The sequence below is a fragment of the Acomys minous genome (assembly GCF_964271855.1).
Source record: "Acomys minous genome assembly, chromosome: 8".
Lineage (NCBI taxonomy): Eukaryota > Metazoa > Chordata > Mammalia > Rodentia > Muridae > Acomys > Acomys minous.
Window position 1 is genome coordinate 26652424 of NC_140489.1, and position 67327 is coordinate 26719750.

General features: G+C 41.6%; 1 protein-coding gene across 3 annotated transcripts; it reads left to right on the forward strand.

The window, feature by feature from the left end:
- Positions 1–8096: 8096 nt before the first annotated feature.
- SEL1L (SEL1L adaptor subunit of SYVN1 ubiquitin ligase) lies at positions 8097–47787 on the forward strand. Of its 3 annotated transcripts, XM_084793702.1 has the most exons (22): positions 8097–8318; positions 14050–14087; positions 15066–15089; positions 15177–15297; positions 22218–22385; positions 23806–23911; positions 24647–24809; positions 26202–26255; positions 26346–26405; positions 28167–28248; positions 28581–28735; positions 30243–30299; positions 34616–34684; positions 36468–36545; positions 37537–37599; positions 38257–38344; positions 38658–38806; positions 39424–39589; positions 39885–39959; positions 40603–40775; positions 42344–42472; positions 43618–47787. In XM_084793702.1, the coding sequence occupies exons 1-22, from the start codon at positions 8249–8251 to the stop codon at positions 43825–43827; spliced, it is 2298 nt and encodes a 765-aa protein (XP_084649828.1). In that variant the 5' UTR covers positions 8097–8248; the 3' UTR covers positions 43828–47787. The 3 variants fall into 3 exon arrangements, with proteins under 3 accessions (XP_084649828.1, XP_084649827.1, XP_084649829.1); XM_084793701.1 differs by having other exon boundaries at positions 15066–15297; XM_084793703.1 differs by lacking the exon at positions 15066–15089.
- Positions 47788–67327: the final 19540 nt, after the last annotated feature.

A 67327-nucleotide genomic window follows, 5' to 3' on the forward strand; every position in this document is an offset into this window, starting at 1 on the left:
GCTATGTTAGCACTGTCAGATATGGGTTCGATCTCATGAAGTGGCCTTACATCCAATTAAAAAAAATAGTGTAACATAACATTTGTGCCACTATTGTACCAGTATATCTTACAAGCAGGTGGCTTGTGTAGATTGCAGGTTTTATAGGTGAGTGATAGTGATTTACTTTTCTCTTCATTAGGGTACCTTCCAGAACCATGAACACTAGTCAATAGGGATGAACCTTCTGGTTGGGCATCAGCTGTATTTCTCCATGTTTGATGATATAAGTAAGTGGTGTCTTCATCCATAAGACCTTACCATGTAAAAGTCTTAGTAATAACCTGTAATATTTGGGAAGGACCTATGGGAACCTTTTAGCCAACAACTCAACAAGAAGTAACCTATTCCTGCACTGAAGACTTTATTTGGTGGCATAAGATATCTAGTTGGAGCACTGTTAAATAGTTTCCTTTAGAAGTTAGCTTGGTCATGTGTAGGCTTAGAACTTTGTCAAACCTACTTTATTTGGGGTTCTTTAATGCTTATACCTCCCTTCCAACCCACCAACCCTAGATAGGAGAGAAGAGATGTTAATGGGAGCAGAAGTAGACCTTTTTAGAATCAGTTCCTTGGAGCAATGCCACTTTTCATCATCATCAGGATTTCATCAGACCTGTTAAACAGCAAACCAGCAATTCAGGAAAGCTGTCTGCAACCACAGCAGTTAGAATCCAGAGCAGCAGCTGGAACCCGGAACCTTGAAGTATTCTCTGGAGCATTTCTCTCTAGGAGCATCTCAAAATGGAGTGAACAGCCAAACAATAGGAAAGGATGCCAAAACCAAAAGGCCAAGCCTTTTGGGTATATATATTCTCAGAGTCTGTACTAGGATGTTTATCAGTTGGCAAAGACCATGCCCCCACAAGAGGCAGCTCCTCTTCCAGTGAACAAATATCACATGTTCTCTCACAAGTCCGTTTCCAGCAGACAAACACCTCACACCCTCACACCAGTCTGTTTCACATCTCACACTTGGGATCAAAACAAAAACACATTTATATCCACTGCAGTAATGCATTTTATCATACCAGCCAGACCCTATCTCCTGAAGCTTGTGCCACCAACTGGGGACCAACCATCCAACACATGAGCCTGTGGAGGACATTTCCTATTAAAAACATAGCACAGTAGAAATACTTCCGTTAACCAGTTGATCAAAGTCACCTTCGCCGGGACTAAAACTCACTAGTGGCATTTTCCTGCCATTTTTGTGCACTAAAAAGAATTCAGCATCACTTTCATGCTGTTCTTACCCAGCATATAGAGCCTAAGTCTAGTGACATAAGGAAATCAGAGCATATTTTACAAAGCAACTGGTTGTGCACTTCAGTAGAGGGCACTACAGCAGGAAGCATGGGGACATCCTGTGTTGAGGTGGAAATCCTGTTTCCAACCTAAAGAAAGCCAGTCCAAAGCTGGAAGGTGAAATATACCATGCCTAAGGACAACATTTCTTAAAAAGGGAGAAATAGCTGTCCCCTGAATGAGATACTGGCGTGCCTATATACCCTGGAAGCACCCACAGACTGTCTGGGGATGCACAGACTGTCACTGCAGAGCCTGCCAACTCTCTGAATTCTAGCTCAAAAAGCTTCTCCCATTTTCCATTTCCCTTCTCCTGGCCCCTTCTGCAATCTGAAGTTTGCTGGCCCCTAAACCCAAGGTGCTCTTGTCCTACTCTTTCTGAAGTGCTCTCTCACTTACACACACACACACACACACACACACACACACACACACACACACACACACGGCAGCTGCACACACACACCTCCACTGCTAAGCCTGTCTGTTCTCTGATTTCTAAGTCAGAACACATCCACTTCCTTCTCACTCTACTTTTCATCTCCCTTGGCCAGGCAGTTGCAGGCATTCCCAGCTTACCTGCCCGGTTGCTATCTCTCTATAACTCCAATAAATCACCCTTGCATTCCCATATGCATTTATAGATCATTACATCTATAAGATCAAAAGCCTGAAAAAAAAAATGGACCCTGTGTATGACAGTGATGGAAGAGAAGTGGGAAGAAGAAGGAAAGAGTTTTCACATGCATATAATGTTCTAAATGCAAATTTGACTAAATAAATATATTGCCATTTCCTCCAAGGTTATCTACACTGAACTTAATGGGGACTCCAAGCTCTCTGTCTCCTCATAATATCAGCAAATCCATTCTCAGGACCTGTTAGTTTTGAACCAGTCTCTCTCTCTTAGAACTGAGGGTTAACAAACGTACACGAAGACTAAACCAAAAGATGCCTATCCAGTTATTCCAGATACAAAAAAAAAAAACACCGTGACTTTTCCTTTATCTGATATGATATCTAATAATGCCCAGTGAGAAAACATCCCACAAAGTAAACATTACTTCAAGATGGAGCTTGGTAAACAGCCTGAGGACCCTCCACCCTCTCGCCTTCTGTCAGCTTCAAAGTTTGGAACTGGTAAGACCACGCCTCCACAGTCTATGATCTGCACTTAGAACCTGACGGCCTTGAAATGGAATCGCAGAGTATGGCATGAGCATCTGAGGGTTATTTGTTTGGATTACTTGTGATGTACCTTCCAGATGCCGTCTCCAAGTTAGGAGAAATATGATGAAGTGGGAAGCCATTGTTCATTTAAGTTAATAGCTCAGAATGCAAACGAAGGCCACAGCATGCCCTTGAGTCTGGCTACTACTTATAGGATTTACATTTTATCTATGCATGAAAAACAAGCACGAGAGAGATGACTTTAATTTGCCTCCGCTACATCAAAGAAAGTCCATTGTTTTCTAAGCTCTGAGAAAATATCCTGTTTCTCTCTCCTTAATCCTTCCTTGGCAGACACCAAAATACAAATGCTAGCAACCTGTGCGCATTCCCCGTTCAAACAGATCCCTCAGCACAGGAAAGGATATAACCCTCTAAGAGGTGATGACAGCCAGTCCACTCTCAGGATAAATCTAGGAGTTGCCCCCACCGTACTTAAGTGAAAAGTAGGCTGGGTTGAGGAACTGAAGCCCTTTCTGGAGGTTATCCACTCGTTTATGTAGGTGCTTCCTATTGCCCAGGCTCAGGTTCTACATGGTATGGCAGTAAAGAGCAAATGGGTTCTCTGCAACTTGGCAGCCTACCCCCAGTGACTTAGAAAACTAGCAGGGACAGAGAGAATAGAGGCAGCTGCACAAATACTGCGGACTGGCAAATAATAGCATTAACACCGTGTGCAAGGAGAGTAAGTACATAACCTTAGCTGGGGATGCTGGCAGGTAACCTTAAGGAGCGTCTGCTCAGACTGGATAGAGCCACTGAAAATTCACAGCCTCCCCCCCTCCCAACCCCCACCCTAACTTAAACAGCATGCAAGGCAACAGGCTGACCAAACAAATGTGATTTTCCCACAGACCAGACCCTACTTTGAAAATGTCAGGCTTCCCCAGAAAGTATTTTTAAAACAGGTTAGTTATTCATCACTGGCTAATGATAAAAGTTCTACCAACTGTAGACCTTTCCAAATCAAGGGGCTAAAGGAATTTCTACCCCTTACAAACAATCTGCAGGAAATAGTAACATTTGTGAAATACACCACAATGTAGAAAGTGCTTTCTCCCTGAACTTGGGAACTGTACACCAGACAAGAAGAGTACATCTATCAGTCAGCAATTATCTAGTGTTAGCTGAAAGCAATGCCAATACCAGGAGTCATACACTTAGCAAGTTCAAAACCATTTAAAAGGCCAGACTGAAAACATGTGAGAGATATTTAGAGAAATAAAGCAATGAAGACAGGGCTAGCTGGAAAAGCCTTAGCCAAGAAGAAATGCAAGTGAAACCGGGAAGATGCCAAGCCTGAGACAAAGAACAAGTAAAGGTCATTAGGAAGAAAGTAAAGGGACCCAAAAGAACAGAAGACTGTATTAATATAGGAATTTGCATGGGGGATAAAAAAGAAAGATAACCCCATCTGTGCAGCAGCTAGCCAGGGCTCGAAGCACTCAGTAGAAATAGTAAGTGAAACAAAACGAAACAAAACAGAAAGATTTGCTCTTCACTCAACAGTGAAGCCTCTCCTGCCTTAGTCATCAGGTAATCACTGTTTCCTGTTTGGAGGGCAGAGATTTCTTCCCCCAAAGAGAACTCTGAACACAGATTCCTATATTATGAGTAAAGGGAGTTCTAAATATTTTTGATTCTATTAAAATAGAGGATGATGAAAATTTCAAACAGGTTCATGAAAGGGGTGTTTAAGGACACAGCCACTGTGTGTATGTGACTTAGGTGAGAATGAAGGGAAACTGGCACTGGTGAAAATAGCTACTAAGATTCAGGTGTATCCAGGGGAGAGAAAATGAAGGCCAATAGGGGAGTTTCTAGTGAGAAAGAAAAGGAAAATGAGTATGACTAACACAATAACATAAAGTAATATCAAATAGCAACACGACACAAAATAAAAATAATTAAGTGCATCAGGAAGCCTGCTGCTTGATAAGTTGATTTAAAGTGAGAGTAAAATGTAAAGGTAATTACAAGGTTCAAAAGGACTAGAATTGATAATAAGCAAGATAAAAGGTGGGAAAATAAATCGTATTTTATTCTCTGTTTCAAAACAGTAGATGTTACGATTTCCATTCTTGCAATGAAACACCATGACCAAAAGAAAGTTGGGGGGAATGGGGGGGGGCGTTAATTTGGCTCACACTTCCATATCACTGTTTACCACTGAAGGAAGGAAGACTGGGCAGGAATTCAAGCAGGGCAGGAAGCTGGAGGCAAGAACTAATGCTGAGACCATAAAGGAGTACTGTTTACTCACCTGCTCCTCATTGCTTGCTCAGCCTGCTTTCTTATAGAAGTCAGGACCACCAGGCCAGAGATAGCACCACCCACCATGGGCCAGGCTCCCCCCCTACCAATCCCTAGTTAAGAAAATGCCTGCCGGGCCTGCCTACAAACTGATCTCATGGAGCCACGTTCTTAATTGAGGTTCCCTCCTCTCAGAGCACTTTAGCTCGGGTCAAATTAACATACAACTAACCAGGGCGGTGGAGAGTCTGAGGAAGTATTGTTAATGACAGAAATGAAGGGAAGAGCCAAGGAAGCAATAGAACTCAGAACTTGGAGCTGAACATGGTAAGCAATGCCTTTAATCCCCAGCACGGCAAGAGGACTGACATAAGTTCAAGGCTAGCCTAGGCTACATAGTGACCTCCGGGCCAGCTTGGGCTATATGGTATGAAATCCTGTTGTGGGGTGAGTACAAAATTAGGGAGATGTCTTAGTTTGCTTTGTGTTACAGTGATAAAATTTCGTTACCACTGTTAGGACTCCAGTCTGCCGATCTGTGATCTGTGATGTCATCGCCTACCTGCCACGGGGGCGTGGCCCTGCCCTGTAAAAGGACAAACCTTCTTCATGGGTCTCTACTCTCTCTACCTCTTCCTCTTCCTCTCTCTATCCTCTCTTCTTCTCACTCTTCCTCTCTCTGTCTCTCTCTCTCCCCCTCTGAGGTACCCCTCCCTCACTTCCCTCTACCCCCTCCCCATGCTCACTTAATAAACCTCATATAAGCTAATATCTGGCATTTGGTACCTTATTATCTTATTGCCTCATATCTTATTTTTTTTTATATGAAACATAAAAAGCAAAAGCAACTGGGGGTTATCTGGCCTACTGGTTGCAGTCTATCATGAAGAAGGTCAAGACAGAAACTTAAGCAGAGACCATATGCTGCTTAGTGGCTTGCACTCCCTGGCTTTCTTAGCCTGATCTTTTTTATACAACCCAGGACCACCTGCTCAAGGGTGGCACTTCTCTCAGTGGACTGGGCCCTCTCACATCAGTCATTGGTCAAGAAAATGCCCCCACAGACGTTCCCATGGGCCGATCTACTAGGCATTTTCTCAACTGAAGTTCCCTCATCCCAGATTATCTTGCTTGGGTCACGTTGGAAAAAGAAAAAAGAAAAAAAAAAAAAAAGATCTAAACTGCCGGCATGACCACTCCATGATAGGATTAAGGGTTTTACTGTATATATAGGAGGGCAAACAGCTAGAGGCATCTGGTAGAGTCCGGAGCAGAGAAAGGGAAAAGCAGGCTGGACGCGGCCAGGGTTAGGAAAGCAGGAGAGAGGGAGCGAGTAGTGGAGCTAGCAAGAGATACAGCATAGTGAGAGGACAGTAGGGGGGGGGGCGGGAATAGTAGAGAAGAGGGTCTGTAAAGAGGGTAAGTTCTGGCAGGGAGGGGCGGGCTAGGAGACTGGCATGGGGCCTTTGGAAATGTATCACAAGTGCTCGTGAACGGGGACTGAGGGCGCACGGAGGCTGGCAAAGGCTTTGATATGCAGCCACAGATCCATGTCAACTGAGAGCCATAGGTTGCTTCTGCTAGAGGTAAGAGAACTGACTCCTTGGGCAGATGGAAAGCAGTTTCCCGAGTTCCTGAAGAAGGCTGGCTTTCATCTAACCGCCAGGAGTCCTCCAATAGTCCAGCTTGAGCTCCTTCCTGAGTATTTGGACACCTTAGCTCCATTCTTCAGAAGCCGGGTTTTTAAAAAGCAGGCACAGCAGCACGAACCTGCAATCAATCCCATTGCTGCGAAAGAGGGGACGGGAGAATCCTTAGGAATTCCTAGCCGAACAATCTACAAGGCGCTTATTGAATGAGAGACGCTATCTCAAAAAGTTAGGTGGAGAGCAATTGAGAAAAAGCCCTGACATTAACTTCGTTCTCTACACCTTTATGCTCCTGCACACCCATGCACGCGACCAAAACAGAGACGGACCAAGAAAGTAATTTGTAAGATTTTCTAGACTCAGGGCCAACTATATGACCATTCTGGTAAAGAAATCTTAGCAGAACAACACAATTTGATTAAGAAGATTGCGAGATGCTGGCCTGCTATTCAAAGGGATCACGACTGCATCGATACTTACTACATAAACAGCACCGTGTCTGAAATGCCTTGGCGCTCACCTCTGTCGCCACACAGTCGTCTAATCCAGTTTCTGGCGAAGGAAGAAGAGAGCATTGCATTATTTCACTAGACAAGAACTCGACCAGGAGTTTTGCAGGGGGTTGGGAAGCTATTGGCACATTTACCGGGTGGCTAGTAGATGTGGAAGACTCAGCAAAAATGAACACAGGAGCTGAACTAATCTTCACAGGAGGAAGTTTCTTTTATTTTCTTTTGTTTGTGAAACGACAATCGGCATTGTGTGTGTGTGTGTGTGTGTGTGTGTGTGTGTGTGTGTGCTGCAGCCTCTGTAAACTACAGGTATTGCTTTATCTAAGCTTTTTAAAAAAAAGAGCTAAGTGTTTTAAAACTAAATTTTAAATATGCATAAAATTTTCAGTGCAGCTATTGCTGATTTCTCAGTGTTCATGGCATGTTCAATTCAAATTCACAAAATAATTACAAAGAAATGCTTGGCATTTCTTTCTTTCTTTCTTTCTTTTCTTTTTTTTTTTTTTGTTTTGTTTTGTTTTGTTTTGTTTTGTTTTTCGAGACAGGGTTTCTCTGTGTAGCCTTGGCTGTCCTGGACCCGCTTTGTAGACCAGGCTGGCCTCGAACTCACAGCGATCCGCCTACCTCCGCCTCCCGAGTGCTGGGATTTTCTTAACCGCATAGTATATGTTCCTTGGTGTTGTTTATTCTGGATCAAATGTAAAAGAGCCCCGTGAATCCATTCCCTTGAGTATTTAGCCCAATTCCTCCTTCCTTAACTTTCTCAACCACCTGCAGCTTGTAGCCTTGCTTTATGATGAACTACATCTCCCAAGATCATCAGCAGAGAAAAATCTAATGCAGTGCATTGTGGGAGTTGTAGTCCTAGTTGAGGGTTTTTGGTTTTTGAGGTTTTTTTTCCCTTCAGAGCCTTTGCCTCATGCGCTGTTTCAGGCGCTACCAATTAGCTGGGGCCATGTCGGTGAGTCCGTGGTCCAACCAGGAAAGCTGGTATGAGAACCTTACACAATGATTGGCTAACAGATGACATAGGGGCGTGGCCATCAGTGGGGCGGGGCGAGCACGGCCATTGGACAAGGAGGCCGGAGCGGCGGGTGGGGATTGGCTGCGCGCTGGGCCAAGGAGGCCTGGGAAGGGGTGAAGAAGGAATCTGAGCAGGAAGAGCGGCTGTGAGGCGGCGGCGAGGCAGCCCCCGGCTGAGTTGGTGGCGGCGACGGACACGGCGACGGGGACGGCTCTCGGTACTTCGAGAGCAGGATGCAGGTCCGCATCGGGCTGACGCTGCTGCTCTGCGCCGTGCTCCTGGGCTCGGCGGCCGCATCCTCGGGTCAGTATCGGGCCTTGGGCAGCAGGCCCCGAGCCACCGCCCCCCGCGATCGCGTTGGAGACTGGGCCAAGGGGCTCAGCGATCTGGGGGTCACACGTCGCCCCGACTGTCACTCGCTCTTGCCTTGGGCTTCGGTTAGTCTGGGCCAAAGAGGGTGCTTAGGAAGGTGGACGTGAGGAAGCGCTGGTCGCCCTGCCCACACCTCTCCCACGCAGCAAACTTTAGGTGACTCCTGACGAAGGAGCAATGAACTGGTGGGGATGGGTTCCCGACAGCTGGCTTAGACCCTCCGGGATTCCCCTCAGCCTCCACGTAGGTGGTGTGTGCAACAGGCTCTGGGACACAATGGGGTTTGCAGTTGACACACCTGGAGCTGTCACTTTTGTGCAGAGCAGGGTTCATCGGGACTAGGATGTTGACAGTCCCGTGGTTGCTCAACACCTGATCGGTTAGTCTGATTTTTTTTAAAAAGAAAAACTTCTGATAATAATTATAGTCACTAGCTCTCAACCCCTTTTTAAATAAGCCTTCCTGGGGAACATGTGGTCTCTGCCACGGTGTTTCTGTGTTTTGTAGATAGTAATTTTATGATTTTTTTTTGAGACTTTGCTCTTTCAAAATGAATAGAAAATAGCGCTGCCTTTTTCTATAGCTGCAAAAATCCGTGTGCTTTTAAATTGATTTTTCAACTAGCTGACTTATATACCTCTTTGTAAAGGATGTTCTTTATTAATGTTTTGATCTGGCCTATGTCAGGAAGCTTACCATCTTAGAAGTGTTTGTTTTAAACATACTTAGAATGTTTAAGCGTTAATAAACATTGGCCATAGAAAGACTTTGAGATTTTCGTCATTTTCAATTAACAAGACAGCTGTGGAGTGGCTTCAGACTTTTTTTTTCCTGCAACACTGCAAAATATGTCAACTTTTTAGTGACAGAAATTTTCCCAGATGATTATTTGAATCCCCAGATCCTTTGTCCTATTTGTAAATGAAAGTTATAATGTAATCCTACTTATAAAATAAGAGATTTAGACCAAAATCCTTTCTGTGGTGTGTTTGGAGACACCATTCCAAAGGGGACAAGCATATGGTGGTAATCACTTTACTGCCAGCACCATGTTTGAGGTACTTTCTGCTTCATTTGAAATGACAGTTTGTGTTGATGATCCAGTCTTTAAAGACTATACAATATTTGACCCTTGCAGAAATGTTAGCAGTTATTGTTCAAAGGAAATACGAAGTAGAGCTGTTGAATGCCTTGTGTAAAGTGCCTGATGGACCGAGGGCCTCCGGCAACTGACTTTCTCAGATTTAGGTCTAGAATACACCACATACACATATATGAGCAAGCCCTGTGATCCTTCACACTGAAGTTTGAAGATTCTGGTAATTAAATAACATAACATAGCATATATTCCTCTGAAATTCCATTTGCCGAATCTAAAGAATGTTCAAACGTAACAGTTTCTCTTGCATCTTGCGCCAACTGTGTTGTCTGTACTTTCAGCTCTGGGCAGTAGAGACGATCACCACTTGAGAGTCATTCTAAAATACTTAGTAGTCGAGTGTTAAATCTTACGGTTGTGTTGATGTAAGTGGAGTATGCTGTTTAGGAAAGGCCTGCTCTGATTTCTGTCACGGTGACAGCCATGCAAAAGCATTTCTCTGGTACAGACGAAAACTTAGTCCAAACTACAGTTATAAAAAATGCATGGTGGAAGAGGGAAGGCCAGTGGGCCCTGCTAATCCACCAGTTCCACATCAGATGTCCACATCCAAATCAGATCCCACCCTGTTCTGCACTGTACATGTGTGGACTTTTTATTCCCATCCTTATTTCCTGCACAGCATAATAACTAATTGTTTGACATTTACCTTGTAAGAAAGGATGGAGACTGTCTGCAAACTGTGTTCTCCTTTATATAAGGGACTTTGCAATCCTTGAGTTTGGGTACCCTGCGATCTAGGGTTATCTGTGTAAATCAAAAGGACTTCACTCTTCACTTGAAGTCCAGATATCCTATCTAATTTTAAAAAGCTTTATAAATTAAAGGCTTGAATTTTTTTCAGGTCTCTATGCCATGCATTCAGTTGCTTATTTACATAGGATTTTAGCCTCAGTTTTGAAATTTAGATTTAAAAGTTTGCTCTTAATAAAAATCATTTTAATGATAATTCTGTGTTTAATATTAATGTTACCCAGGCAGCTTGAACTTAAAACCATACTATGTAGGCTATGATTAGCCAACGAAGCTAATATGTTGGCTTAGAGACATGTAAAAGCATAGCACTTGTATTAGAAATGCTTTCTTTTTCCTGTAAATGAGTAAAGAGGAGGCTACACACACACACACACACACACACACACACACACACACACACACACACACACATTTCTTAATTTTCTCAAGATAACAGTGAAAAGGTATTCAGTTTTCTAGCTTAGAAATACAGGCCTTGTTGGAGCTGGGAATATATCTTATTGGTAGTGGTTACTGAGGTGGCCTGGGTTCAATCCAGAGACAGAGATGAGGAGAAAGAGTGTTGCAGTCTGTACATTAGCTACTCTGCCTGGTATTTAAGGTAAGTTGTATTAATACATAAGTTCAGAGAGCAGCTTCTGGGTTGCTGAGGATGGTTAATTTCTCTGTTTTAGTTGTTCCTTACAACATTGTGGATGAGCAGACACATGGTGGTATTCCCTTTTGACATACTAAGAAAATAGAGTCCAAGCAAACTTTTCCTACTGAACCATGTGTATCCACATAAGTATGTGTGGAAGCCAGGCCACAGCTTTCCAAACCTTAGATTTGGGGTAACTTAGGATCAGGAATTTCCTAGGATCTGCACCCATGTTGAGCATAGCAGAAGGCAGCATGGCTATGCTCTTTGCCTTAAATTCACTGCTTTTTCTGTTTGGATGTGGACTAGCCTGTTTAATGTGCATGACACGTAGTAAAATGAATTTCTAGTGATCACCTTTCCTTGACAGAATATCCATGGTCATGTGCAGCTCACTAAGCTACTATAACAACAATGAAAATGCATGTTTTTTTCAAGGAAAGGTATACAGTTAGTTAGTTTGACAGGTAGTTACAGTTAAGATGTGAGACTGATGAATAAGGAATTTTGAGCTATTTATTGCATCATCTTGAATTTTTTCTTCTTGCTTGATTCAAGCATTAGTTTATGCCTTCTATTTATGCACAATTTCAGTGTCTTTGATTTTACTTGAAAACTACATTCAGCAGTACTTAGAATTACCTCGTGGCAGCCTTCTTAAAGGTGTTATGTGTCAATATCAGCTGGAAAAAGAAAATAGCTTCCCCTTAAAGCTACTGTTTGGAGTAGAATTTCCAGTTTAGTAACCGAGAAAGATTGTTTTGTTGACCAAGTCATCTTAGTATATGCTCCGAGTTTGTGAAAGAAAGAATGATGCAATTCACATGAAACCACCCTGATGTCACACATCCTTTCTCCTGGACACCAACAACACATTTTGCTCCTCCAGTGTGCCTCACGGGTTTTTATGTTTCAAATGTGTATCATTTATATTTACTTGTGGGTATCTATGTTATTTACCTACCTGTGTGACTGACATAGTGATTTGCACTTACAGCTAGTTGAAAGGCCCAGTGTATAGGGATACCACATGTGAGTGTGCACAGTTGGTGCCTGCTCTTCATATACTGAGTAGTTGGTATCTGTGATTAACAAACTACATTTATACATACAACAGTTACTTGTCAATCAATAAAGGGGTGGGTTTCCTTCCCTTAGCAAAAATTTATACTGAGGATAGTATTTGAACCATTTAGATCTTCAGAAAGTTAAGAAGAAGGATGGCAGTTACTTCATGGACCACTACCAAAATGTCATGGGCACTGTGGACATCAGGCGTGCCACACCAGTAGCCCACCATCACCTCCAGCCTGCAAAGTAAAACATCTTAAAGGTCCTTGTAAAGCAAGTGTACCTAAATAGTACCTTTACTTTACCTTTATTGTTATTATTATTATTAATAGAAGTACATATGTGACAAACTTCAGTGGAAGACTTATTTTTCTCAGATATGCAAAACAGATACTGCGAATTAAGCTGTATAAAGTTCAGTACCTTATGATACCTGAAACAAAATTAATGCTACATTTTCCAGTAAAAGGTAGTTTTATAGAATTCCATGGTGAATTTCTCATGAGCCCATGTCTCATATGGACAAAGGAATACTAGTACCCCATCCAAGATGAAATCAGCGTTTTAAGAAAGTGAAGAAGGAAACAGAAGATCGTGTGACTGTTTTCGTTTCTTTACATTGGCAGTGACTGTGAAGGACAAATGCTTGCACCTGGCAGTGAGTTGTTGCCTGTTTCTATAGAGAGCAGGAAAAAGGACAGCAGCCACTAAGAATGGCGGAAACAGACAAAGACATGGAGAGGATAATAGAAAAACTGCTGTCTGAGACAACTAAGCTACTTGTGTGCATTCCGAAGCAAGCTGTAAATAATGGCTAGAATCATTGTTTGGTTTGGCTTTGCATGGTTTGGTTTAATATGGTATGGTATGATTTGGATTTTTGAGACAGGGTTTTTCTATGTACCCTGGCTGTCCTAGAATTCACTCTGTAGACAGGCTGGTCTCAAAATCAGAGCTCCACCTGCCTCTGCCTCCCAGTGCTAGGGTTAAAGATGTGCACCACTACCGCCTGGTTGATTTTTTTTTTAATTATAACTATTGTTTTTTCCCCCAAAGGTTTATAATTATTTTCTGTGTATGAGTGTTTGACTTGCATGTATGTCTATGCAGCATGTGCATTCCTGGTGCCCATGGAGGCCAGAAAAGGGTGTCCGATCCCCAGAAACTGAAGTCACAGACTGATGAGACACCAAGTAATGCTGAGAACCAAACCTGATTAAGCACTGTACCACCTACACACACACACACACACACACACACACACACACACACACACACACACACTTTTTAAGAAGCTATTGATTTCTTGTGGCTGAAGAGATGGCTCAGTGCTATCTGTTCTTCAGAGGACCTGACTTGAGTGCCAGGCGCCCTTGTCACACAGCCTGCAGCTGTCTGTAAGCCCCAGCCCTCTTCTGGCTTCCACATGCACCCACATGCACATGGCACACACACAAAGAAACTACTGATAGTTCAGTGCTGCATCTGACCTATATCTGGTTATCTCCTCACCAAAGTAGACCACAAATCATAAACCTATTTGTCTACATGTATTTTTAAGCCTGCTGAACAATAATAGCAATTATTTGTTCCCATCTTTGGTCGTATTAGTGAAGCAACAGCATCCTACTCCACATTAAAATAACTTGCAATAACTCCAAAGCCTCAGCAGAGAAACAAAACAGATCAAAACCTGGAAAGTGACATTTTCTAAACTGAGGTGGAATCTGAAGAAGAGACTGGTTTGGGGAACTGAGAAGGAGCCTCCTAGTTTTCCTATGTGAAAAGAGAAGGGGGAAATTTTCCCCTTCACCTTTGTGAAATTGTTGAATGTCATCTTTCCAATAATTCTAGGTTCATTTATTATCCAGTGGCTGGTTATTATCTGTTGTATATTTGTTTTTCATTCAAGTTTTTCACGTAGAAGTCCTGAAATACATGGACTCTCAGGTAGGGACACATGGCGTCTTGTGTGTGCTTTCTAACATTTATAGTTCACAACAAGAAAGATAATTTATCTTAAAATTCCTTTGCAGATGACGAAACTAACCAAGAAGAATCCTTAGATTCTAAGGTAGGTTCTAAGATTCACACTGAACAAATGAAAAGCAAGACTTAGGCACCTTAAAAAGGACATACTAATTTTAAATAATAAAGGTCAACTGAAAAGAAGATAAAATGATACCAGTATTTAGCTCTTTTGCCTTTAAAAAAAAAAAACATTTTCCTAAAGAATGCCTCTGTTAGGGTCAATTCCACTTAAATTTGAATGGGCTATGTGGATGGTGGACATTCCACACACAAAAAAGCTTTAAGACAACATGTTTTGTGCCTAAAGAAAGATTGATTTTATTCCCTTCTTCCCCCCAAAGTCTTACCCAGCTCAGGCTGGCCTCACACATTGTGTAGCTGAGAGAGAGTGGTCTACCAGTTCCTATCCTCCTGTCTCTGCCCCCAAGTGCTGGCATTTACGTATGTACCTACCTTGCCCACTTTATTTTATTCTTTTTTTTTTATTATTCTTTTTATTATTATTATTGGGGTTTTTAGGGGTTTTGTTTGTTTGTTTTGAGACAATGTCTCACTATGTAGCCTTGGGTAGCTTGGAACCCTACATAAATCAGGTTGGCCTCCGACGTTCTATGATTAAATGTGTGTATCACCATGCCCAGTTTTAAAGTTTTTAGTTTCTTTTAATTTTGAAGGCCTAACCTGTGCCTTTTTAGATAAAATCACATCCTTGTGGGTTGCATAAGTATAGCTGATTCTCACATATCCACGGAGGCCTGACTAGTTGTAAACACTGATCTCCAGATTAGATGGAATAGAGATTAAAAACAGGAAGTTGTAATACAGAGTCACCAAGGGCAAGTATAAAGTAGGATGAGTACATGTGAAGGAAGGGCCTAATCCAGGCGTTCAGGAAGGCTTATGGGCTATAGGCAGCAGCTGAAGGAGGCACGTGTACACACCTGTGGAAGCAGTGGTCGGACAGATTGGAGGGAGTCTTGGTTCAGCTGCAGAGTAACAACTAAACTTCTTTTATTCTCAGAGTTCTTTGCCAGCAGATGAGTCGGTAAAGGACCACACCGCCACAGGCAAAGTAGTTGCTGGCCAGATATTTGTTGATTCTGAGGAATTAGATGTGGAATCTCCTCTACAGGATGAGGAAGACAACTCCAAGACTCAGGAGGAAGTCAGTGTCACCGAAGAGATCAGCTTTTTAGAGTCTCCGAATCCAAGCAGCAAGAGCTATGAAGAACCAAAGAGAGTGCAAAAGCCAGGTAGCCGCGGTGCATTGCTTGATTCCGACTGACGTAGGAAAGAGACGATTGAAATTTTAAAACCAGGGAATGTGGATAAAGGCTAGTAATCTTGCTGATTGTTAACCACATAGAAACTGCAGTGTAGTTTTTCAGGATTTTCAAGGTTTTAGTAAATCAGATACCCACTGTGAAGATTTGATGTTCTAAGACTTGAATTCATAAAATTGCATATATTTTATTAATATCCTGGCTTTTTGCGTACAAGCATATAAATTCCTTTCAGAAAAAGTTAATATGTCAAGATGGGACAAAAAGAAACAATTCTCGGTGTGGTTACAGATTGTGGTAAGATTTGTACTACCCTTTGACCACCCTGTAACTTTCCAGTCATCCTAGATAATTTGATTTAGGCCTTAACCTCCTGTTGAAACATACCTGAACTTTAATCCTCTTCTAATGGGTACCTGCTTCACAGCTTTACACTGAAAGCTGGTCTTTTATAATACGAATGTGTTAAATGTTTGTCCTTTTAAAATTTAGTGACATATCTTCTCTGCTGTAGTCTGCCATTTTGCCATTTAGTTTATTACTTCATGGATGACCTCAGCAGCACTTACTGCATTACCAGCCACTGTCAAGAATCAATCCCAGTTGAAACTCTACCATACTTATTAACAAGTGTCATTTCTTAAAAATTAAAACTGCTTTAATCTATCAACTAAAAATAATGGTTGACAATATCCTAGAGAATAGTCTGACAGGCTTTTCATCAGGTACAGTCTGAAGTTCTTTGCTGTATTTCGAGCATTGATAAGAATACAGAAAAAAAGAAACAAATGAAGATCATTTTTTTTTACACTCACCAGTTGGTCAGTATTTCCCCACACAGCAGGCAATTCTGCAGTGGGTTTTACACTTGATGCTGCCTGGTGTCCTCTTATTTACCTCAGTTCCATCACTCTAGCTGGAAATAGCTTCAGATACCCTGAGTCAAGTGCTCAGTCCCACAGGACTGCCACCTGCCCCACTCACATGCCAGGTGCAAGTCTCAATTGCCTATGCTTCTGACAGTCTATGTAATCCAGAGTTCCCACAACATAATCATTGGGTTCGGTTAATTTGTTAGAGCAGCTCACAAAAGTCAGGAATAGATTTGTGTTTACCCATTTGTGGTAAGGTATATTATGGAAGACAGAGATGAACAACAGGACAGGAAGTGTGTAGACTGGGGTACAGGGGAAGCAGAACTTCCAAACCCCTCTGGGTACACCTGCCTTAAGAACCTTCGTCCTCTGAGGTGTTGAGACCCTCTTGGAACTCCATCCTTTGGGGTGGAGACTTTTATGGCAACTTCATTATGTAAGCATCATGGATGTGTCGCCTGAATCACCCACTTCTCTGATGCAGTGGACTGAAGCTTCAACCATCTGATTGCATGGTTGGTTCCCTGTTTGGGTAACTCAGGAGCCGTGGCTCCTACTCACATTGCTATATAGAAAAGAGTTCTCTGTTCCCAAGAGAATCCAAGATTCTCAGAACTGTATGTAAAGAAACTTGGAGGAAGAACAAATGGGCTTTTCAAAATCCTAGGACCTCATCTCATTCCCAGTCCACTCAGTACAGCCATTCTTGTTGCTCCAAGTATCTTATTCTGTCCGCTGGGAATACCTTTAGTTTATGTCTTTGTCCTTGACTAGATTCTGGTGATCTTTTGCAACTTTTTTCAGTCAGACTAATATGTCCGAAACTCTGTATATTTCCTAGCCTAAAGGTTAACCTCAGCTACATCTCCTGAAAGTCTGATTCATTTCCATGAGATGGACCTGCCTAGGCAACAAGAATGCACCCTGCTGTGAGCCCTTTCAGTAGAGAAGCTTAGGAAACTTAGCGTTTATGCCTATGCCTCCAGTGCACATTAAGTTTTACAAGTGAAGTGGCAAAAAGAATTTGATTGGCAAATTGAACTTTTTGAAGAATCAGAGTTTTTACCCATTGTAAAACATGGTATATATTTTCAAGGAAACAGCCACCACATGACACAGAAAAAAAAGAGAAGTCCATGACCAACAGAGCTGCTCGCAGCTCCTTTCTTGCCTCCGTCCAGAATGGCCCCTAGCCAGGTTATAGTGTCTAGGGGACACTGTGGAAGGTCACCTCCATAGAAAAGAGACATGTTGCTTAGACATCTCCACTTCAGTCTCTGATAATCATAAAGTTTGAGGTATCCTCCAGGAAGTGGTGCTTGCACACCTGAGATTGTGTAAAATGAGCAGTCTAGAGACCAAGTCCATCCTGTTAGCGTGTTCCCCAAGTAGGGACTGTGATATTTTCAGCACCCTTAATATGTTTGAGGGCAGATACGTCAGTAGCATGTTCATAAGAGATCCTTGTCAAGTCATCTCTCTTAAGCCAGAGAAAGGACATAGAAGATAGGGATTTCTGATTTTTTTTTTTTTTGTCTCCAGGATGTATTTATTTACTTATGGGTTTGAAATAGTGTTTTAACTGTCTCTAATATAACTGTGAGTGGTTCTGCCAACAACTTTATAAATTTTTACATTCACCCATTCAACTTGTTTTAGCTTTTAGTAATGATTTGGATTGATTTTTAATTTATTCACAATTCATGAAATATTGTGCACTTATGCATCTTTAATGTGTACTGTACGCTGCATGCGTTTGCATGGCTTTGTATGTTCCATTCAGCTACATTACAGTTAGATTCTAAGATCGTCCCTTCTAAATTGCTTCTTTTGTCAGCTTCTGGTTCCCGCTGCTGCTGTATTAATCTGTCTAAAAATCATATTTGACCCTGATGCTTCCTTATTTACAGGTGCTAAGATCCTCCCTCTGGCTCAACCTTTTAGTCTTTCGTCTAAAGTCAGTTCCTGGCGGCAGGCAGGCAGGGCCAACTTTCTGCCCACTCTCATGTGTTCTGTTATCTTCAGAATCAAACTTCTCGCCTTTACTGATAAGGTTTTACCTCCCTCCAGCTTCCTCTTTTGCTGTTCCCTGTCTCCCACATGACCACAGCCATACTTGCCTTCTTACCACCGCTTAAGTGTTTCATACTGTGTTAGTAAGACCACAGCCCTGAGGTTAGCACTAGGAAGAATCTAAGGACTTAGCATGTACTTGTATTCATAGCTATATTTTCATTTACTAATTTTATATGAAAATGCATGCATGCACATGCACACACCACTCACATACTTGTGGCATATATGTGCCTCTCCCCCAATTCATTAATTTTAAGTTTTAAATGCAAAGCAAAATCAGCAGAGGAAGAAGTGCATGAAGTCAGGTGTGGGGGAACTCCCAGGGGTCCTCTCCTGGGATATCAGGCCAGATGCACTTAACTTTCCAGCAGTAAGTTATAGTAAACATATCAAATATAAGAGTCCCATTACCTTAGGCTGGGTTGACACAATACCTGAAGTTTTATTGGCAGCTGGGCCAGGTGGCAACCGTGTACCTGGCACATACCAAAACTGCAGATGCACAGAGGGAATGTGAGTGTTCATCATCAACCATGCTGTTTGTGTAGTTTGAGGGAGCCACTCTGAAGAGGCAAGCTAGTGGGAGCTCATCAGAAATCAGTAATTTCACACATGATAGAATGTAGAACTGATACGTTGATTCTTCTCAGCATAGCCTCTACCTCTGTGGTCACTGGACCAAGGCATCTGGAGAGCTGAGATGCCCTCCAGGAGTCCTGTTCTTAGTAAATTACAGTAAATCCTATTAGTTGTAATAGATCTGTTAGAAAGCTAGGTGACTTCCTCCTTAAGTTTCTATGTTAACAATTTTCCTTTTTAATCTGGCTCAAAGCATCAGTTGAGACACAGTGTTACTGTGTCTAGTAGGCTGAAGTAGACCTAACAGCCTTCCAGGGTTGAAGTAGGGTTATGAGAAATTCCATCCCATATGGTACACATGCTAACCCTGGAAACAAAAGCAGACAGTTGTTGGGACTGTTCACACAGGATACATGTTAAGTGCTATAATGTGACCTTCCACCATGGAAGGCTTGTCTTCATCTTCTTAATCTGGTCCTTGCTTTCACATAGTGTGCTGTCCATAACCCAGTCCATCTACCCATAAGTTTGGGAAGGATCTGGAGGCATTTTGGTGTGGAAACTGGAAGTTTGGGTCACCTGTGGCCTTCTCATAAGTAGACTGTCTTTAGGACACACAGTACAGCTTCTAGAAGCAGCTTCGAAAGATCATGAATGCATGTTGTTCCTTCATGCCTCCTCCATGCAGGAGTTTTAGTAATTCTATTCAGAAATCATAAGTACCCATGTTATTCAGCCACTCCCTAGTTTTATCTGTATTATTTGTCTAGAGAGGTTGTGTGAAAGAGTCACAGAACAGTGGGACAGAACATTTTCATGTAACTTCATTTGTGCACAGAAACTGAACACAGTAAAATCCTGAAATTTCAAGCACATTGTAGATAAATTTATACTGCATACAGTATTTTGCTATGGCAAGTTGGAGCTGAAAAACACCTTTTGCCTAAATTTTCAGGGCCACATTTTTATGTAGGACTCACTTGACACCTCCCAGCTCCCACACACAGAGCACATTGGCATGACATGTAAGATACTGCCCCAGGGAAGCTCATGAGAAGCCGAGTATCTTTTGTTTTGACTGGGAACAACCCATTTATTCACCTTAGCCTAGCATGTACCAAAACTTTAGATTCCCAGGAGGAAAACAGCTGTTGAGCATAAATCAGATCTATTTAAAAAAAAAAAAAAGAGTCACAGGTATTTCTGGGTTTGAAAATAAAAAGGAAAAGCCCAAAATTTCTACAAAGCCTCTTAACTCTAAAGAAAAGAAATTTGAATAGGCAAAGATGATTATTTTCTTTACACTTTGCATACTGTCCAATTGCTTTGATTATGTCATATAAAAACACATTTTTATGGTAAAATGAAAACACAAAGAATAATAATTCAATAGAATAACCAACACCTTGATCTTTCACCTGGCACAAACAGATTTCAGAGAACCAAGTTGCTGGGTGATACAAAAGTTTCTGCTTCTTTGTCACTCTGGGGATGCCAGGGAAGGACCCTTCATCTAGTGGGGGATTAAGGAGTCATAGGCAGTGGCTTCCAGCAGGCCTCAACTCTGATGGAAAGGTCTTCAATGCTGTTTACCCCAAATATTCCGCTTCTTCCAAGGGAGTAAGAAAGTTTATCCTGAGCCAGGTATGAGTGACCAAAGCCTGGAAGCATTGCTTGTCCCCATGTAGAAGCAGCCACATGAAGTTGTATGGTTATAGAACAAAAGGAAACCACAAACCAATGTTTTCTTTTTCTTTTTTCTTTCTTACTTTTTCCCCCAAGTACATTGATGGGGATATCAGGTTAGAAGAGTTAAAACAAAATGAGGCAATATGTTACAGGTTCAGATGTTATCTGATGACATTTGTTGCTTTTGAGTAGGTGGAAGCTAATGATCTGCAAAGTTTATGCATACCAGAGTTTTTATTTGACAGGTAAAAGTATATTGTGTCAGACACAAGAGAGTGAATGATAAAGGGCTTGTAGAGGACTAAGGATAACCCAGGATCACCTTGACATTGGATCTGAAGTATTCTAGCTCTCAACAATCATAGAATTCCTTTATTTTAAAATCAAGTTATTGGCTTTTATTATTTATATACTTGGTAGAAAAAGGAATGTAGTAAACAGGTTAGATCAGTGGTTCTCAACCTCCTAATGCTGCTCTCTTTAATATAGTTCCTCATGTTGAGTGACACACACACACACTCCATAAAATTATTTTTGTTGCTACTTCCTAACTGTAATTTTGAATCATAATGTAAGTATCTGATATGCAGGATATCTGATATGTGTCATTCAAGCCCCAAAGGGGTCATGACCCACAGGTTGAGAACCACTAGGTTAGAGCCCTATGAAAAACAGATCTGGGTATATGTATGTAAATCAGACACAATAACCATGCTTACCTGATTTCCCTTTTCTTACACAGCCCCAGGGCATACTTGGAGCCATTGGCTGAGCAGCATGAGCATCAGCTCTTGCAGAAACTGTACTTGCCTACCTTGCAGCTATAGGATAAGTGGCATCTACCTGATGCAACCATGTGAAACATTTTTATCTCTACTTGCTTACTGAAAATGTTTTTAAAATTGGTATCTTAAGCTATGTCCTTTATTTAAATTAGAAAGAAAGGAGGGATACTTTCTAGCCTTTCAGAGGAAAGGGTGTTAGAAGTAATAATAGCTGTCAGTTTTTGAACTTATTATCTGACATGACAGGGGCCATATTAAATAGTCTAGTAAGAGCTACAGTGCAGAAGAAAAACTGGTATTAAAACCCTCAGTACATATGATAAGTACTCTAATAAAATGCTATGCTTCACAGAGGAATATGTGAATGATTAATTTTGCCTGGGGAAGCATTATTCCAGTATAACTTTAGATAATTGAAATTGATATGCTCCATTCAGAGAAAGAGAAATATAGACGATTCCCTTATATCTGTCAAGAGTTTGCGGTGCTCTTTCATTGGGTTTGTTGTTTTGTTTTGCTTTGCTTTGCTTTGCTTTGCTTTGCTTTGCTTTGCTTTGCTTTGCTTTGCTTTGCTTTTTGAGACTGTAGCCCAGACAGATCTCAAACTCTTGACAATCTTTAGGTGTCTTGTAGCAGACTTTGAACATTAAGCTGTTTTATCTTAAGAACTCAAAGTCTACTCTAGATGCATGTGAATAGTCAGCTAGGCTCATTAAGTAGACTTGACCTCAAGTCGTCTCCAAGCAAGTCAGCTCTGGCTCCCATTACAAATGGCACAGTGTATCTCTTTTCGTTTAGATTCTGGTAGCTGGAGCTCGACATTGCTGAATCCACAAATCACAAAGGTGTTCATATTTAGACTTTTGTTTCTTTTTTTTTTTTCCAGTTTTGACTGCCATTGAAGGTACAGCACATGGGGAGCCTTGTCACTTCCCTTTCCTTTTCCTGGATAAGGAATATGATGAGTGCACATCAGACGGGAGGGAAGATGGCAGACTGTGGTGTGCCACAACCTATGACTACAAGACAGATGAGAAGTGGGGCTTCTGCGAAAGTGCGTATTGCTCAAGTAGGGGCATGCCCTGTTGCTTTAGTCTAGGGCAGCATTTAGCTGTTCTTTTTCATGTGGGCCAGTGTTGGTGACATGATCATAGCCTTAAGGAATGACTTAAGTGCTACGAGCATGTGATATATTTATTGCAGGCTGTCACTCAGCCTTTCACACTTATGTCTCATTGATTCACAGGAAGTTCTGTAGACTCTTGAGGCAGGCTGTTGAGCTAGTTAATATAAAACATTTCGTCAATATTGGAAGCTGACTGTGATAGTGAAGGTTAATAGTGATTAGAAGAAAACCAAAAACTACCTTCTTTAAACAACTAGTGAAATAAACTGTGTATATATAGCATTTGACATATGGAGTATATTTAACCACCTTGTGTAGAAATGCTGCCCTCTGCTGGAAAGCTGTTTTAGGGGGATTTAGTAGTATAATAACAGATACCATTTCTAATATTGTGGCTGTAGACACCTGGACATCACTAAAAAACAGCATCACATGTAGGCCATCTTCAGACGCAGGCTGGCGTGATGAGTTTAATATGCCAAGTTTTTATTACAGAAAGAACTTACTTCTACTTATATAAATAGTGATCCTACTGTCGTATGATAGGTACTGTATTTTGTTTAAAATGTTGCAAAGTTAAAATGTTGCAAATATTTCAAGTAGCAAAATAGTTATTTTAATCCACAAAAGTTATACAATTTTTTTCAGTGTTACATTAATGAATATGAAAAATTAATGAGCTGGACTGGAGATCAAATTCTTGCCTATCATGCACAAAGCCCTGGGGTTGGTCCCCAGCACACATACATTAGGTATACTGGCACAAACTTTACTCTTAGAATTCTGAACAGTAGGATCAAAAGTTCAAGGGTATCTTTGGTTACATGGGGAATTTGAAGCCAGCCTGGGCTACATGAAACCCTATTTCAAAAAAATGAGAGAGAGAATTAATAAACTTGAACATTGCATACTAAATTAGACCTATGTTTAGTAAAAATCAGGTCTTAAGATTTTAATTATATAATTAAATAATTTTATAAATATACAACGTGACCTTTGAATATTATGGTAGTTTTCTGTTTATTCTTCTCTAATAATGTTTTGTTGTTGTTGTTGTTGTTATTTTAGCTGAACATAGCATTTAATCTGAAGCTTTAGTTGATCTGAAGGTTTAGTTGAACTATATTTTAAAAAGGCACCATTACTAAAACAAAAATACTCTGAAAATCAGAGAAAGTGACTTTGGTGGACTTTGTATTTTTCAAAAGTCTTTTGTCAGCTGTTTTTAGAGTCAAGTTTGGAAGGAGTGAAAGATCTTTCTTTCTGTTTATAACCTACTTGAAACAATGAGTGAGCTTGGTACTAAATAAATAAGATTCATTTAGTGCATGTGTCATTTTGTTGTCAGCTGAAGAAGATGCTGCTAAAAGACGACAGATGCAGGAAGCAGAGATGATTTATCAGAGTGGGATGAAGATACTGAACGGAAGCAATAGGAAGAGCCAAAAGAGAGAGTAAGTTGCACTGTCCACCACATTCTCCCCTAAGACAGCCCTTGCCGAGGCCCGTCACTGAGCCCTTTCTAACTAAGGCCATGCTGCCAGAGGCACATAGATGTTTTATGTGTGTTCCAGGAAACCCTGGTTTTGGCAGACATTAACTCATTGCACAAGAAGATCATTCATATTGACCATAAGGCTGATCAGTGGGGAAAATGACAACAAATAGATTAAAATTATAGTCACTTCTAAGAGCTAAGAATGAACACGCTGTTCCAGATTCAAAAATAACATAAAACAACCAAAAGGAATTGTCATCAAACCTGTTGATTTTTGGTTTTGCTTTGAAATTTTTACCTAGAATGTAACACTCCAAAAGAATACTAATATTTTATGTCTGTTTGATTTATGCTGGTTTTATTAGTCTATGTGTAGAGTTAGAAATTTTTTAGTTACTACCTGACATCATTATAAATTTCTATTCCAAATCTTCTTAACCTGATCATTGAATTTTTCATTCATTGATACTGTAATTAGACCATTTCAAAATGCTGGACAGAGGGAAACTGGCCCCTTAGCTAAATCAAACTATCCAGAGTATTTTTTACATATATAAATAAGATGATATAGTAGGAATAATATATGGAAATTTTTTATTATAAAATAAGAAAATTATGCTACATTTAGTAATGAAAACTCTTTTAATGGCTGTTCTAAAAACACTTTCTGTTTGATTGTTTCTATTTAAAGAGCATATCGGTATTTTCAAAAGGCAGCAGGAATGAATCACACCAAAGCCCTGGAGAGAGTGTCCTACGCTCTCTTGTTTGGTGATTATCTCACACAGAATATCCAGGCAGCTAAAGAGATGTTTGAGAAACTGACTGAGGAAGGCTCTCCCAAAGGACAAACTGTAAGTGCAACTTCAGTGGAGAACCTCTGTACACAGCGCTGTGTTGTTGTTGAGCTTTGTTTCTGGTTGTTTTATTGGGGCTAAGGGGGTGCACAGATTGTTGTTGTTTATGTGTATGGTTGGTTTGCCTGCTTGTGTGTCTATGCACCACTGTGTGCCTGGTGCTTAAGGAAGTCAGAAGAGGATGTCGTGTCCCCTGGAACTGGCGTTATAGATAGATGGCTGTGAGCCACCATGTGGGTGCGGGAATCAAACCCAGATCTTCTGGAAGAGAACCCAGTGCTCTTAACCACTGGCCCATTTCTCCAGCCCCTGACCCTTTTCAATTTCTTTTAACATGTATTTTAATAAAGTGTGAATGCATGTGTGTCTGTGTACATGTGAGTGTTCTGCTAACCATAATGGAATGAAGCATGTGAGACAGTGCTCTTGAGGCTTCATGATAACAAGATCATACCCATTGTTTTCTGTGAATATTTAAATAATCTGTTGTGCTTTCCTCATCTTATTTTTAGCCATAAACAGATTCTATCTTAACTGTTCTCTTTGTTTTTCTGAAACGTGTTTCCTTCTTGATTAAATCAGCTTGTATAAACCTACATACCCTGTCTTTAAGAGGCACTGATGTCTTTAAGGCAGTCACCTACCTCTACACTGTTGCTGCATTCATACCCAACCAAACACTCTCTGTGTGGTAATTAATTTTAGTTGATGCAGCAAGCAGAACCCCCAAGCCAGTTACTTCTTGCTCTGCCAGATTAGATTGAGCTCCTCTGCCTGTATTGCTTTCTTGCAAATGGTGATTCATGTGCAAAGTTGGCCTCCTTTGCTGCCATATCTAGGATTATAGTCTTCTTAACTGCAGGGGATGCATGAGCCTCATAGACTAACGGCACTCTGATTCTCTGCCACTCTTCCCTTATCACTTGTGTGTCACAGGAGAGAAGGTAGAGCCTCATCCATGTCAGCTGGTGGTGGCTTTCTTAGGAATTTATGTCCCTTAAACACTTGGTATCTCTTTATTCCTGAGATTACTTATCTTGGGACACTTTTGTTTTCTTCATCCCTCCCTGCAGAGAAGAAATATGAAAGGGCACATAAGGTATTTTATCCTGATAATGGCTGTAAAAAGTGAAGTAAAAGCCAGTTTGCATGTGTTTAGCTTTGTTTTTCTAGTTAATACCTTCTTATCTTTCCATTAGCCTTTCAACTAAAAGTGGTTAAGTTGCACTTAGCTATGTGGTTTGTAAAAGACCAAATGCACTGCTCTGGCTCTTTAACTGAACCATCCTGCATAGCTGTACTCAAATCTTACCTTATTTAAAGATCCTTCACTCTTCTTATGTGTCTTCACCAAAGTAAGAGTATTGACTTTTCCTCATTTTCCCCCAGGCTCTTGGCTTCCTCTACGCCTCTGGACTTGGTGTTAATTCAAGTCAGGCAAAGGTAATGTCACTGAAATCTTACTGTCTATTAAATTTGGAATTGAATAAGCACTGTTCTCTGTTCATTTATGTATCTTTTTTTTTTAAACAGGCTCTTGTATATTATACTTTTGGAGCTCTTGGAGGCAATCTGATAGCTCATATGGTTTTGGTAAGTGTGAACTTTTAAGACAATTAAAATTAAACGGTAAAACATATGTTTGCCGTACCCATAAGTTTTCCAGGCTTGCTGACTGAGATTCACTTATGATCAGATACTCAGTTGAACGTCCACCCAACCCTTGTTAATCGTTATAACACATTGAATCTACATGTGATTAAAAATATGTAAATTAGAATTGTTTATCAAAATTATTTTTTGGATTGAATTATCATAGATGTTGCATTTCACTTGATGACCTACTATATAAAGAACTGTCTTATAAAGGACACTTTCAAGTATCTGTGTATAAGCTGACAGCATTGACCACTTACGCTGCTCAGTGATACAGATCATCCCACCAAATTCCTTTTGGGCTAAGGGGCTTAGGTCTCTTACACATTCAGTTTGGGGAAGGTCACATGATAGATGCTATGTTCTAAATGAGTATAAGTTCCTTACTACAGGGATGTAAAGGCTGGCCTGAGTGGACATGAGACTAACTGGAGCACACATGGGAAAGGATCTCCAGACTCCTTACTGACAGGACAGACAAGGATAGTCTAGTTTTCCAGCCAGCTGGGTAAACCATAGGCAACATCAAAAATAATTGAGTGACCATCAAGATCAGATTAGGTATGTAGATAAACAGAGGTAGCCTAAAAAGTAGGGTGCTGGGAACTGCAGGGCAGATTGGAATCCAGCAAGATAGCTGAGTCGTGCCCAGGTGCTCAGATTCTGTTCTGTCCTGGAGCTCAGCTGCTGAAGAAACTGAAGGAAATGGAAAGCAAAAATGCTGGGCTTTCTAATGTCGCTCTGCTGTCTGATTTCAAGGTTGGTTTTGTTTCGTCTCTGGTAATGTACTTCAGATAGTAACTGAAAACTATCTTCAGATAATTTCTTTTAATGTATGAGTGTTCTACCTGCATGTACACCTGCATGCCAGAAGAGGGCATCAGATCCTGGTATAGATGGGAGCCACCATGTTGTTGCTGGGAATTGAGCTCAGGACCTCTGGAAGAACAGACAGTGCTCTTAACCGCTAAACCATCTCTCCAGCCCCAGATAAAAATTTTAAGTAGGTTTCTTGTTGTTTTGGTTTTAGTTTTGAGGCAGGAGTCCCACTTATGTAGCCCTAGCTGAGTAGGGCTGACTAGTCATAAATTCACAGAGATCTGCCTGGCTCACATAAGACAACTTTGTGTGGAAAATATATATGAAACACTTTAAATTACCAACTTCCTTAAACAGTAACTGTAAAATTAGACCATGTTATACATGTTGCTCTATAGTTATGCCCCAAGAACTGTACAAGCTTATAAAGTTTTGAGTTCATGCAGGCTGATTTCAGACATCTCCTTCCTGTTTCACGTTCTTTATAATCAGTTTCCTCACCCCCATTACTCTATGCTCACTTGGTGCTAGTGTAATTGTGCCTGCATCCAATAAGCATCTTCCTTATTTTGCCCGTTTTTGTTTGGTATTGGTAAGGCCACCTCATTCTTGTTAGGATTATGTCTAAACTAAGGTTGCCATTGATTCTGAGGAAACCTGATAAGGACTACCACATACATGTGTCATTTGTAAAACTCATGGCACTTACTTGGTTGCTCTAGGAATATTCTTTTCTCATACTTAACTATAGACTTCTTATTGGAATATAAGGGTGAAAGGACAGCAGAATTATATTGAATGGTTGGCTTCATTTATTCTAAGAAGAATAGCACAGAAACTTGTGGTGCTGTTGTTGTCTCACTCCAAGGTGTATTACAGGGTTACCGCTACTGGGCTGGCATCGGAGTCCTCCAGAGTTGTGAGTCAGCACTGACCCATTATCGTCTTGTTGCCAATCATGGTACCTATTTTGTTTTTCTCTTTCACCCTATAGGGAAAAAAATGGAATTAATTTTAAATATATATGTTTTGGTTGTAGTCATTCAAATTCTGCAAATGACTTTTAAGTGGACTTACATTTTAACTAATTTTTTTTTAATTAAGAAAGACATTCCTTTTACATTTATTCTTAAACATTTCGTAGTGGAACTCAGATTTATTGATGTATTATCACGCTGCCACATATAGACTACTACAGAAATAGTACCATTGGCACCATGTCTGTCAACATCTGCTTGTAGACCTGCTCCTCTGACTTTATATCTGCCATTCCTATTTGTCTTTCCCTATTAGTTGCTAGTGATATCTCCCTAACTGGAGGCTCTGTAGTCCAGAGAATACGGCTGCCTGATGAAGTGGAAAACCCAGGAATGAACAGTGGGATGCTGGAAGAAGATTTGATTCAGTATTACCAGTTCCTAGCTGAGAAGGGCGATGTTCAAGCACAGGTGGGTGTCAGCGTCAGGAAATGTCTTACTGCATTGTCTACTTAATCCGGGAGGGAAGGGCACGCACCCACATCTGACACTGTCTTTGCTCTGAGTAGTTATCAGCTTTGTTTTAGAATCACCAGTGGATCCCTTAGAAAAAGAGTATCCTATACTCTCAGCACCTTTTTTTCTATTAAAATTACAGCTACTGGGGATATATAGAAATAAGTAATAGGTACTAAGAATAGTTTTAAGGCTCACAGAAGGGAGTCTTAAGTTAAAACTATAATAAATAGTAGGTCCAACTGTTACTCATAGAAGTTAGAATACAACTATCTTGTCCATTTTAAAAGTCTTTCTTTCAAATTGGGGTATGTTTTGGTTTAAATGTTTCTTTTACTTCCTGTTTATCTTGCTTTTCTACATTCCCTTCTGCTTTCTTGACCTTGTTTTTTGGTGCTTACCACTGTTGCCTCACCATAAACAGAGCAGTCAGGCCTTCTTTGTGTTGCCTCGAGATTGACACTCAGGTCTGTCCCTCAAGTCTAATGGATAAGCATGCTAATGTACCCCGGACAACATGGGGCCCTTACCATATGCTTAGCATGATTGAATTCTACATGGCTTTGACCCTCACAAGAGTTTTCTTTTATACAGCACATATTAGCTTAAATTTACTCACAGGCTTATCTTTCCTTTTGTTTTTACTTCTTCCTTACTAGGCTTCTCAGATAATTGTCTTTGTTGACTTAAGAGCATCCTTTAGTATTTCCTTCAGAGCATGCTGACTGAATTCAGTGTTAAGTTGTCTAAAAGACTTTTAGGGAGTGAGGGTGATGATCTGGTAGAGACAGTACTTGCTGTACAGGTGTGAGGACCAGAGTTCATGTACCCTAAACCCACATAAATATTAGGTGAATGTGGCTCCTGCCTGAAGGTCTGGCACTCAGAAGGCAGAGACAAGATCCCCAGAGCAATCTGGCTGGTTAGGGTAGCCTTCCTGGGGATCTCTGGGGTGAGCTGAGAGAGCCTGCCTGTGTGAATAAGATGGAGAGCAGAGAGCCTGGCATCAACCTCGGACCTCCACCTGCATACCCAGGCACCTGCACACATGTGTCCTTACACACATGGGAACATATATACACTCACAAACAATGCACACATACACAGAAGAATGCTGTTTATTTTAAAGCATGCCTTTTAGCTCTTGGCAATTTTAAGATAACTGAAACAGAGTAAATACTCAAGATTAAAGACTAGATTTTTTTTTTTTATGGTTTTTCAAGACAGAGTTTCTCGTTGTAGCCTTGGCTATCCTAGACTCACTTTGTAGACCAGGCTGGCCTTGAACTCAGAGCAGTCTGCCAGCCTCCCAATTGCTGGGATTAAAGGCATGTGCCACCACACTTTTGATTAATGAGCAGAGCCTTTTTACAGCCCTATTGGTCTGATTCTAATTGCATGCCAGATGTTCACATTCACTTTTGCATTGTTTTTTGTTGTTGTTGTTGTTGTTGCTTTTCAGGTTGGTCTGGGACAACTGCATCTGCACGGAGGCCGTGGAGTAGAACAGAATCACCAGGTAACCACTGTGTTGTAGGAGTTTGCTCACATTGTAGCAAAAAAAAAAAAAAAAAAAAAAAAATGGTACTGTGTGAATGTTCTAGCCTGTCAGGCTCATTAAACACCTGTCACAAGTGAGCTCTTAAGACCTACCAGATGGCTGATAAACACATGAATAGACTTCAGAAAGTCCAGGAAGATTTCATTTGTGTGTATGTGTGTGTCTGTGTGTGTCTGTGTGTCTGTGTGTGTCTGTGTGTCTGTTTCTGTATGCCATGTGTGTGCAGGTGCTGATGCAGAGATGCCAGAAAGAGTGTCAGACACCCTGGAGCTGGAAGTATAGGTGGTTGTGAACCACCAGATATGAGTGTTGAGAATTGTACTCAGGTACTGTGGAAGACTGCATCCTGTACCCTTAGCTGCTGAACCATCTCTACAGTCCCAGAACTTACTTCTCTTAAACTTAGGTCTTATTACTACCCAAACACATATCCACTTTTTTTGTTGTTGTTGTTGTTGTTGTTGTTGTTGTTGTTGTTGTTGTTAAGTATGTAATAGAACTAGGTCTTAGACATCTTTGGGGTCTAGAGAGATGGCTCAGCAATTAAGGGTACTTGCTGCTCTTTCAGATAACCTGAGTTGTTTCCAGCACCCATTTCCACAGTTTACAACTGCCTACAACTCCAGTTCCAGGGGATCTGACATTTTCAGATCCCTGCAGTTACCTATACTCAGGTGTACATTCCCATACTCAGGCACACACACATACTCACAACTTTTTTTTTAAAAAAATGCTTTTTCTAAAAACAAAAGGAAGCCATAAAAAAGGACACCTTGTAAAGAATATAGGACTGAGGAAAATGTTCTTTATTAGAAATCAGGAGTATACAGGTATTCCAGTCTGATCTGGAGGTGCACACCAAGTTTTATCTGCTTTATATCCTAACTGTGACTCATCTCTGTCCTTCTTTCCATTGTTAACACCTGTCACGTGAATCATCTGCCACCTGCAGTGTCTGGGTATCCATCTGTTTCTGTAAACCCAGCACTCAGTCCTGTGGTTCACCTAAAACTCTTCAGTGTTCTGTGGGTCCCAGCAGTTTAAAGATTTGCCCTATTCCACCCCCTCCCTCATCTACCCCGCTCCCTCCCCCCCCCTCATCCCCTCTCCCTCCCTCCTCTAGTCCTTAGGTAAGAGAGCTCTCCTCCCCTAACCTCTGACCTTATTTTATCTAGTATACCCTGTACTACATATGACCTTTTCCTCTGTGGCCTGACAGGGCCACCCTACATTCTTGGGACAAACAGAATCTGCCTAAAAATGGGCAACTTAGATGCAGGCAGAGTCGACGACCGCACTCTGCCAAGTCAGGGTAAGCAAGTCCTCAATAGTTCTGCCCCGCAGACAAGTCTAGCAGAGATGTTAGGCCAAAAAGCTGAAGATGAGGCTCCAACATTATAAAGTGTATTGGATGACTGGTCAGGCAGTAAACTGTCTTAAGTCAATTTGTACATTTTGGAAGCTGCTAACCCACACTGCTGGTTCACTCAGAAATTTAAGTTTTATTCCTTCTCAAGTCTCTGAGGGGCATTGAAGACAAGATAGTATAGTTTTACAACCAAGTTTAGTTGATTAGGGGACAAGATTGTCTTAGATTAAGTTAAAGAAGTTAAGCTATTAGAGTTGAGATAGGATAGATATTGAATTTCATTCGGAAATTTAGACCCAACAAGACAGGAAAAGCACTTACTTCAAATGGGATGAATGCAGATGGCCAAGTCACTATGAATGTAACATGTATAGAACTCATTCTCATGATTGTCACATGGTTCACCCTGCTGTATGTAGTTTGTTTTATACATGTGTAATAAAATAAAAGTATTAATAAAATAAATAAAGACTGAATGAAAGAAAAAGAACTAAAGTTAAAAAATAAAAAAATAAAGATTTGCCCTTTAACATGACATCTAAGACCTCATACCAAATTCTGAACCTCCCCAGCCCCTTGCTATCTAAGTCACGGCCCTACAGAATTTTCTAAGGTCTTTGTCACATATGACAAAGGATGCCTGAAAATGTGTGTTCTTTCTGGTCCTTGTTCAAGGTAGATTAATTTGTTCTATAACTGAACTTGTTTTCCTGGCTATAGCCCAAGTTCAAGAGAGCACAGTCATGTCTGCCTTGTTTAGCACCTGGTTCTATCCCCTAGCAGAACCAAGCACATAGTAAAGTCTCAAGAAGTAATTGTCAAACTCATAAAACTAATTTTTTTTATCATACTAGTTAACTATACCAAGTAAAGTTATTTCATATACTGAATCCTTTCGACTTTTAGAATTAAATTGACGCAAAAACACAATTACTACTTATGCCAAAAAGCTGTGGGTTTTCTTTACTTGGGCAACTTTTGACAGCTGTCATTTCTTGGTCACCAAAATGTATGCTGTATGCGGCTACTTAACAAAAATAATAAGAGAACAGGATTCTGAGGAAATTTGCCCAGAGCTCTTGCATAGCAAGAACTGGGATGTTCTTGTGCTGTCTGCTGCTTACATGTAAAACAGCAACACAGTAGAAGATTGTTTCACCAGCTCCACAAAAGAAATAAAAGCATTTCCCAGCACATGGTTGCATTAATTCAACAAACATTGCAATTCCTACCATGTGCCAGTCACTGCCAGGCACGGAAGCTTTAGTCATTGCCCTTACTGGAGTTTCAAGTTCAACAGAATATTAGTTACTTTTTAAATAAACACATCAAAAAATAATGAGCTTTTAAAGTCATGATTGTTGTTTCAAAGCAGAGTCAGGGGTAAGGGAAAGGAGCAACCAGCTGACAGGAAAGACTTCTTTAGGGAGAAAAGGGTGACATATTGACACTGGAGATAGAGCCATTCCGGGGCAAAAGGAATAGCCTTGAGGCAGAAGGGAGCATGGCTGGTATGCCCATACTGCTGACATTATGGGACGTAGTGTGATTTTGAGACCACCGGTGCTTGCTCATGTCAGCTTAACCTCCGCGTTTCTAGGGACTCTTAGAGCCTGCACACTCAGATTTGAAAATGCTGACATTTGCTGCAGTGTGGGGAATGAGTAGTATAATCCCAAAATACAATTTGGGAAATGAAAGAGAAGAATATTCTAGAGGTTCATATGAGAGAAAATGTAGTGTGGACTGGAACCATGGTACAGGCAGTTAGTAGGTAGATTTGATGTAAACTTTGAGTTCCATAATTAGACTAGTTCAGAGCTCGGAAATATAAATTTAGAGGTTGTCATCATGTAGATGTATGTGAAGCGTGGAGTAGATAAAGCTGCTTGGACAATGTAAAGTGTCATCAGCGGAGCCTTGAAGAACTTTCCTGTAAAGAGGCAGATGACAGAGTAAGAATCAGCAAAGGTGGCTGTAGGTGGTGCAGGTACAGGTGGGGTTAAGGAAACCAGGAAAGCATGGCATGTGGAGCCAAGCTAAGGAGTGTTTCCAAGAGAGTGAGGTAGATTACATCAGATGCTTGCAGAGAGGTGGAGTGAGATGAGAGACTTTTACTAGTGAGGAGAAGGTTATCAGTAGCTTAAAGAGCTTTCTTTCTGAAGTAGTTGATGGAAGCCAAGCAAGCTGTAGAATAGAGAATCCTGTAGCAGATTCACTGGGTACACTGTGCTATGAATGAAGTAGCTAATCAGTTTCAGTCCCATTGAAGAGAAGCTGAAACTCTGAAGAAAAGATGCATTTGTATTTCTTGGTGTATTTTTTTTAATAACTATTAGGAGAATGTACTTGAATGAGTAAGATTAGAAAGGGAAGAGATTACTCAAGAGAAACAAGGCATAACCAGTGGTATAAGATCCTAACAAGAGTGAGCTGTCGTAGCATTGAGTTGAGAGTGTGCTGAGGAATGCCATCCAACACCAGTCCTTAGTTATGTGACCTCACATACAGCGAAGAACTTTTCTCTCACCGATACAGAAGGAAATTTTATTTCAGAGTATTCCCCAGCCTTATGAATGCCCCTTAGGTTTTTGTTTCATGTGGTGGTGGTGGTGGTGGTGGTGGTTTTCCTTCTCACAGGTACCAATAGTAAAATAGACCAAATGAATTTGAGCCACCTATAAATAAGACATCTTACCTGTGAAGGTTAGGGAACACCAGACATTTCTTTGTGGTTATAAAAACTGCTAGATATACACAATTCTATTTGAAATCCCGATGGATAGTCTTGTTTTTAAAGTCACGTTAATATAGGGGAAAAAATTACTGGTGTTCCTGAAATAAGTGTTTTGATTGAAGCAGATTCTGTTAAAAAAAATTATTCTTATAAATTCTTCTCTCACAGAGAGCATTTGACTACTTCAACTTAGCAGCAAATGCTGGCAATTCCCATGCTATGGCCTTCCTGGGAAAGGTACTGTACACCCTCCAGCTATGTTATGTAACAGCAAAATAAAATTTCCAGTGCTAATGTATTATGTCCTGATATAAGGTAAGTGCTGTGTGAAGTGCTTTCTCAACTTAGACATGGTGTAGCATTCTCTCCTAAGTGTATTCACTGTCTGAGCTCCTAATCTTGTAGCTATTAAATGCAGTGATGAGGCTGTAATGTTGTATTATACACAGGGTTTTACTGAGAATCACTGTTGTGTGTTTCCTTTCATGCTGGAGTGAGAGAGTTTTTGACATTTGGCATTTGTCTTTCCATTGTCTTAATATGATGGCTGTGAGCACCTCTCAGTATAATCTTTTTGTAAAGCAAGGAAACATTTACATCTAAAAAGTAATGAATAAATTCTGTATCAGAGAAGAATTCCATTTTCATTATTTTTAGCATTAATACAGTGTAAACTGACAGTTGTTCATGTATAACCAAATCATAAAGTAAGGAGGTTCAGGTGGACTCTAAGGATTATACAGAGAGAAAAATCTCATCCAGGCTTACCAATAATCCCAGCTAGCTAGCTAGGAGGTGGACCATCGCATACAAGCATTGCAGTGTCATAGCATGGACTGTGTGGCATTAATGCTGTGATAGTCAGCATACCAGCCTTCCAGCAGTGTATCACAGGAATCTTTTTTTCTTCATCTGTTTTTCTTACAAACTTAAAATCCCTTTATTCCCAACAGTTTTACTTTTTCCTTAAATTACTAATTAATCCTATGTCTAAAAGCAACCTTAGTGTTATTTGCTTAGCATATCATATGGATGAGAAGCAATGCCAGCTATTTGTTTTCCTTTCTTCTTAGGCTTTACCTGATCCTGTAGCTTATTGGTGTTTATACCTTGTTAAATAACTTCTTAGTTACTTGTTGATTTTTGTGTATGTACATAAAGGTAATATGTGTATGTAGGTGTGCATGCACATGTATGTTCCTATAGAGAGAGACCAGAAAATAGCCTTATTTTTGAGTCTGGGTCTCTCATTAGCCTGCAACAAATCCTCTGGGATCTGCCTGTCTCTGCCTCCCAGGCAGGTACTCCTCGTGCATCCCATCATGCCTAGCTTCTTTATACTTGGGCTCTGGGGTTCTAGCTTAGGTCTGCATGCTTGCATCAGGCATTTTACTAACTGAGGCATCTCCCCAGCTCACCTTTTAGTTTTCTATTAACCCCAGATGCAGAGTTTACCCTGTTCTGGGCGCAGCTTGGTAAAAGAAAGGGCAAAGTAGACTTTGTGACTCGACAGTCTGCTTGTACTGATGGGATTGGTCATCTGGTCTCATCCAAGTTATTAGCCACCTGACTGCCCTGAGTTCAAGATTTCTTCTTCTGGCCTGATGAGATGGATCAGCAGACAAAGACAATACCCAGGATCCAGACTGTGGACGAGAGGAACACATGTCCTCCGACCTCCACATATGTACCATGTTACATACATGCCCACCCACAAGCACATGTACACAACAAATGAAATTTTTTTTTAATGTTTTAAGGTTTCTTGAAGCAGCCATTAACCTGCTTTATATATTCAAGTCTATACCTAAGTCATATATTTAAGAGTACCAAATACTTTAAAATATATAAATATTTACCAATAAAAGTTTGTTTTAAGTTCTACAATTTCCTATAAAGAATTTTAAACTTTGTGGTATAATTCTATGAGAGCTAATAAAAATTAAAATGACATGAGATAGGAAAAGCTATATCTGGAGAAAGGGTGACAACTCCACATGAAGCTGGGTCTGTTTTCCAGATGTATTCTGAAGGGAGTGATATCGTGCCTCAGAGTAACGAGACAGCCCTTCACTACTTTAAGAAAGCTGCTGACATGGTAAGCCCCCACCTCGCTGTGTGGACCTGTGTGCTGTGTTATTACTGTCTAATGAACGGACCATGTTTAAGGATTAGTCATAACCCGCTCATGCCCTGAGTGAATGAAAGTACGTACATATCCCTGATGAGTTGACCAGAAAAGCTTGCCCAGTAAAAGCAGCTCTTGGCTTAGAAACTAGGTGGGTGAATGTTAGCTTAAAGTGTTTCCTAATCAGGAGATTACTGCTTTTGTTTTTAGCAGTGCAATTGGGAGGTGCATACCTACCTCGGTTATACCACAATTAGAGTTTAAAAGGTTCCATAATCTAGTTCTACTGATGAGCATGATACACAACTTAGACTTTCTTTGATACTTTAATACAACCCTGTATGCTTCCTGTGTGATCACTGACCTCTTTCCAACTGCTGTGCATCACAGTGTTACTTGACTGTTTTCCTGAGGGATGCTGTGGCACATTTTTTTAAAGACGTCATCTGTCCCTCTGAGTTTGAGTGAATTGTAGAATTTTCCATTTTGCATCTCAAAATATTTTGCTGTGTCACTGCATTAGTCTTAAGTATCATTAGCTCCTGGTAGCATTTTGCTGTTAATACATAACTTCTGACTCTTCCCCATGGCATTGTCCTTCTTTGCTGGGGCAGGATGTTACCAATGCATAAATATGCTAGATATGGGCTGCTTTTAATTTTAGTGAAATGTTAGGCGCATTTCTTTCATAAATTGGTGGTAATGATGGTCATAAATCAGCTCACAAGATTTGATCTTAAAGGCATTTAATGTTTTAATATTTGAAAACAAATTACCAACAGCCCTCTGGTGTCTAAAAGTCAAGTTATGTTTAATCTAAATGGAGGGAGAAAGTTTGTCTTTAATTGGAAACAAATTAAACATACTTCAGTATCCTTCAGATGATTTCTTCTGCAGTCATCTGTCCTCCCCTGTGATTTAATGAGCTCTCATCACTGTTGTCTGATTCTCTGGTTTACAGGGCAACCCAGTGGGACAGAGCGGGCTTGGAATGGCCTACCTCTACGGAAGAGGAGTTCAAGTTGTAAGTGTGCCCTGTGGCATGCTGAGCTTAGGAAACAGTCTGCCAGTGTGGGCGGCAACGTACATTTTTGTGTCTGAAACTAAGAACTGGGTTTGAAAATCTTACCTATAGCTATTTTCTATATAAAAGATACCCTATCATTAGAATGCCAAAATTCAGAGTAATATATTTTATTTATTTTCCTGTGGTTACATAGACCTTTGGGATATAAAAATACAGCATCTTGTAAATGTACATAGGAAGGGAACAATTAAGGAGAAATTAATATGACTTATTTAATATTAGAACAATTAAGGTTTAAAGGGATTAGGTGGTTAGTAAAAACAGTTTTTCTGAATTACTACTCTAGTGTTCTATTTGTATTTATGCTTTCTGAGAGCAAACATATAAATTATTTCACAATTTGCTTTTCTTCATAATGTGAGACCCTAACTCCTCGTGACCCAAAGCATTAACCCCCATGGCTATAAAGATGGTTTGGGTTAGTTGTTGGTGGTGGTGGTAGTGGTTTGTTGTTGTTGTTGTTTTTAGAAGATGGTCCTTTTAAAATGGCTTTTCAAGAATATATATACTTTGTTTATACAGATAATGACTCTCTGAACTTCCACGTGTATCAGTCTTTTGTGCTTTCTTACCCTTTGACATCTTACTCTACAGAATTATGACCTGGCACTCAAGTATTTCCAGAAAGCTGCTGAGCAAGGCTGGGTGGATGGGCAGCTGCAGCTTGGCTCCATGTACTATAGTAGGTATCATCAGAGGTAGTGATGGATGCAACAGTCTAAACTGCTTTCCTCTAGATGGCACTGGGATAAAGAAATGGGAGGGTGAATGCTGGTAAATTAATATTCCACCAATGCAATTACTTATGCATCTTGTTTCTCAGTATCATTTATATTAATCTATATTAGTATATTACTCTGCATTGGTACAATTAACATGTTTTACTGGGTAAGAATTCTGACTTCAACTAGCTTTATCCCTCAAAGTTTCTCTGGTCTTAACTAAATCCTATTTAAGATTCTGCTCACCTTTTATTTGTTTTGTTTTTCTTGCAGATGGCATTGGAGTCAAGAGAGATTATAAGCAGGCTTTGAAGTATTTTAATTTAGCTTCTCAAGGAGGCCATATCTTAGCATTCTATAACCTAGCACAGATGCATGCCAGTGGCACAGGGGTGATGCGGTCCTGTCACACTGCAGTGGAGGTGAGGGCTTTTCTCAGCTTGTCTGTAGGAAATGGGTTTGCCTGCTGGAAAGGCCTACCCTTTTCCTGCCAATTTCCTTGATCTGATTTCTTCCATGGGAAAAGCTGATTCAGCTTTGATGTACTGAGGGAAGAAACTGGAGAGCTATGCATACTGTGGTCCTTACCTGTTTGTTCCTGTAAGAAGCAGTGTTTGCAAGGGTCTGTGTAGGCCTCTACAGTGTCTGTGTCTCTTCCAGAGTAGATGATGCATAATATCAAAATAAGGAGTACGTTGAAAGTGGTGGGCATGGGGCAAGGCCAGCATCTCCTTGTTGGAACCGCTTAGAAATCTTTTTTTGCTTTATTAATGTTTCACTTGTAAAATGGGGTTGTTAATAGGACTCACCTTATGAACAGCTCCTCTAGTAGGAGAATATGCTGATATCTGCAATATACAAAACAGCCCTGGCCACAGTAAATAGCATATAGGTTGGTATTATTTTTGCAGTGTGTTTGTTTCTAAACAGTAAGGAAAGCCAGCTGCTAGCAAGTCACAGAACAAACTTAGTAATCACCCATAGCCAAGATGCACAGGTTGATTTCTAGCACATATATGTCATGTTCCTCTTTGCCCAGTTGTTTAAGAACGTGTGTGAGCGAGGCCGCTGGTCAGAGAGGCTTATGACTGCCTACAACAGCTATAAAGACGGAGACTACAATGCTGCAGTGATCCAGTACCTCCTGCTGGCTGAACAGGGCTACGAAGTGGCACAGAGCAACGCAGCCTTCATCCTCGATCAGAGTAAGGCCCACTTTAGTGCTAGCGAAGCTACAACCCCATTCAGCAATATATTTTCAAAATGAAATGAGTACAAAACTGCCCTTACCCCACCCAAAGTCCTTAACTAGTCTCAATATCCAGTTGGCTAAAACCTGCTCCAGGAAATAGTGTCATCCTAAATCAACAATTTCTTTTGAAACCAGGGTCTTTTTATAATATATATTTACTTTCCATATAGCTTACTTAAGTTTTTACTGTGTTCCACCCCAGCTTACAAATGAAAACACTTGGCTTCTGTTTCACATCTTTCCTGTAGGGGAAGCAACCATTGTAGGTGAGAATGAAACCTACCCCAGAGCTTTGCTGCATTGGAATAGGGCCGCCTCACAAGGTGAGTGGCTAATGGTCAGAATCAGAGTCTTGCCGAGGATCCTCACTGTGTTCACCTTTATCTCTCAGGAACATCGCCAGCCACTGTTGCTTATCGTGCTTGTGATCAGTCTTTATCCCTAGGTCAGTAGTTGAGCTGCTAGTCCGTGACTGGACGTTTCCATCACCATTTGGTTTTAGCTTCAGGCCAGTTGATTGTAAAAATTGAAAGCTGAAGAATGTAGAGTAGAATGCCATCCTGAAGTGGAGAAGAACTGTTAACTTTGCTCACTCTTTTTCTTTAGCATAATTTTCTCACATACTTCTCTCCACATTAGGCCTCCCCTTCTCCAGTTCTGCAGTGCTCAAGCTGAACAGTCATGTTAGATTTAAATGACATGATCACTGAGCCATGGACATTTGAAGGGTGGCATTAGTGAAGCAGCACACCCACCTGGCCTGACTTCTGTGACTGTTAGGTGCTTTCTGCAGAAGAGATAATGTCTACTCTGTTTACTGACTTTAGAACTTGGCTGAGGGATCCATTTAAAGTTTTTCTTCTACAGATGAAAATTCTGTTTTATATAAGCATGTTTAAAAACTGAATTTCATTTCTTTTAAGTACACTTCATCTTTCAGAAATTTTGTATTTAATCTTTTTTCAGGTTATACTGTGGCTAGAATTAAACTTGGAGACTATCATTTCTATGGATTTGGCACTGATGTAGATTATGAGACTGCATTTATTCATTACCGCCTGGCTTCTGAGCAACAGCACAGTGCCCAAGCTATGTTTAACCTTGGGTACATGCATGAGAAGGGCCTAGGCATTAAGCAGGTAAGCATGGTGTAAAAGCTGGCACCTGAGTAGCATCACTAAGATGAGGAGAGAATGCCTGCACTAAAATGAAAACTGTTGGGATTCTGCCAGACTTTGGACCACAGGCTGAGAAGTTGATCTCTGGTACACCAGAGGACTGTCCTTTCATTTCATTTTCAGCACACTTGTGAGTTTGAGCACTGCTATATTCTAGGTAGCACTGCCCTGTGGAAAACCTCTTGTTTCAGGAACTATATCCACCTTCAGTCAATGACTGAACCATTTTGAAATGGTTTAAAATCTTTTCTACTGATGAACTTTTTCCTGATGCCTTCACCCACTTGATTCTGGCATGGGTGGAGGCAAGAGGATCAGGTCACGGTCTTCCTCAACTACCCAACTAATTCAAGGCCTGTCTGGGCTGCCTGAGACCCTGTCTCAAAACAACAGCAACAACAAAATTCAGTCCAACACCAAATAAATTGCTACCAAAGTATGAAGATTGATGATGATTGGAAAATATAATTCAGGATGTGGTTTGATGTTACAGCATACATAGCACAAAGTCTCTAGAACCATATTAAGTTGGATCCATGGTCTTGAAATATTCAGTTGTAAAAAAGTGTTTAAATTATGTACTTTTTAATGGGATATTAACCATACTCTTAATATTAATTAAAATTGCTTTTCTTTTTTACAAATGACATGTTTGAGGGCTGGGAATAAGGACTAACTGAAAGTAACTGCTTCTATTTAACCCTGTGTATAGAGGAGGTAATTTGAGTATTGCATCTTCCTTTCCCATGTGTCATGGTATTCTGTCATATAAGTTTGGTATTCTTCAGAACTCCCATCATCCTAGCCTGCCATTCTGAATTCTGAACCAGCCCTCCTGGGGCAGAATTAGTTATGACTTGGGGTGGTCTTTCAGAAACATGTATATAGAATTGTGGTACTTTGTATCAGTCAGCACAGGAGCCTCCTCCTAAAACAGCATAGCAAAGTGCCTGCCTAGACACAGTGATCTCTGAGGTTTTTCCCACCCCTGGACAATAAACTGAGAAAGGACTAGGTCTGTCAGGCTGGCACCGTCCTTTGCTGAGACGGGTTACCATGTACACAGGCTTGCTCCAGGAACTTCTGTCTTAGGAAAACACACAGTACAAGTTGAGAAATCCCCAAATAGATTCCTATCCTTCTCTAGCGCATGACCAGCTACAGATTCTTGAGTGTCCTACCCCAGCGTGAATTAAACTGGAACTGCTTACACTGACTAACGTTTTAAGTGAAATGTTAGCCTGAAACTTAGAAGCTTTCCCTGGCAATCTCCAGCGATTATGTTAGGTGTGTGGCTGAGTCCAGTGTGCCTACACATAAAATCTGATGTTACGTTGGAGGAAATGAGCTACATTTCCAACTCCTGATTTTACATTTTCAAATTATATATTAAAGAAATTTTATAAAGCATGGGGTTTTCCTTTAGGTAATGGACTTGAAAGGTAAAACAAATTTTTCTGAAACATAAAATAAACACTTCTTATATATTTTGACAAGAATAGGGTTTTCTTTTGTTTTCTTCACTCTAGGATATTCACCTTGCAAAACGTTTTTATGACATGGCAGCCGAAGCCAGCCCAGATGCACAAGTACCCGTGTTCCTTGCGCTCTGCAAATTAGGTGTCGTCTATTTCTTACAATATATACGGGAAGCAAATGTGAGTGATCTGTGTCTCTTAGTTAAAAACTAAAAATTATGTCATTTTTTTTCAGGCCTGGAGGTTATAGTTGGGGGAATGGGGTCTCTCTTTGTTCCCTGGTAAAATGCAAATGAATTTTTCAGATGGGATGAATTGCAACAGACGAGGCAGTTCACAGAGTTTTCAATTGGTATTTCTCAGTGTTCTTAGCACGAAAGCACTTGTCACTGGTGCAGGTGTTTTCTGATTCATGGAAAAGAGACTTAGCTCACAATACTTTGAAACAGTAGTAAACATTAAGTCAGCCAGATAGCTGGCAGCAGCTCAAGCCAATACAGTAAGAAGGCTGCAGGGGAAGCCTGAGGGCTGAGTCGCTGTACGTCTGCTGTGCCAGCTGTGCAACAGAAGTTAGCCGGCTAGCAGAGCCACTTTTCTGAGGTAGCCTGAGCTGCTTAAGTAGCCTACGTACAAATGCAAGAGAAAGAAGTATTGATGATAAGAAAGTCAGATGGCAGAAAATGCACAAAATCCCCTGCAGAACACAATTGTTTCCTATAATTTTGTTTCTAGAAAATTTAACCTCTGTGCCTATAAGATATGTATTGCAGGAGCTTTTGGGGCATAATTTTACTAAATCTTATAGACTAAGAATATAATTTGTAAGTTCTGACTTTTGGGTGAAATAATGTACATTTTAGTTAAAAGATGAACTAAAAGGTGTGTGTTCAGTGAGTGGGCACCTGGTCCTATAGTCTTCAGTTGCACGGGAGAAGCACAGCTGTCTGTTGGGAGAACAGGCTGTTTACCTGGCCTGCTGTCACTGTGGACCGGTTAGAAGGTGCGCCAGGGTGCAGATGATAATTTGGAGTCTCTTCTGTTATCCCAGTGATCCTTTTTACTATGAGAACTAGCTGGAAATTGCCACATTAGATTTCTGATGGAAAGAGTAGTTGAGCATCTGATATAGTCAGCTATTAGGACACAGTAGCTCAGTTCTTGAGACACGTCATTCTGGGCTTTATTTGAAGAACGGTTTAAAAACCATTACAGTGTTCTAAAAGTTCTTAAAAGTCCCCTGCTTATCTCTAGCTGTTAAGTAATTACTTTCAGAGTTCTTTCACTGTCATTGAAGTGATAATGCTTTTTGTGTTGTTCTTATTAAGCTTCGAGATCTGTTCACGCAACTGGATATGGACCAGCTTTTGGGACCTGAGTGGGACCTTTACCTCATGACCATCATTGCTCTGCTCTTGGGTACAGTCATAGCTTACAGGCAGAGACAGCACCAGGACATGCCAGTACCCAGGCCCCCAGGGCCACGGCCAGCCCCTCCCCAGCAGGAAGGACCACCAGAGCAGCAGCCACCACAGTAGCAGCCACACCCACCTGGGTCCATGACCACTAGGGAGCTGCTTGCTAAACACTTGCATTTGATATAGGGCTCTGGACGGAGGCCACCTCCTGGAAGAGGCGTGAGGAAGTGTTGAGTCCCAGAAGCTGCTTAGAACCTGCTGCCTTCTTTTTCAGGGACGAGTAGCTCTCGCCAGAGCTACAGTGAATGTTTGTTTCAGTGCCATATGGAATGACAACTCTCAGTGGCTTTCCTTTTTTTTCCTTCTTTTTCTCTCTTTCTTCTGGAACCATACACAAGACACTCAAGTCATGTCTACTGTACCCACCCGTCTTTCCTGAGAGAGTCCTTGTATCATCCTGTCAATGTATATAAGTTCTTACATCAATGTTTTTTAAGATCCTAAGCATTGACAACCTGGGAAAACCCAGGTAGTTGCAAGTTTAACTGCAAAAACATGCTTAAGTCTGAGAATAGAACTTGCCTTTAAGTTAAAAACAAAACAAGCCAAACAGGACATCTTTAGGCATTTGGGAAATGCACTCACTCAGAAAGTTTACCGGTCTACATACAAGTACATATGTTTGACACTTTCTATTTTAAAAGGGATTATTGAGTGGTTTCCTGTACTGGTGACTGTGACACTTCATAGCAGACTTCTCTTCCTTAAAGACTGAAAGGCTTTGCTAAAGAACTTTTCATGAATTTCCCTTCCTTGTAACGGACTAGAAGGAAAGCTCAGTGAACTGACTCCTGCACTCACATATGAACTTGCCCCAACTACTTACTCAGTGTAATTGGCTTGTTTGAGTGTGCAGAGCCCTGGTCCAGAAGCCAGAGGCTGGACTAATGGAGAGTTAGAAAACAATCTTTGCCGACCTCAGGTGGGAGCTGACACACCCTCCCACAGGCTGAAGCGCTGGCTCCCAGGTTTCCTTTTACTTCTTATTTCTTACTGCACAGAGAGCAGATAACCCTCCAAAAGTTCTTAACTATGAAATACTGTTGTCAAGATATGGCAGGCAGTGATTTCCTTTGTAATACTAAAACTCAGATAACTGAGGATGGGTTAGACCCAATTCCTGACAGAACCAAGGCCTCGGTGTACCATTAGTGTGCTGTGGTAGCTTTATTTCTGACCTGACAGCTTTATGAAGCTGTAGAAAGTCAGCCACTTGCTTAGCTGTCATAATACCACCATTCTGTTGTAAACATTAGGAATTAAAGTTGTTGCCCTTCAGCATTGCTTGCTTAAATAAGATGCAAAAGCAACAGAAATTGAGAGCTTCACATCATCAGCCATATGAAAGAATTAAGGCTGAAGCTGAATTTGTGGCTTGTGTAATCGTCAAGTGGTAGTGTTCAGCAGCCAGCAGCCCATAGGTGAGCTCACACCAGCCTGTTCATAGTCACCTTGGCACTTCGTTCTGTCATCCCTGTCTGCAGTGAAACTTGAGTCTCTCATTGTGGAGTTTGTAAAGCTTTGGGTTTGAATGTTGGGATTGTAAGCAGAACGGAATTTAATTAATCTATAATGAACATGAAGGCTTTAAGTGTGAAGTTGTGTACTTTTGTGTGTGCTCACAGTAGTATGGAAACCTGGTAAGCAAACGCTCCTCCCATGTATTTGCATCCAGATTTGAAAGGTGGTCACAGAGAGGCCATATTCATAAAAGCTGATCTTTGAGAAGCAGCAAGAATTCCTCTCAGAAATGTAATGTAAGTAAGGCTTATTCGGTGTCCCATGCTTAAAGATTAGATTGTGAGCGGTACAGTAAATTGCTGCCTCGTCTCCCAGCCCCACCCTCAGCCCACTAAGTATCATCCATGGTAGCAGTACTCTTCATTTAGAAGGCACTGTTGTAAATTATTTAGAGGATGTGGGTACAGTGGTGTGTACCCCCAGATAATTGGGGTACTGAGGGAGGAAGATCACTTTAGGCCAGGGGTTTAAGACCAGCCTAGGCAACAAAACAAAACCCAGGCTCTAAAACTAAATAAATAAAACACTGGGAAACTCTTTAAGATTCCTGTGACTTCTGTGGTTTCCCTGTACCACCTACCTAACATCTCCTTGGACAGCAGCATTTTTGTGTCCATCTTTCCTTCCCCCAGAGAGTACTTGGAGAAAATATTTCTTAAAATAGCATACACTACCTAAGGCTGGATGGGACAGTACGGTCTCGTTCTTCATGTAGTGGATTTACCCCTTGCTGTTCTTTTTACTATTACTACGGTAGATGCCCTTCCCTTGACTTGTTACCACTCTGGGTCATTTGCTCCTAGAAATCTGGAGAACATGTTTAAAATAACTCAGTTCTTACAGCTGCTTTCAAAGATGGTCTCAAAATGCTCTGCTCCTGTTCTCTTACTGTTCGTGGGTCATGGTACCTAAGCAAATAGGAATTGGTGTTTCTCTTCAAAATAATGCACAATACTTACTAATGGCATCCATTTGAATAAAGTGGCAATAAAGCTAGTTAATGTCAGTGACATTAAACCAACTCCAGGATTCAGGAGTTTTAGCATTAGGATTTAGATTTATGGAATTGAGCGTGGCTTCCTTGCTCCCTGTAGCCCGTCCCCACTGCTGCCCCTTGGGATCTGTCTTGCAGCCTACAAAGGCCTCTCTCCTCCTGTGCACCTGTCCCTTTGGGTAGCCTGCTATTTCAGGGTCTTGAGACCACGAGTTTTACTTCTGTGGTGTTTTACAAAGGAGTTTTTCTTTTTGTGTTTGAAATTTTTGTTTCTGATTTCTGGATTTTCTTGGTTACTAGCTGATAGCATAGGAAAAGATCAACCAAAGGCTATTTTTTCCCCAAAATTCATTAACACCTAAACCAGATCAATGTCTAAGTACAAGTCCTAAATCTTAGTGTTCCTAAAGGTTTGTTATTCTTCTGAAAATACGTTTAATTTCTGAACATTTTACCACTCACCTGTCTTGTTTCTACCATGGAGAAGCACTAGAAACCTCCTCCAGGGATTTGGTGACAAGCCGATAGCTGAGTTTCCTAGACACAGAATTTTGCTTTTGTTTGGCCAGTTGGTTGGTTTTTCTCTCCCTTCTCTGTTCCTCATGTTGACTCCCTAGTGCTTGGGAGCCGACATGAGAGGGCTCTAAATGCAAACCTCAACTCGTGTGTGTGTGTGTGTGTGTGTGTGTGTGTGTGTGTGTGTGTGTGTGTGTGTGTCACTTGCACCAGGGTCTAATTATATCTTCGAAACTCCATGGGTTTGGACTCACACCTCATATGTACATTTCAAAACAAGCTGCTTCCAGTGAAACCCTCCCTGCCAAGAAAAGCATGCTTATATTTACTTCAGGAACTGATATCTGAAATTGATGCTAAAGTGTATTGTACAATATTATGGCCCAGAGAAGTGCAAGAAATAACCAGAGCAAAAGAAAACTATTTTATGCAAAAAAAATTTTCATCAGTTATTACTCAGATATGAGAGAACATAATTCGGATGCTGTATTGTCTAGTTTTAAAATGGGTAGTGTTGTTTGAAAAGAAGCTAAGTAACTGTCTCCACCCACTAGGATTTCAAGAAAATTTGGAATAACCCCATATAGCAATTATTTGTATCTTAAAGAGACTGTTTATGCATTTTTTAAAAATGTATGCATAAGAAGGGTCCTTTGTTTTTGTGCAGGGAGCCATTCAGATGTTCTCTCTTTACTATTTATTGATGGACAGTCTGACACTATTCTCCTTTATTTAAAAAACAATGTTGATGTGATCGAAGTACGACCACTATAAAGGTTGAGGCAAGTTTTTAAAGAGCATAAGTTGGCATTGTGAAGGAACACCATACTAGACTTTTTGTAATTTTATTTTGTATTTAATGGAATGCAGTATAAAGGCTGGTGAAGTGTATTATAATTGTGTAAACAAATCCTGTTAATAGAGAGATGTACAGATTCATTTTGTACTGTATCTTGAAACTTGTGAAATAAAGACCCCACCTCTGGTTATCTCTTTGTGGTAGTGTGCCACACCCAAAGGCTTTCCCATATTCAGACTTTGCTCTGAACTTAGAAGAGTCAACATTTTAGTGAACCTTTTTTGAAATTCAGAAATGAAATTCTAGAATGCATTCATCTGGGGAAATTTAAATCTGTCTTTCATTTTTAACATCTGTCAATCAGATTGCCATTAATTAGTTGAACATTGTTCTGAGGAGGATATGAATTTGCCAAGAAGTGATAACTATTTGTGGAATAGTTATTGTGGAATCTCTGGTGCTTGACCTCAATCTGCCTGAGATTTATGGAGTAAGCACACTTCTATTTATAATGTATGTTGCATGCTTATCCCCAATTTTTGCTCATCGCCAGTTTTTTTAATTAATTTTATTTTATGTGCATTAGTGTGAGAGTGTCAGACCCCTTGGAACTGGAGTTACAAACAGTTGTGAGCTGCTGAGTGGGTCCTGGGAATTAACCCCTGGTCCTTTGGAAGAGCATACAGTGCTCTCAATCTCCACACATGCTCATTCCCAGTTTTTAAGAAGGCTTGTGGAGACACCGATACAGCACAATAAAGCCTATTTAAAATAAGATCTTAAAGGGGAAACAGAAAAACAACATTAGCTGAGAGTAAGCTTTGTACACACAGTTATAGCTAGGGGCTTAGGGTGTGGCTGTGGAAGAGGACTTAACCAATAAAGTCTGAAAAGCCTTGGGTTCCATCCTGGGGTGGGGGGCACGTGGAAAGCAAGCAAGCTGGGAGAGAACCCTAGGTTTGTCCCTCAGCACCCTAGTAGGCAACTCAAAGGTAATGAGAGCAAAGTGGTCCAGCTTAGCAACATCAGATCCTTGAGTGTGAAGTCTGGATAATACAGACGGCCACATGTTAATAAGCACATCTCAATTGTTACTCCAAGGACACAGCTACCCTGAGATGGCTTGGCTAAAGAAAAGTGATGATAAAGACATCTGAGTGACAACCTCTGCAGTCTGCCAGCTCAGCCAGGAATTAGGCATGGTGGCTGTGGACTACTGACAGCAGTTCTGTCAGGGCATTACAATGAAGCCCTCAGTCATCATTGGCTGTGTTGCAGCTCCTCCCCTTTAACTTCCTTGAGGACCCAAATTTGCACTGGGTTTACTACCTTGGAAATTTGCTGGTGCTAAGCTGTGAAGTTGAGACTGCCCATCTGCATTTCCCTGACTCTCCTGTCATGGCCTTGCCCACTATATCCTCTCAGCAGTGCATGAACTATATACAATTTTAAAATGGAAGTCATTTCTGTAGTAGAAGCTATGCAGATAAAAACTTTTTTCCCTATTTTCCAGGATTATAAAAATAAAAAATAAAAAAATTTAGAACCCAGTAGTGTAAGAGGACATGTTCCTGGACCAGCTACAACTTAGAAAGTTGGCAGATTAAACATAAGTGAATCCTGAAAATTCTACCAAGATTATAATATTTTGTTAATGCTCCATTTCGAACAAAACTGACTCTCCTAAGGCCAAATTGTTCTCTGGGTTAATTTTATTGAAATATAACAATATCAAGAGGCTGGACATGGTGATACACACTTTCAATCTCTTCCCTCAGAGATAAGGATCTCTGTGAGTTCAAGGCCAGGTTGCTCTACATAGCAAATTTCAGGATAGGTATAATGAGAAATCTGACCCAAAAATAATATATATATATATAACACCTAGTGTTGATGCCAAGATGTGTATTAAGTTTTGTTTTGCTTTTAAATGCATGCTTCCTCATGTGACATGAGTATCATAAGGTCAGTTAGTTACCCATCCTTTTAACATCCATGTTACTCGTGGAAATACTGTGGCTCAACCCCATTTAAATTTCCTTATCTCTGCCTCATTGAGAAAAAGGTTTTTCCTACGTCTTATAAGTACTGGGAGAGCCACGTAGCCCAAGACTCTGAAAATGAAGATGTCACTGATTTACATGATTCAAGATTTCAGTGTGAGTAGAAACCATTCTTGGAAGCAGACCTATTTTGAGCTGTGCAAATGCAGCTGTGATTTTCAGAATTGACCCATCTGGGTTTCCCCACTCTTCCCTTCCCCCATGGTTTTGCCCTTCCTGTGCTTTTCCTAACAAAATTGGATGCATTGAACATTTTTATTCTAAATGAAATGTATACAGACTAATCCTGGCTCTTGGTGTATGGCTAGTGATGGCGAGCAGAGGGAGCCTTCTAGCTGGCTTTGTTGTTCTTCATATCTGAAAACAGTTGTTCTGGCATCCTGTACACATGCTATTTTCTTTCGCTTGCTATTTCAACAGTGTTGTTTGGTAACATCTTACACAACGCATGCAAATTTACTTCTTACCGAAAGGACTGAAAATAGCACACTATTTCCCTATAATCCTGTTTTGACATGAACTAAAATAAGTCGAGCTGTCCACAGTGGAGCTGCCTACAGCTGCCCTTGCGCACACGCCCTTTGTTCAGTTAATGTCTATTTCATCACTCGGTTGAGACTTAAAAGTAATTAAACCATCATAACAAAACCGTCATCTTGTATACTTGGGTTAGCTAAACCAAGGAAAAGACTAATAGGTGTCACCAGATACAGCACGGTAAGTTCTGGTCAGGATATATATGCCTTAAGAGACTGAGAGAGAGCAGAAGCCATGAGCAGGAAGAAGGCCCCAGCATTAACTATAGAAAAACTAGTTAGCTCCCTCTGGTCAATTAGCTTTATGAAACAGCTTTCATTATCACCATTCTGGACCAGTGAGACAGATGCATCAGACACCACCCCCTGTGACCTGAAGTCTCATTTGCGTCTACTCCTGCTAGCCCAGAGTGGCTTCTCAAGCTGGTGGTCAACAGCGTTTTCATTGGGGTCCCCTAAGACCATCAGAAAACAGATAATTTACATTATGATCCATAACAGTAGCAAAATTACAGTTGTGAAGTAACAACAAAACTTGTGGTCACCACAACATGAGGAGCTGTATTAAAGAGTCACAGCATTAGGAAGGTTGAGAACCGGTGAAGTAATGCAAAAGGTTAGTAGACACACTCAATGACCCTCAAGAGCAAAGAAAGTGGCAAAAAGCCATGGTGAGGAGAATGAGTTTGGGGTAAATGACTCGATGGCCTTGGGCAAACCACTCTGCTTGGATCTCACAGGCATCATGTGACTAGTGAATCGAAGGTGTGGAGGGTCTCCAGCTATGGAGACCTAAAACAATACCAGAGGTCGCTTCATGGTGGGAGTGACCCTAAAAGTGTTAGCCCTCGATAATACACAAAGTTTCCCCTTGCACTAAAAATGTCAGTCTTAAAGGTTTATAAGTTTTCATTTTTGTCCTTCAGTCAACAGTTTATCATGTCAAAGTCACTGAAATAAATTTGAAGATGGGTTTATATGAAAGAATAAATTGAAAGTGGCTCTTGCTCTCTAACAAACACCTTTACCACTAACTGAGCAGCGCGGCAGTGCTTGGCATGCATCAGTGAACTGAGTGGTAAATACCAATGGTGCCGGTCCCATTCATACCATTCTCCTAACAGTTGAAGAAGCGAACTTCTAAAAAGCTGAGCAACTTGAGATTGCTCAGCTGGTGCTAGTCATAAAACTCGAATGCAAATGAAAGACGTTCCTGGCTCTAAAACCCCAGTTCTTAAACTACTGGGCTATGCTATGCCCTTAATGCAATGCAGTAAGATCTATAATGGAGCTATGGACAGTCCCACAGGGAACAGAAAAGTGTGATGATAAGAAGTGCAACATCTGTCCCCTTCTGTGTCAACCTGTCCACACTGGCATGCTGTTCTATTTTTTGCATGTGCTGCTAAAATAGTATCTACAGGCATCTGGCATCAAGCTGTGACTCTAAGCATGGCCAACATCTGGTGTGATGGGAGGGTCCCACATCTCTGCACCACCGTGTCTAGGGCTGGGTAAAATGACTTCAATGACCAAAGGAACCTTGTGACCAGGACCTAAATTCTTCCCGTATAACTGACATCTACCTGAGCCTAGAGTAATCAAGATACCTTTTGCACTCATGTGCTTGGCTCCTGGGGCTAACCTGACCCAAACATCTGGGGGATTCCCAGTATCTCTCTACATGGGGAGAAAGGATAGTCTCAAGAGCAAAGTTCAAGTAGAGCTGCAAGCCACATTAGAATGCTACAGCAGCAGCCATGAGCTTTACACTTCATAAATTAGCATGGGCGTCAGCAATGCTTGACTTCTAGGTCGCTTCCCTATAAGAGATAGCTTCCCCACGAGTGCCGTGTGCTCTTCAAGGTGGGAATCCAAGGAGAATACCATGGATCCGAGAGCAGCCCATCCTAGAGGACGTCAACCGTGGCCTTCAGCAACTTCCCACGCCCAAGCTGTTTCCCCGGTACCACCTTCCAGGGGGGTTCTGATGTAACCCTCACCAGCCCAGGCTATCTAGATTTTGGATCACTGGATCCATTCTGAAATATTGGAGCAACTGACAAAAAAATTAGTGGAGCCAATGGATGTGTGTGTGTGTGTGTGTGTGTGTGTGTGTGTGTGTGTGTGTGTGTGTGTGTGTACTCAGTGCCAGCTGGGCATGATTCAGTTCTTCTGGCTTCTCTTTCCTAAGGCTCCATGAACCCTCTATGCCCTCTGGCCAGGCTAACTCTCATCTCACGGTCTCTTCTCAGACTCCACTGGGTCCACATGAATTCAGGCCCATCTGGTATGCACCCCTGTGTGTTTCTTTGATAGCCCTTCTTATCTCTGATTACAGTATTTGCCTGTCTTACTCTCCTCCCAGCTTGTAAATCCCACGACAGGCACTACTCTGTCTTATTCACCACCAGCAGCAGCCCAGAGCTTGGCTCGATGCCCAGCATGCAAATGAATGTGTTTTATGTTTGAATTAGCAGATGGACTTTCCAATAGAAAGATCACGGAAAAGGCTGGTTGACATCCAGAGTCTGCTCCTGGGAGAAAGTGCGGATGCAAATGAAATTTTAACAGTCCGTGTGCTGCCCAGTGCCTTAGCCACTTTGTATGAGACTTCTCAACACTTTCCCAAGGATGGAGATACCCCTTCTGAGAAAGCAGCTTAGAAAAAGGCCAAGTAGCCCTCAACACCTGGAGGGAGGGCACGCACGGGAATCTCACACACACATAAGCTGTGTTCTAGAAACGGGGACAGAAGGCTTTACACTGAATTTGTTCCACTGAAGTGACAAAACACTTTCCAAACTAATAAGGGGGAAGTGTGGAGTAGTTAGCGCATTACTGAAGAAACCAATAAACAAAACAAAACAACCACTGCGCTCTTTAACTCTGCTGCGCAATCCCATTCAGCGAAGCCTGGGAAGAATGGGCTGTTAGTGCCACAAGAAGATAATGCCTTTGCACTAGTACGTGTGTACTAACTCACACAGAACATGGGCCTTTCCACACACATTTTTCTTTACTCGGGAAGTCATCAAGATGAAAAACTTGCCTGACACATAGCTGAGCCCTTTATTTTCTCAAAAGTCTTATCAAGTAGGTAAAATACTATTCAAAACTAGCAAGTGTTCAGTCACCACACAATCACTAAAAATGTCTAGTTTCTTTTCAGGATTTTGTAGCCACGGCCATCTTCATTCTGTGTGGCGTAGTGAGGTAGAAAAGAGTGGCTATGCAGAGGGGAAAGTCCACAACACAAAGACCCCTGTCACCCCTCCCCAGCATTGCTTCTCGCTACACTAAACAGTACAGGTCTACCAGGCAAGTCCAACTTACACCCCATGGCCACGTGCACCCAAAGACAGCAACGAATGAGCATTGGCAGAAAATCAGAAACTCATAAGACTTTGAGATTATGTATTCTGTTACTCAATCGTGCAATCCTCAAATGTGAATGTCATATGATAATGTCACGTTACTATGTATGTCCAGAGATTGAATATGACAGTTAAGAGTCTAAGCTCTTTTGTGTTCCCATTGTCAACCATGTATCTCACATTGTTTTAAATCTCAACGTATCCAGTTCCTCTCCAGGTAAAGAAAACAAAGCCATGGGGCTATCTGGGCAGAAGAATGGAGCTACCCAGGGTGGGGATAGGGTCAAGGAACATAGAGGGGAGACAATGGAGAAGGAAATGAATTAGAACAAAGAAAGTATAATGAGACTTGTGTATGAAAATATCACAATGAAATCAAGTTCTTTGTAAACCAATGTAATCCTCTGAAAAACATGTAGTTTCCGAAATGTCCCCTAGAGGGCACCAAAGTGCCACACCTGAAAAAGTTCTGGGTTTTTTTTTTTAAAAAGCCAGTTTTTTTCAGAATACTTTCCTGAGAAAAAATAAAATCTGAGGTCAAGTGCTCCTCACAAGACTGTAACTGCAACTTCTAAAGCATCAGCAGGACCTCTGCTTGGCATCATCCACACTGCCTCACTGTATGTATCTATCTCATTTGTGCGAAATACAAAGTTGCTAAGAACATGGCATAAAGCCGGGCGTGGTGGCGCAAGCCTTTAATCCCAGCACTCGGGAGGCAGAGGCAGGGGGATCGTTGTGAGTTCGAGGCCAGCCTGGTCTACAAAGCAAGTCCAGGACAGCCAAGACTACACAGAGAGACCCTGTCTTGAAAAAAAAAAAAGAGAGAACATGGGATAAACCCATTGAGCCATCTGGTCTACCCAGTTCCTGGATGCAATAAAGACTTCCAGGGCTTTGCACTATCTCCCATGGGGCTCTACCTGCAGCTGCCACAGATACTCTCCTTTGGCACCTACCAAGGTATTCCTTTCACAACTGTGTAAAGCAGGAAGAGTAGAGAGGACTAGGCATGTGATGAGGAAAACTGTTACGGGAAGTGCCTCCAGTTGTAGATAATTCAGAGATGGGCTCAGGGAGAGGAGGCGTATCTGCTAGAGAAGGTGACTCCATTTCCCTAGTGAGACTTTCCAAAGTGCTCTGGCTCCACTTCTGCATCTTCTGATGTGAGGCTGGTCACTCACTAGCAGCCACGTTAGTGAGTAGCACCTCTCTCTGCTGACTGAGTCCCACCTGCTCCCCTTTACTCATAGGTTGATGTTTCTTATTGGTTTCTATGAGCTTCCAGGCTGCTGTCAGGTCAGCTGCCTGTTGATAAAGGAAGTGCAGCACTTCACAAACGGGTATAGGCTTTGGGGTGAGATGTGTCATCCTTACTTGTTTGTTCTTTCTATCTGTTTGTTTGCTTGCTTCTTGAGACAGGGTTTCTCTGTGTAGCCTTGGACATCTGGGAACTCACTCTGAAGACCAGGCTGGCCTCGAACGCACAGAGAACTCCCCAGTGCACCACCACCACCCAGCCCATCTATGCTCTATTACCAAATTTCTCAATGCTCTGCCTTACATTTCCCAAGAACTTTTGAGTGTTTAAATGCATGCTTCTAAAAGAGAAAGAAGTCCTTAGAAAGTAAGCAAATGATCAGGGCTACCCATAGTGTCCCACATAGTCTAAGAATCATTCCAAACTAATATTCTTTAAATACATCTAGCAATCAGGTATGAGGAGGGATTAGGGAGATGGCTCATTGAGTAGTGTTCACTACACAAGTGCACACACACACACAGACACACACACACACAGACACACACACACACACACACACACACACACACACACACACACACACAAAATGAGTTTAGATCCTCAGAAGTCACAAAAAGGTCATGGTGGCTTAATGGTAAGGTAACCCCAGCACTTTGCAAGCAGAAACCAAAAGACCACTGGCTAGTCAGATGACCTTCCAGAGTCAGTGAACTACAGGTTCAATGAGAGACCCTACTTCAAAAAATAAGGTGGGGAGGAACAGAGGACAGATGATATAGCTATGGTTTCCTCACTTTGTACACAGACCTGCGCATGCATGCATGCACACACACACAATTAGAACTAAGAAAATACCTAAGGATTCTGGGAGCATTCCAGACTCACCTTCCTTAAAGACAGCTGGCAGCCAGCCAGAGCTTCTGGAGCAGACAGCACCCACCCCCCTCGGATTTGAAGAAATCACTCCCCATCCCACCTCCCACTAACACACCTTCCAGGCCTATGCCAGGCTTTTCCTGAGGGGAGAAAACTTGTTAATGTGGCACACACACACACACACACACACACACACACACACACACACACACACCCTTATATTGAAATGTCACTGACTTTTTTGTCTGCTTTTGTATTTGGGTATTGTTGCTGATCAAGCCCAGGGTCTTCTACAAGCTAGGATATACAGCTAAGCTTCTGAGTAGCTCTTGGCCAACATCCTCCTGCCTCTCCTGACCCCAGTCTGTGTTCTCACCAAAACAACTCCCCTCCTGATGAATAGGCATGAACGGAAATTGTCCTTTCCTGTCAGAGGCAGGAAGCTGGTTCAGCTCCTGGAAGACTGGGCAAGGGCTGGCAAAGGTTGGCAGGAAGAACACAGGCTTGACGGGCTGCCATGGGAAGCAACAGGGTGTGGTGAGGAAAGACTTCCCTCTTTCTGTGTGGGAGCTCAAGGTTTCTCCCGGAGACACAGAACCATGCATGACCTCCACATCTATTCAGTAGATGGAATGCTCAGTGTTCACTGCCTGCCCCTAGAGCAGAACCTCTTTGAAAATATGTCCTGTGAGGTGGTGAATTTATGTGGGTACCCACCCATGTGTGGGGGTCAGAGGACAACTAGGGGGAGTTGGTACTCTCCTCTCACCATGTGAGTTGGCATGTCATCAAGCTTGGCAGCAAGCACCTTTACTGGATGAGCCATCTCACCAGTCCTATAACCTAAAATAATTTCGTTTAATTTGTATGAGTATTTTTGCCTGTGCACATGTCTGTGCATCATTTACATACATGGTACCCCTACAGATCAAAAGAAAGCATCAGAGCCTCTGAAGTTGGAATTAATGAGACACCATGCTGATGCTGGAAATAGACCTCCAGGAAAGCAGCCAGTGTTTTTAACCATCTCTCCAATTGTACCTACAATAATTTTTAGTAATTTAATTACTTTATTCATAATACAACTCAATTGTTATCCTATCACTTGTATCCTCCTGTTCCTCCCTCCCTCCCGCTTTCACCCTATTCCTCTCCCCTAGGTCTATGACTGAGGGGGACCTCCCCCCCCCACTATATGGTCATAGGCTATCAAGTCTCATCTTGGTAGCTTGCCACCCGGCATCCCCATCAAGGGGAAGTGGTCAAATACGGGGCATCAGAGTTCATGTCAGAGTCAGTCCCTGTTCTCCACACAACCTACAATAATTTTTAAGGGAGATGACATCACCATTCTTTATCCTTTCATTTCTCTTTCAAATGCTACTGACTGCAGTTCTATAGAAAGGAGTTGTTCTAAAGCATTGTTGATGTTGCCTGAGTCCACAAACGATGAGGAAGGCACAGACTTTTGTAGAAAGACATCATCTGTGGGGATATTTTAAGCCAAGAAAAGGAGGAGGAGGAGATGAAGAAGAAGAAGAAGAAGAAGAAGAAGAAGAAGAAGAAGAAGAAGAAGAAGAAGAAGAAGAAGAAGAAGAAATAAATGAAGGAAGAAAAATAATAATGATGGTCGAGATGTTTCTAAGTGAGTCAAGAAAAAAGTGTGGCTCCCCGTCCTTGCAGACCATGTCCTCTCACCAGTTCCATGTCCTGCTCTCCACGCCTCAGAGCAGCGCTTGTGGTCCCCAGGCCTCTCAGAAGGTAGCCCTCCCGGGCATGGATAGACAGTAACCTCAAGACCTGAAAATTCCTGGAAGATCTCCAGTGGTCACACCAGTGTCTCTTTATCACCCCCTCCCAGATTTGCTCCCATTCCCCATGCGCACACTTCTGGGGGGGGGGGGACATGTCACCTGGATCTAATCTGCTTGGAGCCTGCAGTCCTCTACTACTTTTGATGTTGAGGACTAGACTAAGGAAACATTCCCATTCCTTCTTTGGTAGAGTCTGAGGAAATATTTTAAGTGTTTCCCCCAAATTATCGTCCCTGGGAAAAATTTAAAGATCTACTTATTTTATTTTGTGTGTGAGCGAGAAAGGGCACCTGTATAAGGATATAGGCATTTCATTTGTGCCTGGTGCCCTTGGAACCAGAACCGTCAGACCCCTGGGAGCTGTAGTTACAGGCAGTTGTCAGCTACCATGCGGATGCTGAGAACCAAACCCAAGTTTTGTCTTTCAAAAACTCTTTTTGTTTGATCGTTTTTCAAGACAAGGTTTCTCTGTGTAGCCCTGGCTGTCCTGGACTCGCTTTGTAGACCAGGCTAGCCTCAAACTCACAGAGATCCACCTGCCTCTACTTCCCAAATGCTGGGATTACAGATGTGTGCCATGCGTCCCAGCTCCTATACAGAAACTGTTATTTATACCTTTAACTCTTAAACTCTCAGGCTAGTAGCCTTGCTATTTGAGGCTACTGATCAGGGCCAGAAGAAAAAGAGAGAGAGAGAGAGAGAGAGAGAGAGAGAGAGAGAGAGAGAGAGAGAGACAGAGAGAGACAGAGAGAGACAGAGAGACAGAGACAGAGACAGAGACAGAGACAGAGACAGAGACAGAGGGAGACGGAGAGGGAGAGGGAGAGGGGGAGAGAGAGAGAGAGAGAGAGAGAGAGAGAGAGAGAGAGAGAGAGAGAGAGAGAGCGCCATACATTCATACAAACATAGGAATCTCTCACAGATCATTCATAAACATACATGAAGACATAGACAATCAGAATGAAAGATACATATTTGGTGGATGGTAAATGGAGGAAAACTCCAATCAACCAGCAACAACTTTATTTCTGCCTTGAGTTTTTATATTATCTACGAAAAAATTGTCTCACTCAAAAATAAATACAATGTTGCATAAACAGGGAATTCCAGTAGGACTATTGATTCTAAGTTCTTTTATTAGAACTGTATCTAACTAGATACTTTTGTTTATTGTCAGTTTAAAGCAGCGGTTTTATCTAGATGCTCATCATGAATTCAAAGCAGAAGTTTTATCTTTTTATTATTTTAAATTTATGGTATGTGTTCAAAGCAAGAGTTTTTATGTCAAGGTTTTTCTAAGAAACAGATGTCTTTCTTGTCTTGTATAGATAACCATTTATTCTTTGTTTCTATACTCATATGGTCTTTCCTATCATGGTGTACACCTGGGCCTTATCCTCAGACTAAACCTAGAATGCATGCATTTCCTTGATTATTTGTTTTAATCTTGGTTTCCTTCGTGGTGTAATCCACAGGAAGGTTCATAGAGTTCCTAAAAGTTTCTGCTATATTGCAGGAGGATTTTGAAATTACCTGAATCAATTCAAGACCCATTATCAGGAATTATAAAATCATCTCTGGAAATCTGCCCAACACAGGGGATAGCACCTATGGAGGCATAATATTATATTATAGGCAGTGAGGATCTATTTATGCTCAACTGCATTATGCCAGGCATATGGGACAAGCATGGAAAGACAATACAGCAACAATAAGAAGTCTTGAGGCAAAATCCCTGAAGCTTTGCCAAAACCAGAGATGCACCCATTCGTCAGCCATGCAAAAATGAGTAGGCTGCCTCCAGGAAGTTCACTTGCTTGCTTTTACCAATCCTGCATGTAATTGCTCTCAGCTTTACCCAATATCTATTTTTAGGTGCTTTGCCACTGTGGATCGTGTCTTTGTTAGGGATTCTATTGCTGTGATTAAAAAAAAAAAACATGACCAAGAACAACTTGGGGAGAAAAGATTTTATGTCAACTTACAGTTCCACATCACAGTCCATCCTCCAAAGACATCAGGGCAAGACCTCACCAGGCCAGGAACCTGGAAGCAGGGACTGAAAACAAGCCCCAGAAGAATGCTCCTTACCGGCTTGCTTACTCATTGCTTGCTCAGCCTGCTTTTTTATGCCAGGGCCACCTGCCCAGAGATGGTGCCACTCACACTGCACTGGGCCCTCCTGCATCAATCACCAGTCAAGAGGATGCCCTACTGACTAGCCTACAGGACAATCCTATTGAGGCGTTTTCTCAACTATGATTTCTTCTTCCTTCGTGGCCCTAGCTTGTGTAGAGTTGAAGTAAAAACTAGCAAGTACAGGCCCCTATTGTACTATTGTAATATTCTATAAGAATATTACAGAACTACTTGTAATGACAAAATAATAGACAAAAGAAATATATGTCCATTAAAAATAACTGGAGATGTAGAAGATACTACTTTCAAGAAGTAAAGTACTATATGACCATAGAAAAGAATGAAGCTTTTCCTATGTGGTAATAGTGCTTATAAAAATCTCATCCCTTTGAAAAATGGAGGGGGCGTGGCTGTATGTAGTTTTGCAAATGCATAAATTGTGATAGGAAATATGCACTTGGAACAAATAGAACAGGAAAGAAATGGGAAATAAAGTTGCCACTGTGTGCCCAATCTGTGGGATTGTGTTCAAAAGTTCAGACTCTGGATTTAAACATAGTATGGATGCTTCATAGTACAACTTAGAAAAACATTTGTGTAGCAACATTTGTACAGTCTCCCCCTTGGAAACTATCTGAGAGATTCTCTCATGTACTGGACCTAAGGACCTGCCAGCAAAGGTCTACCTGCCTCCATTGTCATTTCTATAATCTTGGGGTAAATTTTTATCACCTCTGAGTTTCCCACAGCATCTCCACAGCCAGAATAAAGTACTCTGCTGAGCCTGGCAATGGAATGTCCCCAAGTCTTCATTTTTTTATCTCTGTGATAACACACATAGTTAATTCCCATAACACTACCTAGTTATCTACACTGAAGTTTACACAATGGCTTTTCACAACTGTCACAGTAACTTTATCCTTGGACTGAGTCATTGCCTGATTCCCCCAAAATATTCCAGCCTTTAATGGCTCACTTTCTTGCTATGCAGAATCAAAGCCACTGAGGGCCCCCTCAAAACACTCAATGTGCTGCATCCTTCTTCCCTTTTCTGTCATTAACGTTGTCAGCCCTCTAGATGGGGCTCTATATCACGGTCACCCAAGGCTTCAGTTTGACTTAGTCACCATGCCACCATCAAACAGTTTATTATTGAGCGCTGGCTGTGGTCTTGTGACTGCTCTGGAAGTGATGATGGCAGTTCATGGCTCAGTCTAAAAGCTTTTTCTAGAGACTTTGTTAGGTTTTGGGGGATGAACCTGAGCTTCCTGATAGACTATGGGATCCAGTCCAGAACAGAAACACAACCTGAAGCTCTGTGGGTCAAGACGTGGGTGTGGCCTTTCCTGTTATAGGTGCCAAGGTCTGTAGGGCCTTAAGATAGAATAGGGGCATGGGGCTGGCAAGAACAGAGGGTCACAAGAGATAGAGTGGGACATGAAAAGAAGGCAGTACAGCTGACTCTCTAGGAAGATGTCCTGGCTGGAGCTTCTAGTCCCTTAAAGTGAGCTTGCTTCAGATGTTGTCAATGGCTGAGGAGCAGCACCCACTATGAGGGGACTGAAGTCCCAGTGTTTCCATTTCAACAAGTGTAAATTTAAAGCTGTTTCACCCTCATCTTTTCTCCTGCTGGTATCCCAGCTCTTATTCAAGATTATCAAATTGTAGTCTAAGGTTTCCTTTTGTTTCAGTTCTGGGGAGCCCGCCTGGCTCCTAGCATTTGTGATAGTGCCCTGGGCTATGATGTCACAGCAGCTGAGCATCACTAGATGAAGGGGGTTATTTGTTTCTAGAATGCTTTTTAATTACCTGGTTATTTTTACTTGCGTGTGTGGATGTATGCGTGCCTGCTTGTCTGTGTGGGTACTGTGATTGTGCAGATGCCGGTGGAGGCCAGAAGAGGGCATCACATGCCCTGGAGCTGGAGTTACAGATAGTTGGGATCTATCCAATGAAGGAACCAAACCTGGGACCTGTGCAAAAGTACCAAGTGCTCTTAACTGCTGACCCCTCTCCACTCCCAAAGTTCTATTACAATCTTATGGAACCATGTCCACATAGAGCGTTTCCTGTTGACTGAAACATCATGGAACACATGACTGTACTCGTGGGTTGGACTTCAGGCACATCAATCTAATAGATCCTCTTTGGGGAAAGAATCATTGTAGACTTAGCACTCAGAATTACCCTATCCCTCTGAAGCTTATGAGAATGTGTTCACATCTTTTTTAAAAAAAAACTGAATTAAGTGAAATGTAATCTTTCAGATTCATTTTGGATATAATGAAAATAGAATTCCTCATTAGAGGACAGAGCAAGGATCAGAATTATACAGAGAGATGTTGAGTAAGCTGATGGTGCCAACAATCTAATTACCTGACCCTGTAAATGAGACAGACAGGGAACAGCGTTGAAGTAACTTTGATTCTCCTGCTCAATTGTTATCTGGAAGGCTTACTGCCTCCTTCTCCTGGACTAGGCTCACTCCTGGAAGCTTCTGGCCTCTGTATAGTCCAATCAAGGCCTAGAATGTTTTCAGCCTCTGAGACTTACTGCTTACTGAGCTCACCCTTACTTGATCTTTCTTTGCTGTGGGCTGACTGGTTCAACTCAGCTATTCTGGCTCAAACTCTTCTCCCAGCTGACTTATTTAATCTGGTTTCTCTCTTCTCTCAGAATTGTTCTGCTTGGAGACAAACTAACTCAGCAATCTGTTCTAATCTTCTGGTTTCTTCTCATTGTCTGGCTTATTCCATTTTTCCCTGAGTTCTCTCTCTGCAACCCATCTCTCTACTACTGTCCTGGTTAAAAACAAAACAAAACAAAGCCAAAAACCTTATTCCTCTCTCTGAAAAACTGCCTCCTAAATAGCTTCCCTTCCCTCTCTCTTCTCCTGAGAGTTGGGTGTATCTATTCTGCCAAATCTCTATTTGTCACCTTTTCTGCCACTCAATTGGACGTCACTTTCAAACATGGGTGCTTCCTTCTACAAACTAACTCTTCCTTTGTTTGGGATTAAAGGCATGCACCACCACACCTGGACCTAAGCTTTTCTTTATATGATACTTGCTCTATACCATGCTGGCCTTGAACTCAAATCTATTTGCCTCTATCTCCTGGGTTAAAGGTATACTTGTATTCCAACCGGATCACACAGGCCTAGATGATCTTTGGAGGATTTCTTGCCAGCCAGATCACATAGATTTAGATGGTTTTTTTAATGTGATCTCTTGCCAGAACAGCCAGGTTCTGAATTAACATTCTTCTACAGAGCAATACTTCCACTGCCATTTAAAGGTTGGGTCTTGAACCTGACACCCACCCCCCACCCCGCAAAAAAAGTTGGTTCTAGGCCCACCTACTTACTGAGGAGAACAGGACACCTGATTGACAGTGTCAGTAAAACTTTGTGGGTTGAGGGATGAAAAGAAAATTGCTGGCTCCAAGCCCTACAAACAGAAAGAAGTTCTGGGCAGGCAACACTCATTGATTTCTCTCTCTCTCTCTCTCTCTCTCTCTCTCTCTCTCTCTCTCTCTCTCTCTGTTTGTTTTACAAGACAGTGTTTGTGTAGTCCTGGTTTTTCTGGAGCTAGCTCTGCAGACCAGGCTAGCCTCAAACACAGAGATCTACCTGCCTCTGCCTCCTGAGTGCTAGAATTAAAAGTGCACCAACACTGCCTGGCTATTTGTTGGTTTCTTCATAAATCCAGAATTTATTCTGTGCTTTGCGTTAGTCAGGGTTCTGTAAAGAAACAGATGGTATGGCTAGGTATCACAGGGGGCTGCATGCTATATACTGGGTAGCCCAACAGTGGCTTTTGGCATGCTGGAGAGACTGGGACTCAGCATCTGTTCAGTCCACAAGGCTGGATGCCTCAGCAGTCCCAATCTAGAGCTAAAGGGAAGCCACTGGTCCTTCAACACATGCTGGGTTCTAATGTCCATAGAAAATGGTATTGGTGCCAGCAATAGGGTAGATGCACTCGCAACCAAAGCAACAGCTTTCCTTACCGTCCTTAGATTCAGTCCATTGTGCTCTCCACTATAAGGGAAAATTTTCCTCCTCCATACATCCAGGAAATAGCCTTATATACCTACCCAGAAGTGTATCTCTTAGTTTACTTCAGATCCAATTAAGTCGACAACAAAGACCACCAATTGCATGCTCCTAGAGAGGTTTATTCAATGAATACCTGACCCTAACCCTAACTTTAACCTGAGTAAGAATCTGGAAAAATCTTAAGGCTATTGGAGTATTTGAGGCCCTAGCAATCAAGATGAATTCCAGAGGCACTAGCATACCGACCCATAAACACAGAAACTAACTAACTAACTAACTAACTAACTAACTAACTGGCCTGTAACCAAGCACAGTGGAACACACTGGTTAGAAAAATGTGACGCATCGGCAAACCAACTTGCAAGAGTCATCTCATCACAACTGTCCAGACCATGTAAAATGGATGAGTCTATTTTTTTTAATCCAGACACTCCAGTGAGAGGATGCTTTCGTAATTTCAAGGACATCCCTAGATAGTCATCCTAATTTTATATAATCAGTTGTCATATTTCAGGGCCTAGACTCTAGGCGGATCCACAAATCCATTTGCCAGTCCTTTGCAATAGCACTGATTTACACTAGAGGGTGTCGGTGCATATGTTTTTAACCGAGTTTAACCCCACTATTCTATTATTGATGTGTGTGTGTGTGTGTGTGTGTGTGTGTGTCTGTGTGTGTATAAGAGAGAGAGAGACAGACAGACAGACAGACAGACAGACAGACAGACAGAGACAGAGACAGAGACAGAGAGACACAGACAGAGACAGAGAGACAGAGAGACAGAGAGAGACAGAGACAGAGACAGACAGAGACAGAAACAGACAGAGAGATTGGGTCAGTGGTGCATCACAACTTGAGTGTGGAAGTCTGAGAACAATCTGTAGAAGTCAGTTTCCTCCTTCCTTTATGTGGGACCAGTGGATTTGAACTCATATATCAGTCTTGGTGGCAAGTACCTCTCTTGCTCCTAAGCTGTCTCACAAGCCCTGGAATTGGGCTTTTCAGAACTGGCTTAACTAGATGGCCAGCTCTCTTCACAGGGTGAGCCTGGGTTCAGCCATCTTGAAGACAGCAGGCTCAAAAAAAGCAGAGGCTCTGGACCTTGAAGATCAGACTCCTGGAGTACAGCAACTCTGAACCTCTCACTGCTACAGTGGGCATACTAGTCCATCCCGTGGCTTCTAAGCAACTTCACCTTCCCTGAGTTGTTACCCCCAAACTCTCTGTCCAGAACTCTCTTCCCTGGTCACTGCTTAGCCTCCCAAACTCCACCATACTGATCTCAGACTCGTGGTTGCTAAAGAGGCCTTCCGGTAATGGGTTTATGATGAATATTAAATGCTTGTTGTGACCAACTAGTAAATGGTAAGGGTCCCCAAACAGCTCGCTCCTTATAAATACAGTAAAGGTGAATCTGAGGACCTCTTGGCCACATGCTGGTCTGAGGGGAGGATGCACTACAGTGTGAAACCACTCCCATTTTAAAAAACATAACATGAAAATCAGGTGTGGAAGATGGTTTTAGTGCATCTGCCTGCTGCGACAAAGCGCCTCCAACCTAGAAGCTCATAACCAACAGAAATGTGTTTCTGACACACAGTTGGGAGACCAGCAAGTTCAAGACTGAGGGAGGCCCTGGCAGAAATTGTATCCAGTGAGAACCGGCTTTCTGTTTCATAGATGTTGCATGCCCAAGTGACTAAGGAATGAGCCATCCACTCTTGGGCTTCTTTTAATAAGCATGGATCCTGTTCATGGGTGTTCTTCCTTCCTAAACCTCTCCTTCTAATACAAGCCACTCCTGCGTTGGTGATCAGGTGTGATGGCTGATCTTGACTGTCGACTTGACCAGATCAGCAATCAACTAAAACTCTGCTAGGTGTTCCAGTAATGGATTTCCTTGATCAGGTTTACCTGAAGCAGGAAGGCCCATGCCAAATGGGTCATCCCCTTCAGATGACCACCCAGATAAAAGGACAGAGAAGAAGGAAGCGCCTGGTTTTTGCCTGCTTACCATCACTCTTGCTAGCTAGCAAGTCCATCCTCCTGTGCATGCTGTGGTCCTTTGCTGGTCTTTAGAACCAGCTTTTCCAGGCTCTAATGTAGACTGAGAAGCAGCGACTCACCAGGATTCCCAAGACCTCACTGCCAGAGTGGGACAGCTGAGACATCCAGCCTTGTAGACTGAATAATACTGGATTCTTACATTCTCCAGCATGACACAGCTGCCATTGGACCAGACCAAGTGTTGTAAGTCAATCTAATGCATCCCCTTTTGATGTATATATTCAGTTTATCCATTCTTTTCCTTTGAGAATGCTAATGTATCAAGACTCATCATAGGAATGAGAGAGTGTGTAAATATTCATCCCATAATAAAAATGTTAATAGTTTAGTTTGTATTTGAACATATACTGTCATGCTTTATATAAATTTGAGTGAATGTGAGATTAAGTGAATATATTAAAATGGCTCCCAAAGATTTCAAGTGACTTATGTGCCTCACATTCTGTTCCTAATAGATGATCTAGTCTTCTTTCTTTCTCCCTCCCTCTCTCTCTCTCTCTCTTTCTTTCTTTTTTTCAAGATAGAGTTTCTCTGTGTAGCCTTGGCTGTCTTAGACTTGCTTTGCAAGACCAGGCTGGCCTTGAACTCACAGATCTGCCTGCCTCAGCCTCCCAATTGCTGAGATTAAAGCATGCACCACCATGCCTGGCTAGCTGAACTAGTTTTAACTATACAATTTATAAATGTTATCTTGGGCCTTAGCATATAGCACAGTCATATAGCCTAGGGGAACCATGAGCAGGCTCTGTGTTTACAACCACCCCCAGAAAAGGTCTTGTCACCCTGTGAGGTTTCATGATGCAAGAAGTGTTCTGGAGTGGAAAATCAGTTCCGTAAGTCTGCTCCACTCACTGAGCTTGCCCTACAGAAACACCTGTGTGGGTGTCTCTATGATGTGTATGCTCTTTCAGCACAATAAAAACGTTGTTAGGACAGCCTAAATGTCCAAAGACCTAGGACAGATTGATGGTATAGAGGGCTGAGTCAGAAGCTCATTGGTAGAGCACCTGTGTGGCATTTTCAACACCCTGGCTTCATATCCAGTACTTGGAGGAGGTTGGGGGGTGCGGAGTGGGGGAAGGGCATTACATGTATGGAGTGTATGTAACCATTGTAAAGACAAAGAATCTTAAGAATTACCTGAGATACTTCGAGAAAGAGTCAAAAAGGAAAGACTACCCATGCTTCTCCAGGAGAAATTCATATTCACCAGGTCTGGGTTGAGCCCTACCAACCTCTGTATTTTAAATAATGTCCCTAAGGAGATTGTGATTTCCAGACACACTTGAAAGATGTAATAATAGTAATAATAATAATAATAATAATAATAATAATAATAATAATAGCAACAACAACAATAATAAGTGTACATAACTACATGAGAAAGATGCCAAGAAAGCATTCAGAACAATGTGACACAATGCATTTCCGGTTGTAGCACAGGGCTGCAAGTGTATAGGGGAGGATGGAACTACACATCCACAAAGGACCTGAGCTCAGATGGTCCTGGTGGTTGCATCTGGGAAAGAGACAA

Coding starts and splice junctions, on each gene's coding strand:
- SEL1L (XM_084793701.1), top strand. CDS start 8,249: ATGCAGGTCCGCATCGGGCTGACGCTGCTGCTCTGCGCCGTGCTCCTG. Junction 23,912..24,646: donor AGGAAGAGCCAAAAGAGAGA/GTAAGTTGCACT, acceptor TTCTATTTAAAG/AGCATATCGGTATTTTCAAA. Junction 26,406..28,166: donor TGATAGCTCATATGGTTTTG/GTAAGTGTGAAC, acceptor GGTGTATTACAG/GGTTACCGCTACTGGGCTGG.